This window comes from Dicentrarchus labrax, unplaced genomic scaffold, assembly GCF_905237075.1.
Source record: "Dicentrarchus labrax unplaced genomic scaffold, dlabrax2021, whole genome shotgun sequence".
Taxonomy (NCBI): domain Eukaryota; kingdom Metazoa; phylum Chordata; class Actinopteri; family Moronidae; genus Dicentrarchus; species Dicentrarchus labrax.
The window spans coordinates 10761031-10831526 of NW_026136710.1; the positions used below are offsets into that span (position 1 = coordinate 10761031).

Consider the following 70496-nt stretch of genomic DNA (forward strand, 5'->3'; position numbering starts at 1 on the left):
GTGAATTTCATATTCATAACTATTACGAGTGATTTATCATGCCAAAAGAGCACCACCTAGTGGCGTATTTTTTTTGTCCTTTTTAAGTGAGCCTCAGGGAGCCATGGGGAAGCAGCGTACCAAGTTTCATCTTAATCACGCATACCGTTGTAGAGCTATAAACTCCTTCATTTTAAAGAGCGCCACCTTGTGGTGATGACCTGAAATTGTGCACGATGCTTAAGGAAGACATGGGGAACTATGGCCCCAAGGTTGGTGTAAATCGGACATACCAACGTGGAGAAATACCCCACTTCCTTTTTTGACGAAAAATCAACAGGAAGTGCTAATTTTATAACTTCCTTATTTTTTAAAATATCAAAAATGTTCAAATTACTTTTGTTGTCAGGACGGTCCACAGATGCTACGTGCAAAATTTCGTGCGAATCGGACAAAGTGTGTAGGAGATTCCCCGGAACAGACATTTATGGACATTTTGCGCTCTAGAAAAAAAAAAATCTAGGCGGAAGTGGGCGTGGCCTATATGGGGAGGTTCAGCTCCATTCACCGAACGCGTGGATATAAGGTTTTTGAATGTGAGACAAACTATGCGGGAGTTATTAGCGTATCGAAATTGGCCTACAAATAGCGCCACCTAGTGGCCTTCCTACTGGCCGACCTGCATGTGACGCATGGAATCTCCGATTTAAATGAGGCTTGACAAATGTGCCAAATAAAATGCGAATATTAGAATTGTTAAGGGGGTGAAAAATGCACTCAAAGTTCTGAAAAATAATAATAATAATAATAAACGAAGCAAAAACAATAGGGACCTCCTGCGGTCGCTTGCGAGGTCCCTAATAAACGAAGGAAAAACAATAGAGACCTTCCAGTTCATACTGGCTCGGTCCCTAATAATCCACCATGGTGACAATAATAAGCAATTCTCACTGGAAAGTGAGCATCAGCATCTGTTGTGTTTTAGGGGAAGCAGCTGTGGTGCTGACTTAGTATCAGCTGTTTTTAAAAGAGCTGTCCGTGGTGCTGAAAATGGGTCCTGGAGTTGAGAACATGCACTATACTTTTGTAAATATTATCCATACAAAATGTGCTGCATACTGTGGTAAGCAACATAAATGATGAGTATGTTGCAAGATAAATTAGGCAAATTGAATCCAAGCCTTTCTGAAACTCTGTCTGGCTTGTTTCTGGTGTCTACTCAATTATCTAAATCAGTCAAATACAACATTTTCAGTACAAGTGTGGAAGAAAAAGAAAAAAGATTCTAACCCATTTTCAGAATCAGGATAGTGGCACATATTGGTAAAAACTGTAACATTCAACCATGAAGAAATTACTGTGAAAAAGCTACTACAAAGACAGTATACAGAACTGCAAAATCCCCCAAAGACAACCTAATTCACCTGTAGTTTAATACAGTGATAAACACAGTGCTGAGCTTTTATGAAGACACAACCTACCACACACTTTTTTCAGTGCTCAAAAAACCCCAACTTTTTCCACTCCATTTAAAATAAAATAAACACTGTTTATGTAAAAATAATGTTGATGATTTAGTCAAATGTCAACATGTGACCAAACATCCCCACCTCTACCTGAACAACTGTGTACATAAGAAGGTTTCACCCAGCTGGCACAGCATGTGTTGGGCACTGGAGACCAGGAAAGCTCTCTTCTTTGTCTGCACTAATTAGACTCATGGGAGACTGAAACACAGGCTGGGTGACAGACGCTGATAAGAAAACGGGGGTTGTGCTCAGATTCATGAAATATCTTTTTCACTGCGTGTACTATCACAGGCAGATGGGACACAAGCAGAAGGTTGAGCATGGTGCTTAAAACTATTCATCTAAAACTGATAAGTCAATCAACAAAACACCAATCAGCAACAATTCTGATTGATTATTGTTATTTTAAGTCAATTATTAAGTAAAAATGCCAAGCATTCACAACTTTCAGCTTCTTTAACTGTAAGAATTTGCTGCTTTTCTTAATTGCAATTATTGAATATCTTTGGATGTTTTTGACTGTTGTGAAACAAATACCTTATATCTGATCGGTTTATTAAAGAAATAATGACAATAATTCTTAGTTGCAGTCTCAAAAGATATTAAACAAAACAATAGAAGAAAGAAGAAAAGAAGACAGGATTAGTCCCAAAAGCAGCCAAATACATCTCAGCTATCAAACAAACTATCTTTTATATTATTACGTTTGGTGGATCTGTGTAATTTTAGTTTAACCTTGCTGCCTTTGCTTTGGAGTTGAGCACTTTAATATTTTACGGCAACAAGGAACCTCTGAGCTGAATTTAAACTGAATGAGACAGAAAAAGGCGAGGAGAGACATCAGTAGACTCTCTCTCCGTAAAGACAAATTATGAAAGCAGGATCAAAAAACATTGAAGGGTGAACAATAAAAGGGAATAGATCAATTTGATTAGTGTCCTCAGGTGTTTTTTTCATGCCATTAGCACAGCATATCTCAACAGCTTGTCTACCACTAAGAGGTTGGCTGTCCTTGTCCCTGAATCACACCTGCCAGGCATGCATCAAAAATCTAATCCACCTGAGAGAAGAGAATCACTCCACTGCCAAAATCTGCAGTGACACTGGCGAACTATCAAGAGCAAAAAATTAAATAACAAAAAAAATTCGTCTTATATAAAGACCAGTGATAATTACTTTCTCAGAAAGATAAAGCACAGTAAACAGCCCATTTCTTTTATGTGTGTGGTGGTGCAGACAGATAACACAAACACAATGGGCCACTAGCAGGAGGAGGATGGGAGGACCTGAGCGACGTCACTGCAGCTGGACTAGCAGAGTGCATACATTAACACGCACAAACGCTGCATGACAGGATGTTACTCTGCAATCTGTTAGCAGACTGCAGCTTTTACTGACACATACAAACAAATCGTTTGACATCTTTATTAAAGGTTGGCTCCACTGAGAGCTAACATTTCCTCTGTAATATTTCAGTGTTTTCCTGCCTCATGTCGTGATCAATCCAAACCACTGGTCCCTCAGTCAGGCAACGTAATTAGGCACAAGCTGTTTCTATGACTACCACTGAGTGAGCGCAGCAAAAACCCGCCCTACTAACGAGCACTGAGAGGTTGTTTTAATAGCACTAATAATTACTGAAAAAACTCTTGTTGTTTTTGCTAACAGATATAAAAACAAGAAATTTAAATAACTTTAAGATCCCGTCAAAGCACTGAAATTATGTTTATAAAATGTCTGATTTCTATAAGTAGAGATATCTGCCTGTATTTAAAATAAAGTACCATACAATGGCTACGAATGGTAGGAACAATACTTTGTTTTATACATTTCAGTGTGTATTTCTTACACTGGAGTTTATTCAGGAGCTGATATGGACTTCAATTCAAAGTCTATTGTGATTAGTTACTACTGCCTATAAAGCATTTTGTGGCTCCAAAGAGAGCTTCACAATATCTGACAAATTGCCTCAAGTGATGTCATTTGAGGCATCGGCTGGAGCTGAAGACCACAAGTTTTGACAAGAAAAATATCTGGAGGTGTGGAGTTACTGTATAAAGAACTGAGCTGAACAAACCTCTGTAGGCCACTGCTCATCTCTGCCTGCAGCTAGACTCACTACCATAACTGAATCATCTGACTGAGCTGTCGGCGGTTCGCGCTGCATTGTGGGTAATGTAAGCATCCTGTTTTGACATTGACAGTATATATATATATAAGGGTTTTGTTGAAGAAGAAGAATGCATAGAATAAAAAAGGCATATTTTATTAACAAAACTAGTATCTTGTGTAGATTTACTGTATCATTCAATAAGGGGGAAACAAGGCATTTACCACTCCACATGTGTGTAGATTACCCTGACATGTAAACAATAGGCATGCCTCACCTACTACCTGTTAAGATTCTCAGGCACTATTTAACTCTGCAGCCAAACAAATAAGAAAAGGAGACTGAAGGTGTCCAGCAGAAGAGATAACAATGTTGAGATGCGTTACAAATAATTAGATTTACATGAGAGTGATGGATCAATTAAACCTCTCAGATCAGTTGCTGCACAGATGGCTCCCTCTCTGTCCGGTGGTATATATTAAATTTTGTCGTGGAATACCCGGGCAGCCTTGCTTGGTGTAGGGGTGGGGGTGAGCTGGCTTGAAGCCACAGTATGCATACAATCTGACCTTGCTCAGGAGGAAATACTGCTGAATCACACACTCTGTCTAGTCTATATAAAGCCACAAAATCTTCAGATCAGGTGAAATACAAGAAAACACGGCTGAACAACAGCGAGCTTGTGACACGCATGTTGTTGCCTGCAGTAAGCTTCACTTACACCATAAGCACTGACAGACAGATGGGTGCTGAGCTTGAAGGGCTCAAAGCTCAGGTGGACTCTCTCTCTCTCTCTCTCTCTCTCTCTCTCTCTCTCTCTCTCTCTGTGTGTGTGTGTGTGTCTCTCTCTTTCTCTGCAAGGTCATACTGCAGCATAACAGATCAGATTTGTTCCTCTTGTATCCTCATCAGCTCTGACAGAAAGAAAAATTGTGCACGTTTGCAAGACTAAATCCTCTCCACACACAGTGAGCATCATTTTGCACCTTTTGCCTGGTCAGGATTAAATAGCCTGACAAAATGGTAGCACTGCCACATAAACAACAACACATCCACCAAGCTGCCTGTAACTGTATCTGCTGTACAGGAAGTCAGCATCCAAACTGACCCTGCGTCTGTGACAAGTGATATAGGATTTATAATGATACACATGCCCAACTTTCTGTCAGTTTGGCACCCAAATTATTAAGTTTAGAAACTTATTTAGCCGTTTTTTTTATGCCACGCATAGCCAGAGGCGGTTTATCATATTAAACATCAAGTAATTTAACAGAAATTTGCTGTTTCGTGAATGCATCATGCAGCAGTTAACAGATAAACTTCACCAGGGATTTATATAGGCTTGGCCTAACAAATTAATCTCCTCGCTTTGGTGTCGTGTCCATGGAAGAAAACAAGGGGGTAAAACTGGTGAAATGTGCAACCATTTGGATCTTAGTGGAGCTTGTGTGCTGGACCTGCATGATAAGGGGGATGGGGACTGGGGGTGCGTAAAGCGTAAAACGAAAGCGACTGCGGCCGCTCGTGTGAGGCACCGGGCCGCACCAGCCTGCAAAAAGCTACTTACTTCCCGACGAAGTTCTCCAGCACCGAGCTCTTTCCCGCACTCTGGCCGCCCACCACGGCGATCTGGGGCAGGTCCAGGTTTGCGTTCTGACCGATGGCAGAGAAGGCATCCTGCATGCGGTTCACCAGAGGAATCAAATCCTCCATTCCCCGGTTCCCCATCTTTGCGATCTGTGCGTCGCACTAGGCAGTCTATCTTCCTTGTCAGAGCAGGGAGGGATTTACTTCTTATTTTTCTCTGCTCGCCACCCTCGCGTTTAGAGGGCGTTTTGGACTGCGCGCACACAACCGGTTCACTTTTTTTCGGCGAGTACCCTCATTGACTGCGCCTCCTCCTCCTCAATGTGTCAGATCCACCTCCGCTAGGAACGCTCTCCACCACCGAGCATGTACACTCCTCTCCACCGAGCACCGCAGGGGGGGGGAGGATGAGGATGATCTCTTATGTTTTTTCTCAGGAGAGATCCGTGCAGTTCTCCAGACGCACCGCTCGGTGGGGACACTGGTCTACTTTCACTGTGTTGCCTGTCAGATTGTGCTGTTTGGTACAGGGATGTCTTTGTTTTTCCATGTCTAATCTTGCTTGAGTGCGTTTAGAGAGGTGTATGTGGGAAATCTGGCATCCAGTTTTTTGATGTTATAGCCCAAACACACCATTTTCTGTGATGCACAGATCTGTCCATGGTGCTGAATCCGTTAGCACCGCGGACAGAGGCCAGGGGGCACTCTACAACTTTTTGTGTATTTGTTTTTATAATACAGTATATCTTTTATCCATGGATTGCGGACCAACACTTTGTTCCGGAGCGACATTTGTTGAAAGCTACTGGATAAAATTGTAAATATATTTTATTTGCGGCCCCCAGAAGATATGATTTTGGTGACTTTTCATGCAGGTCAGCATCCATGTCCAACACTTCTGTTCTTGACAGGTTACCAATAACATATTCAACATGAATTTTAACACAATATACCTTGATCAAATATAGTATATTTGTATTATATATAACGGTATAGTGTTATATATATATAGACTCATCCTATACAATGGACAAACTACAATAATAGTATCATGACATGTACTATGCAGGATGAAATATGTATGACATGTACTGTGTATAATGCAGTCGCATTATTGTAAAGTTCTTGTTAAACGTAAATGAATGTATATTTTTGTATCTAATAGCCACTGCAGGTTGGTTTAACAATGATGTCCCAATTAATTATTTAGGGATAGGGTTAGTATAGTAGTAAGTGTAAAATGTAAATTAAAGAGCCCTAACAATTCAAACTCATTAAATCATTAAATCTACAAGTGGGATTCGGTCTGTGAAATAAACACTGGCAGGTTTAATTAAAAACACTACATTATCTTTATTTATTATGCAGACACATGAAGCATTATCAGCTCTCCAGACAACCACCAGGGGGCGACAGGCTGCACTCAGACTGTGGACCCTGTTTTGGGGGGTTTTCTGCTTTGTGCAAGTTGCACCGGGACTGAGAGCGAGTACTTCAGCACATAACTGTGCTGGGATTGTTATCGGATAATCAGCAACCATCTCTGCTTTCCCTTTGGAGAAGTAAGTCCTAACAACCGTAGGAAGGTAAACAAAAATAAAAAAAATGTAGAAAGGAGTACGGCGAGGAGGCGCAGCTGGTTTATCTGCGAGTTAGCTATGCTACTTCAATGCTATGCTAAGCTACCTTGTTGTGTTTAGTTACTGAGCGGTGGCTAATGTAGCTTCGTTCATTTCATGGCAGGTGTAACGGGGGTTAGCTTCTTCATTTATTGACACAGTATTTCTACTTTGTGTTAGTTTCCGAACAACGTTAACACCCCCTTCCCTAAAACAAGCGGTTAGCACGCGGCTCTCCTCACAAAGTTAGCTACTTAAAACAAAGTAAACAAAAAGTAAATTATGGTTAGCTCGCTTGCTAACACTAGCTAGTTGTCATCATGAAATACGAGAAGCGACCTGTTGTCTCAGGACGTGCGCACTGTTATTGAATGAGTCGCTCTGACCACAGGAGCAAATAATCATACAAAGCTTTTTCTTTTCCTCCTCCGACCCAGAGACATTTTTTTTTTATTTTATTTTAACGGGTTTCCAAACATTGGCCCCCTCTCAACCGCGGGTCTGTCAACTCACAGCAGCGGAGGAAATAAAAAGCCCGTAATGTTCAACCCACACATCCATCAACAGCAGCAGCAGCAGCAACAACAGCAGCAGCAGTTTCACCAGCACCTGCGGCAGCTACAGCAACTTTTCCAGCAGCAGCCTCCTCCTCCTCCTCCGCCGCAGCCGCCTCCGGGGCATCATGTCCCCCATCACCACCACCAGACACCGCGGTAAGACCGTTAACTCTAGACCGGGGATTAGGCAAGGCCCTCTGGATGAGCTGTGTGGCTGAAGCTGCCACAACACATGCCAGGGTTAGATGGAAATAATGGGTGTGCAGTCATTATTAATTGAAATGGAATAACAGCTTGTACATCTTGGCTGTGCGTTAGTCCATTAGTAATTATTTTATCTTTTAAGATAAACCTATGACCTAGAACCTGTAATTATATGGTAATATTTATGTCTGTCCCATTCTAGCAGCACTGGTATATCTTATACAAAGTTTTTACTACATCGTTTTTGTGGATCAGATACTTATTCTGTTGTCAAATATATTTATATTAATAGTTGGACTATTGACATGCTCTGTTATCTAGTCTGCTCAAAGGTAGTGTTGATAAACTGCAGATTAAATATAAAACAATGTCGCAAGATTACTGGCCCCAGACCAAAAGGTATGACCACATCACCTCTGCTGGCCACCAATCCAAACAAAGTTTGATCATAATTTCGCCACTCCTAGCTTTTGTTACTCTATCTTTAATCGGCATAAAAAAACTCAGGATGCAGGTCTTGTATTTATTCTTAGGAATAACATTTACCCTGTAAGATAGCAAGGTTTTTACAAATCGTATTCATTTGATTTAGCATCTTATTGTCAGAAGACAAGCATAGATTCATCAAGAAAAATAACATGGACAGCTTGTGATTTCATATGAAGAGAACGAGTGTGTGCAGATGTCCATGTCAAGATACAGCATGTTTATTTCCTTTTATTTATTTGTTGCCCAGAGCCATTGGCGTTTCTCCCCAGACAGCTCCTCCTCCCAGGATGGTCAACCTGTGCCAGGCAACCCAGACTACCATCATCGCCCCCAATCCCATGCTGCAGGGGGCCCTACTGATGCAGCAGATGCAGGGTACAGTTTCGATTATTGTGTAAAGACAGCAGCATTTAGAATAAGAAAAAAGAGCAGTGGAATTTTCTTTTGACATTTTCACAGATCATGTGTTTTAAAAGCATTAAATAAGTCATTTACAAGGGGTTATAATTGGCTTTTTTTGTCCCTTTTATCCAGGTAACATGCGAAACTTTGGGATGGGTGGACAGCAGTTCCGTCAGTTCTTCACAGCTGGGGCCAGGTCCTCTCTGCTCGGGCCGGTTCCCATGGGGATGGCCATCAAGACCCCCATGATGGGCTTCCCAGCTGCTCGACAGTTCCACCCGCATGCTCGCTACTACAACAACAACAACACAGCCTCTTCCTCCTCCTCCTCCTCCTCCTCCTCCTTCTCTTCCACCACTACCACAGTAATTACAGCACCATACGTTATTATGACTATAATCACTCTGTAGGTTTGCAGTCCAGCTAACGCACTCCACTAGGGTTCTGTGATTGACAAATACATCAATGTTTGACAATAGACTCAATCAGAGGCAGTGGAAATGTTCTCGCTGTGGTGGAAGGTAATTTAATTGTAGCCCACTCAAATCAAAATCAGGGTTTCCAAATGTAAATGGAGCAAGCGTCAAATCATTAGTTAAGATTGCAACGTACAGAACAGATCACTAAAAGGAAACATGACCTTTTTGTGTTTTGATGGTGGCTTTTGGTTGAATATAGAGAATGTATGAGCTGAAATGAGTTAATAGACACACTGAAGTCATGTTTTAGGCAAAAGTCCATTGGTTACTGGTTCTCATGTGTGGGTATTGGGCTAATTTGGAACCAAACAAGCTATTTAAACATGTCGAATTGAGGTGTGGGGAAATTGCGATGAGCATATTCACAATGTTCTGACCCTCTATTGACTCACCAAGGAAGTAAACATCAGATAAATCAATAATATAAATTATTCTTAGTTGTAGTTCTACTTGATAGCAGGATGAATTCTTTGTTGGTTTTGGTCTTCGGGCAGACCTATTTATCAAATGATTTTATCCTCTCTAATTAAATAAACAAAATTTAGGAGCTAAACAGATTTTTATTGCTTTTAGATGAACATCCACAATCTTTTGTTTATGTTTCTTAGCTACATTATTTCAGATTTGGATGTATAGCTTTGTCAGTTGAGTACTGTGCTTCATGCTAACTTAATTAAACAGGCAAGGCCTCTTCATATAGACCATATTTGTACTCTTGTTTTCTCTGTATAGGATGCTGCAGCTCGCCAGCCAGACAGGAAGAGGGACAGCGAGCAGATGGCAGCGGGGAGCACAGACGACCAACCAGCAGCAAGCAGTACCAATGAAGTCACTGACGATACTGAAACAGGTAGAGCTGCAATACAACCAGCTTGTTACAGCATATAGTGTTGAATGTCATATGTGACTTTGAGCTTGTGTAGAAATGAAGGTTATTGGTGAACATTTGTTAGTACCTGATGTTTTCCTACCTACAGATGGCGCCGTGGGAGGAGTGGATGGTCCCACACACCCCCCTGAGGAGCAACTTGACGAACCTGTCGTTAAGAAGCAGAGGATAGAGGGGTAGGGCAAACATTTTTTTATTGTTTTAAATGTAGTAAATCTTGACCTTACATCACATCCTCAGGTTTTAATGTTTTATCCTGTTTTACAAATTAGGGAAGACAAAATTTAAGATAATAGAGGTTTGCTGACTTTGTTACTTGAAACTCATGAATTAAGGAAGCAGAGGGGTAACCTTGTTAAACAGAAATGCCCCCTCAGTTACTAAACCTCAACATTTACATGTTTTTCCTTCTTGTGCTCTTTTTCATTTTTTTTCTCAGGTCAGAGGAGCCCAAAGAGCATTGTGTTGTTGAGACTGTCACTATTGCAGATACAGATGGAGAAGTTGTTTCTTTGTGTAACAGCAACACAGAGGACAGCCAGACTGAAGGTAAAACCAGCAGAAATGTAGAGCAGATGTTTGAAACAGTTCACACATTATGCATTAATGTCATCTAAATGTACTGCAGTTCAGGTCTGTAGAGATGAAAACTTACTGTCTTTCTTTTGGCCTCCGATATTTCCTCAGACTGCATCATTCTGGAGGAAGGAGGCTCCACAGGGGCATCGGATGTTGTTGAGGCGCTGGAGGAGAGCAGAGCTGCAGAGGTGAGCAGAGCAAACACTAAATGATGATAGATGATTTTGAAGTAACTAGGCTGAAAGCTGATCAGTATTTGTCAGCCTCAGTCAAATTCATGCATGACACTGGGTTTAGATGTGGTGTGCGACCTCTCTGCAGGTGCACAGCTGTTCGTCAGCCCCGTCCCCATCAGGCAGGCTGAGTGAAGATGACCAGCAGGTTAATTTACCCCTGGAGGAGATGCCACAGGGCAAAGATGCGCCTTTGGCTTCACCAGACGACCAGGAGGAAGGAGAGGAGGAGGGTGTAGCAGAGGGAGCCAACAAGTTCTACTGCTACCTCTGCAGCATAACCTGCCACAACCAGCAAGTAGGTTGAACGTATACACACACACACACACACCAACATACGCAGGCCACAGTGGAAAGTGCAGGGGTTTAGTTTAACTATTCTCCTCTATTGCAGAACTTCAGGAGTCATATGAACAGTGTCTCCCACCAGCAGAGGATGATGGAGATCCAGCACATGAGCAACGCATGCTTGGTCACCCTGCTGCCACGAGTGCATGAGTCTCTACAGGGAGCAAACAAAGACGGGTCAGTTAACACGCACTTGGCGTCAATTAAGTGAAATTCATACCTTCTGGCCATTCATTTTGAGTTTAACATAGGGGGAGCTTTTGAACACATAAAATGATCCTTATGAGTCTTGAATAATGCTGTCTGTGTTCTCTGCAGAGACAAGAAAGAAGATGCGAAGCATTGGTGTGCCACCTGTCACACCCACTTCACCAGCAGCATCACGGACCACCGTCGCACAGAGGAGCACAAAGTAATTTGCTGCTCACTTTATAGATAAGCACATTTAAATGCTGAGTTCAAGAAGTTTTTTAAATGGTTTGCAACAGCTTTTCTGGTTGCTTTACATGAGAGTAATCAGTACTCCCTCAATCTCTCGTCAGCTTGCCAGTAGGACAGCCATCTCCTCCTGCACAATCTGCAAGAAACACTTCAGGACCTCCCAGATTTTTGTGGAGCACTTGCAGTCCCAGGAGCACAGACTGAAAGTGGAGAAGGTATCTGTCTGTGTTTATATTCCTGATTTAGATTTAGATTAAACAACAATCAAGTGGGTTTTTTTTCCATAAACAAAGATGAAATTAAATATTTGTGCTTGTTGTCCACTGTTTACAAGCTCCAGGAAAAGGAGGGCTGTGAGGTTTTAGGCAAGTTGACTGCCATGGACACTGACGGCTTCTCATTGGAAGAGGTGGAGGGCAATGAGGTGGAGGAGAGAGGGGAAAGAGAGACGAGTGAGGAAGACCACGAATGCTTTGAGAAACAGGTGATTTGCATATCATTTGTGCATGGTTTTAATTCCCTCCAAAGAGGCAATTGACAAAATGTATATTTAAGTCAGTAAGTAAATATCACTTAGAGATTTTCCCTTTGAAAACATCTCATAGTTGGTGCATTTGTTATACTATAGTTGTTTACTGTGTTACTGCTGACCTGGTACAGGATGGCTGGTCCTCTCTTAACGAGGTGACTCTAAAGGACATGGCCAGCGATGAGCAGTATGACCCTGACACAGTCTATGGTGAGTAACAACTAACTCCTTATTCTTCATCATTTTGTTGTTTTCCTGCTTGTTCTTGTTGTTTGGATTTACAGATGACGTTCAATATCACATTTGAGTTTATTCTTGGATTTCTTCTACTGCAGGGTCCAGTTTTTTTGTTCCAGTAGCAGGATTTATCTGCAGACTGTGCAACAAATTTTACCACTTTGAATCATCTGCTCTTCACACCCACTGCAAATCACTGAAGCACTTTGAGAACCTCAAGGTTGGTTTTTTTTTAGGACTTCACTTACATTGTTTCCACTACTAAATAGGCACGTAGATGGCTAACTATGTTAAGTAAACTATATTATTAAAGTTTTTTGTAATTTAACTTTAAGAGGTGTATGTATTTTGTTTTATTGATTGTATAACCTCAGTCTCAATCCAAACATGAGTAAGCTCTTGATGGAATTTCCACACATTTGCAATATTTTTATGCTTTCTCTTCTCAGAGGTACAGAGAGTTGCGGAGTCAAAAGGGTGAAGGTGTTGCATCTTCCGGAGAATCTCTCCAAGCTGCAGACAGCCTCAGCCCAACACAAACCAACACGGACTGTTCGGATGAAAATTCCCACTCAGACAACACTGGTTTAGTGACAGACGTAAAGACCATGCAACCTACCATTACGCTCACCCGACTGAACATGCAGACAGAAAACCAGCAAGAGGAGGAACAAGCAGAACCCGAGCCAAGCTCACAGGACTTCACCACCACCTCAGCGACCAGCACTGGCAGCACAGACCAAGACCTCCACTGCAAGGAAGAAGAGACCACATCCCAGGCCTCTGAAGTTCAGGAGAGTCCTGCTGAGCTGCCTGCTGGCAGCAGAGAGGAGCCTGGCTCAGAGGTAGCAGCTACTGCTGAGGATGCTAATAAAAGGGAGGAGGAGGAGGAGGAGAAGGAAGCTCCTGCTGTCCCAGGAAAAAAGAGCGGCACAGGGAAGGGAAAAACCACATCGAAACGCAGGTCAGGGAGGGCCACAAACAGACGCTGAGTCTAAGAGTAAACCTTAGAAAAGGATGTGTCGGTATGTGAAGAGGTGCTTTCATGAAACAGAGACCAAGAAGTGAACAGCCCTGCCTCTCTCTGTGTTGGAAAGTTTGAATTAAACACACACCAACAAATAGGAAGACGGAATGATGGTAAATTGTGGTGGAACATGACTTCATATATGAATTGTTCTCCCAGGGTGGGAGGTTAACACCTGACAGCGATCAAATACAGGTTGAATCCGTGAATCCCAGTTAGAGAATGTAGACGTTCGATTACAGCAACGAAATAATAAGAAATTACAAAGTATGTGCACCAAGCTTCGGTATTTACAAATCTGTAAAAACTGCATTTATGTTGAGTTATAAATACTATTTTTTTTAAGTAAGGAGAGGCTCCTTTTATTGGTTAGCCAATGTGTCCCAATTCTATACTACATACTAAAATATAATCCAAGCAGATTCTGAGTAAAGTGACAAAATAAATCTGCCACAGTGCAAAAAGGAAATGGAGGAGCTGCTCACGGCTGCAGACATCAAAACAAATTGTGGATAAAAACAAAATGGTCCCCAGAGGAAGTGTCCTTCTGACTTTAGTGTGGTTTACATTTGTGTCCCCGTCAGGATTAATTTAAATGACTCCCTTACCTTTCCACTGATGACATTCCCATTAGCGTCCGCTTAACTTTGTGTTTAGTGCTTTTGTTAGCACACCAAACTAAGATGGAGGACATGGTAAGACGTTATACCTGTTTAACATCAGCATGTTAACGTTGTCATTGTGAGCATGTTAGCAGGTTGAATTAGAATCTAGCTTAAAGTACTCCAGTGCCAAAGTACAACCTCTTGGAGCCGCAGGCTGTATACAAGTAGAAAGAATCGGGACACACTGATTTAAAATCATAAATGCTGAGTGTAAATTTAAGTTCTCCACCCCCCCCAAGTTCTATTCTTAAGTATTACAAAGAGTGTAATTGATTTTGACTTCTAAACAAACAGTGACCAAGGTTTTTAAAATGTAGCTGGGTTTAAGAAAAGAAGGTGACTGGTAGATTTTACATCCACTTGTCTCTGAGGCTGCCTCACCAGAAAAGTTAATTTCCCACCCTGCTGTCTGCATGGATCAGGAGGTTGATGAGGGCAGACTGTCAGCTTTTGCTAATTCTCCAGCTAGCTGGGATGAATGACATTTTCAACATTGCTAACCACGTAGAACACGCTTTTAGCAACCTGAAATGTAGACTGTAACCAAATTAAGTGTTTGAGCAGGTGATAAGTTTTGTTTAAAAAGTATTAAAATGGTAGTTTGGCTTGAGTGTTGAGAAATGCTGAATCTTGAGTCTGATCATAGCCTTGTTCAGGGCATTTTATCATCCCTTTTTCTTTTTTTTGAGACATTTTGGGTTCAAGTTAATGTCGTGTTCGGGGAAAAAAAAGTTCTGTGGCCTTTTCACTTCAGTAAATGAGAATTTTAGGGGGATATAATGAAGAGTTAAAAAAATCCCAGCAAAATCTGTAGGAGCTGAGTGTAGTAGTGAACACCTGTCAACATGTTTAAAAACCTTTTTACGTCAACACACAGTCATATGGAAAAGAAACCCTCGTAGTTTTGAAATGTTAAAGGGGCTCTAAAATGAGAATCTTTCAGTAACGGAAGACAGGTGTTTCCCCTAGGACGCTTCACAACAACAAAAAGGCTGCACTGTCTGCAATTTTCTTATTTTGAAATATGAAAGCTTGTCAGTCAAGGCAGGTTAATGCTGCTAGAAGGGTTTTCAAAACTTGAATAGAATCGCTCATATTGGAGCAGATTGACAGATGGAATCATATTTAATAGGAGGGAAACAAAACATGAAGTTGTCTGTAGGTATTTAATGTAGCAAACTATCCTTACACACTCTGATTTTAAGCACCGGTAACATACAGCCGATTATCTCAGTTACAGGTTACACATGTTTAATTTTGGTTCTAGCATTTCAGCAGTAAATAAGGATGTTTCTTCTGTTCTTCATGACTAGTGTGCTGCTCTGGAAACATTTCATCCTCCATATTAGAGAAGGATATTTTAAACCACAAAAGACCGACTGACTGACACATGTAGCAACTCTTGTAGTCACGGTGGTGACAGTCACATGATTAACACATCATTTTCTGTCTGAAGGAACAAGAATTGATGGAAACTGTACTTTTTTCGATTGGAGACAGAAGGGAGCAGGAGGGAGAAAGAGACATGTACAGTATAATTTCAAACAAAGCTGTATGTTTCTTATTGTATTTTTATTCAGCTACTGACAAATTGAGATGAACAAATAGGTAATGTTTTCTAACTGCTGGAAGTTTAATGTATTTTTGGATGTTTGTTTTCTGTTGGGGGGGGGTCATTTTAATTTATATTAAAATGTCTTGACAATTCCCGCTCTTTGTTGACATTACTTTTTTTACGCTGAGCACCTAAACATATACATGAATACAAAAACACTTTACAGACTGCGTCACTCATCCTAAACAGGTTAATGGTATTGAACAGGACAGCACGGTGTAGAGTTACAGTCATGCTGCAGATCAAACATTTTAATACACGGGTAGACATCTGGAATGTTGCATATTTACTTTTTTTGGAATAATATTAAGACTGTACAGCTATTACACAGCTGAATGTGAACTCTACATGGATCAACACACTGCGCTGATGTTCTACTGTGACCCCTGTTCGGCCATGAGAGCAAATTCTGAAGATCATGGGAGAGAGCCTGGAGTGGTGTTCAACTGAATATCAGCATGTTACACAGTGCTGGATTAATATTAACAAGATCTTGCCTCCTGGTTAATGTAGAAGTTAAATCAAACAACTGATTGAAACATGATCTCGCAGTTTGAGCTCAGGAACCAAACATCAGCACCCACAGTTCAACAGAGGAGGAAAAAAGAGACTGATTTCAGTGATAGATGGAGGAGAAGCAATCACACATCTGCTGATGGGGGTTTAAATTCACAGAAGAGTCCAACAGGCATAAACGATGCAGATCAATGGTCACTAGTCCAACAGACAGGATAGGAGTTGAGTCAGTTTAAATGTAATAATTATTTCTAGCCCTGCATTTTGCTGAACTCAATCCCCCTCATCTACCCACTCTTGTCGCTCATTTCCCAGCACCACTGTCCTCGCTCAGGTCTTCGTTGCTGGGTGAGGAGGAGTCCCCGTCTGCAGGACAGTCCTCCGGGGTCGGGGGGCCGACCAGTTGGGCCCTGAACTCCAGCCGGGCTTGCCGATTTGACTCCATTAGTTCGTGCAGTTTGCCATTAAGTGAATCGTTCCGTTCTTCCAGGTCATCGAGATAGGAGTTGATCTGATCTAGCATGGAGTTGATGGCTTCATACTCTGTGGACACACAACAGAGACATTAGTCCTTTCTATCAGCAAAGTCAAGAGCTTCTATCACAGAGTAAAGAGTCTTTGGTCTGTAAAAAAAAGCTGATTCATTTATATCTTTATATCCCTGATACACCCCCATTCATTTGGACAAAATTACCCATTTATGACTTCATATAAACATCTGTAACTGTATAATTTAATGTATAAACCAGCACAGACAGACAGACAATACATCACATTTGACAGTTGTATCAAACATGGGAAATCTCAGGAAATAAACAACATATGTGGACTTGACTTTTAAAGCTGTTAACATCATATACCAGAAACCTGTTGGTATACCAGTGTATTTCTAACTCATTTCCACAGTACTGAGCAGATTTAATTTGAGGATTTCAAGCTGAATGCACAATTGCTGTCAACTGGAGTACCTACAGTGATATTACCGGGGGCAGATAGGGGTCCAACATTAAAATAAACTTGCTTGGATGTAACATCTCAATCATAAATCCCTCCATCCAACTGAGCTAATTCAAATTCAGGTTCATCTGTCATCAAGTCCAGATGTAATGCTCTGCTTTAACTTCGTAGATTTAGACTTTACTGACCATCAATCCCTGGAATAACACTCATTAACCAGTTGCTGCAATAACGCTACTAGCATGGATTACAATGAGTGAACACATTACCTTCTTCATCGCCGAAATCATCGTCGTCGTTGATAATACCATCGTCAATCGAGATGTTTGGATCTCCATTTGGTCCGGACATTATTAAATATTCACAATGTTACTTAATTACAAAAAAAATAAGCCAGCTATTAGCATTAGCAAACGAACCAGCTCAAATTCAGTTAAATGAACAATTAAATGTCTACTTTAACTTTATTTTAAGACGGTTTGAATAATAATCAGGAGGAAATGAAGCCTTTGGTTGTATAAAGGAGAACTAGTGAAGAAGCGCTAGTTTGACATCTGCTGTCATTGCGTTTGTTTACTGAACCGATGAATTGTGGGAGAAATGTGGGCGGAGTTTTATGTTCTCAGCAAAGGTTGTTTTAGTCCAAAGTAAGAGCACTCACTCTGTACAGATAAAACGACGCGTGGCTAAACGAACAAATCATAAATCCTAAACTGCAGAAAATATATAAAGCGGTTTTTTTGTTTGTTTTTTTGCGTAACTATGACTAGTGTCCGTTTTCAAGCAAGGTAAAGTTTTCCATTTAAAACTTCTCCCGTATTTGTCGCTACACGTTTGGTTTCCAGAAATACGATCAGAGTGGGGCCTCTTTTATTTTCCTGCTCTCTGACTCCGAGCTGTCAGTCAGCTGACTGAACCCGCCTGACTTAAGCTAATTATTCTATAATTATATCGTTTATTTTTGTGCTGTGGCAGAATGATTTGAGTCACTTGAACTTATTCTGTTTATCGACACAATTTCTACATAATAAAATACACTGAGTAGTATGTTTGGAGTTTTTTAATTAATGTTTACGGGGCCTTGTTTGCGTCAGTTTGCCTGCTAGCATCTGAGCTGACCTTCCTCACTTTGACCAGTAGATGGCGCCAATATATCGTCCAACAGAGTCTGCGCGGTCGACCCACGTGTAGACATTTCCTGTAAGGGGGTGGCCTGATCAACACACTGCAAGATCTGTTCTGATGTGTTTGTTTTAAAGCTATGGACGAATTACCAGCGGACCTCAGAGCTTTTCTTCTGAACCACCCCTTCCTTCAGCTTACAGATGACAAAAAGGTTAGCGAGTAAAACACATTGCACGAAACACACTGTCCGTACAATGTGATGCTAGCCGTATTGCTAATGTGCCTCATGAGCCATGCACTGTGGAGTGTTGTGATGGTTACGTGTGTTAGTTGTTTTTTTTTTTGCAGCACCAGGCTAAATGTACACGAGTAACGCCACTAAATGAACCGCTGCTAATTTGTTGTTTTCAGGTCAAATGCACTCTGAATGGCCATGAGTTTCCATGCAACCTGGCGGAGCTGCAGAAGTTCACTCAGGGGAAGAAATATGAGAAACTGAGTGCAGCTGCAGAGTTCAACTACACCCAGTACGAACCACACATTGTGCCAAGCACGAAACAACCGTAAGGAGACTCTTACTCATAGCTTGCAGCACCAACACCTTCCTTATCTTACATGCTGTTAAAAATGACAGGAAATGCTACAAGTTCTTACTCAGAAATAGACTGAACTGGTGAATCTAATCTGCATTTTGTGTGTTTTCTGATGCACCCTGTCTCTCCTGATTTCTAGCAATCAGCTTTTCTGTAAGCTGACCCTCAGACACCTGAACCGGCAGCCACATCACGTCCTAAGACATGTTACTGGAAAACGCTTCAAGAAAGCCCTCTCTAAATGTCAGTGCATTACCATCTATCTCCATGCACGGCACTTTTTAAAAGTCTTTTTAACTTTTATAGGTCATTAACTAGTGGGTATAGTATGCCTTCTGCACAGTGGGGATGTTGTATAACCCAATTCATGTAGACTTGGTGTTATACTCACTATTCAGGAAGGAAACCAAAGTTATCTGGTGCATCTGTTGATAAAAATGTGTTTTTGTGGTGTCACTTTTAAACACATTTTAAGGTGTGTTTGTGTGCAGAATGCAGTTAATTAGAAAAACCAGAATGGTGTTCAATTTTAATTTTATCCCCACCATCGTTCACAATATTCTCGTAAAGTTTTGATTTCATACAGATGGAATAACTATTTCATATTCGCACTGTAGTATTGCTTCAGTTCTTATCGGTGTTGCTAATGTACCTTGAGCCTTTTACAACTGCTCGATATTATTACTAACTTTGCTCAGTAGTGACACATTCAAAACTGAATAAGACGTCTATCTCGTTCCTGCTCTAGATGAAGAGTGTGTGCAGCAAGGGATTGAATTCACTCCAGCCAGACTCAAACAGAAAAGGCCCAGAGACACCGGAGAGGAGGTCAAACGGGGGAGGTCTACAAAACATGGCAACAGCTCATGGGAACCCTCATCCAGTGACGAGGATCACAGTGACTCAGAAGACAGCATGAGTGACCTCTACCCTTGTCAGTACACACTGTAGACATTACTGTCAGCTTTTATTATGATTGTTATGTCCAACAGTGTGTCAGTGAGGTCCAAGAGTTTGCAGGATTTCATTCGAAGGAAAAAAGTAGTGAATTTATTGTTTAACAAACCAACAGTTTATCAGAAGAGTGGCATTTTTTCCTTTGCTGTAACACTGTGTCATATGTTCCCACAGCCTCTGTATTCACTTTAAAAACCCCAGCAGAAGAAAATATGGAGGGTGAGAAGAAGGAGGAGGATGATGACTTCCAAACAGATGAAGAGGAGGAAATGGAGGTGGATAAGCAGATGTTGCAGAAACGCAAGAAGGTCTGTCAATATATGAAATTACATGTTTTTCTGGGTGTGTTTGTAATCCAGTGTATCAATGGGATTAGCTGGCACTGTAATGACGTTTTGCTGTGTAGGAGTTTTCCCCTGACAGACATTAATGTTGTCATATTTATGTCTTTCAGGTCCAGGGCGGGTCTGGTTTTCAGAAGAAAATCCGAAATAACCACTGGAAATCAGGACGTAAGAAACGTGGAAAAGTGCCAAGTGAAAAATAATAAGAACCAACATATGTAGTATTTTTATACCTGCTAATTTGTCAAGGCTCAACACTGCACTTCCAGTTTGGAGTAGTACTGCTGTGTCTGAACCAGCCTTTGTATGAGTGAACATCCATTAGACTTTTCATATTTTCTGCGTATGAAATATTGTCTGATTTCCGAGATGTGATGTTCCAACATGACAGAGAAAATGTGTTAGTGGCAGTAAACGCATCATGTTGACTGGATAAGTTGTATTTTTCTGGTTTGCAACCGAGTGTGCAAGTATAAAATACAACAAAGTTTTGGATTTACAAACATTGTCTAAGTGTTTTTGTTCTTACTATCATAGCCTGATTGAAATTGGACTGAAATGGATCAAAAGAAGCAGAGACCTTTACAGACACCAACTATCACGCCGTAAGCCTGACATCTATTGCACAGTATCTTAAACCTATCTTTGTTCCTCTTTGATAAGCAGAAGGCGTGTAGACATTTCTCACACAGAAGACTATAAGACTATATAAGAAGTAGTAGCATGAAAAATAACCACCTTACTTAGCAGGCAATTGGGGATGTCACCGGCAAACAGTTTTTCTTACGACCGTCGAGAAACTTTGACGCTGCCAATAAAAGTTCTTCCTACGTCGCAATAAACTGATTTTGTCTGCAAAAAAACATCCAAGTCAAGAACTATCAAAACTTTGCATTCAAATTAGTCTCTGCAACAAGTTATGGCTGACTTATTGTTTTCATTTAAGGTATTATCATCATCTATTTCCTCTTCTCTTTGCCTCTAAATGTTGCGGACATGTCATGTTTATCATGCAAAAACATGTAATACTGAAAGCTAGGTCACAGTTATTGCTGTGCATTTAAATAATATCAGCTGGTATGGTGTGCACTGGGCCACTGCTTGTGAAAACACAGAATTTAAAGATTTTCCCCCACAGAGTCTTTCAGTTAACAAGCCATGTGTGAGCTCAGGCCTCTTTTACACCTCCATCACACCCTTCACATAGCTCTGCCCTCTCATGGCAGATATGGTCATCATCTGAGCGGGCTGTTCTCCTGCAAATACCAACTATGAGCCGCAGCCCCACGTATTGACAACCAGCTCCTACAAACATTATTGTATTACATGGTGTCCTCAGGAATCTTGACGAGGGGCCCAGGGAGTGAGGGGCCTTGGAGATGGTGGGGAGAGCTGACAGAAGGGGGTCTTGGTCTTTGGCTATAATAATCTCAAGTGTCTTTTTAGTTGAAGTAGTAGTACTAGGATTGTGGTCAGTCATAAACACAGGATTAACACAAAGAAAACCTGATATTAATGGTTACAAGAAACATTAATCCTGAAATGAATGAAGTTATATGACCTTTGTAGACACGTGGGTGACAAATGAAGGAGATAGTGGGTCACTGAATGGTTTGATGAGGCATAAAAATGATATTAATCATACTCTATATAGAGTTTAGAAAGATGTTAGTACCAAGTGTTAGGTTGTCCAACAACGTGATCTGTTTGAGTCGTACAGCTCCAGCTTGTGTGAACAAGAAAGCAAATAATTTTATAAAGTCATAAATGCATTAATTTATTTAATTTATAACTCAATCAAGTGCATTCAATTTATAATGATCAAAATCATAATTTGAATGCACTTTCAGTAGACTATAGTAGTAAAACATAACTAATTAACCGTAATTTTAATTAAATAAAGTATTAATAGACCAAATAAGACTTTTTTTTTTTTTTTTAAAGTACAGTGCACATCTGGCACAACCATTGTTGTGCCCTCAAACCACCTTAGAGGGTTAAACATGAACATGCCTTCCACGTTGTGGTGAGAAATATATACATATATATACATATATATATATATATAAATCAGGTGGAGTTGAAGCTATAAACCTGTGCTTGTTTACATGTGCACAAACCGTAAACAACGCAGGAAAAAAGCCGTGTCAAGCCCCTGCACGGATCAGTATACGTGGCATACAGCGGTTGCAGTACCATGTAGGGGGGCTCTGTCTCGCTCGTCAAATCGCGGGGCATTGTGGGGCGGAGGCGGCCTTTCTCTGCGTCCAGGCGATCGGGAGATCTTCAAGTAAATAACGTGAACAGGGGGAGGAACAGTACGAGAGCAGCCTGCGGAAAACATCCAACACATTCCCGAAACTGTGTTGCGCTTAGCCTTAATTATATATATTTAAAAAGAAATCGTAATATTAGATAAATATGGGGCAGGAGGATCTCATGAATACAGCCGAAGACGTGGCAGACCAGGTAACTTCAATCTTTAGCACGGCGGTTGATAACGTTAGCCGCTGTTAGCATGTTAGCCGCTAACTTGTTAGTCCGAGATTGGAAGTAATGCTAACGTTGAGGCTCCTGAGGGTTTCCTCCATTATTGAGACGGGGTTTTTTGTTTTTTTTAATGGCTGTTTAGTTTTTCTACAAGTCCACGGTCGATAGCCGACTTCACTATCTTGACTTTGGATCAATACGGTAGCTAATTTACTCGTGTTTTTAATTTGCATCACACACTGTTGAGGTTCTCTGGTCCTGTCATGTGTCTCCAGATGGATTAGCTTATTAATTCACACTGACATCTGTTTAGCGACGACCCGACCTGACCTAGTTAACGTTAACAGGTAAATGTTACCCATTTGAACGTCTACCTTATTATTCCAGCTAGTTAGCTTGTCGTGTGTAGCCACCTGGTTTATTAACAGTATGGTTAACGGTGTCAGTCGAGCATTGTGAAATCGTTTACCTTAGCCCCCAAGTTCTTGGCTAACACACTTATTAGTCATATTGTGTTTTAGCAACCTAATGGCTTGGCATTACAGGTGGCTTATGGTTGTAGCAGAAGCATTTGGTTTTTCCCCCTAAACTGCACATGGCCTTGACATAGTTGCCCTCTCACCCCAAAGCTCACCCCAAAACTGGATGTGTACCTTCACTTTATTACACATGCCACAGCTGCTTTTTTTTTGCAGTTATTTCTGTCTTTTTGGAGGGTGTTTACTGTACTGGTGTGACCATTTGCAATGTACTGATCTAAAGGGGTGAGCTGAGATGTTCCGATCAGATTTCAGGTCAGCCTGTGACCCACATTATTATATAGACCCTTTGGGGAAAAGCCCCAGAGATTTGGGGTTTGTTTTTTTTGTCATTTGCCTTCTGTTCTTTTGGGAAAGTTACTGTAGTGCTGTCAGGTTGTGTGCTGTCATGTTGTGTGCTGCTGTTTCATGGTTTTTGCAGGACAGGGCAGACTTTTAATGTTCGCTATCTCCTTGAAAGACTACAGGCAGTTTAAACTTTGAATCATGGAGTCAGTACTTGCATGTTTATGGCAGCTGTGTTGACTGAACTCGACCCCCCTACATGCCAAAACTGCACAACTTCCCTAATCAAATTACAACTGATTGATTTGTACACTCCGTACTATCACGAGTGCTGTGCATTGTAAAACATTAGGTAGAAGGATCCAGAAATGTCTTTTTAGTGCTTTGTAATGAACTGTGCTTTGCCCACGTTAAGGGCACATCCCTCACTAAGGGGTCTTTAGCTAACATGTTGCTTACATATTACTCCACAAAATGGTCTATTTCTAGGCTGTTGCAGCAATCTCAGGCTCGCTCGGATTGGCTCCCAGTCTGTCCATTCATGTCCCATATAGCAGTCATAGTGGGAGTTGGTGGACGCTGATAGGCTGCCGAGGTCTGACAGTGCTGATGTGGACTGCCGAGTAGGCGGGGCAGGGGGCAAGTCACTGCTCCTCTACTGTGTCACTGTACTATCTGAAGATCTTTTCATAAAATCTGTTTGAGAGAAGAAGTAGGCTAGTTTCTTTTTCTTTCTTTTTTTTTGATGCTCTTTATACCCCAACTCCAAATAATGCTACAGGCTTATATGGGGCTGTTGCATGAAGGCACAACTCTGTTATTGTTTTGAGATTTGTGGCCCACACGTAACATCTATCCTGCATATGTCTTGCCTTCGTACATTGTGTGAATCAATAACAATGTATTCTGTTAATGCTATTCTGTATTCCAGCTTTTGTCTGTGCTCTGATTGAATATTCAACATGAATAATTTGGAGGAGAATAATACCATATACAGTATAACCTCTTGAATTTCTAATATTGTATAGTGAAAAGTTACTGTAGTTGTTGTACTATGGAAACAGTCAGTATTGATTTTTAAATGGCAGCAATGTAAAAGATTACCAGACGAGTCTAAAAATGTCTCAAAGGGAAAAAAAGGCCAAAAAAGCGACAAAAATTGACTCAAATCATTCATTGCGTACTGAAGCAAAGTAAAAACCGATCATAGCTTCAGGTACTGACATGCTTTTTACTCCTCTGTACAACGGGACCTAAATCATTTGGCAACAGGACTTTTTGGGATTTTCTTTCAGGGAAAGCCTATCCAGGGCAGCAATTGAGCTTTAAATGACTACTGTTTCAACATTCATTTAGCTTGACAATTGCATTCAAATGACTAGTGGGTTGATTCCTATCCCTATAATTGACAGTGTAAATAATAATTAGTACCACTCCTGATTACTTCTTTTCTTTCAATGTTTAGACTCTGATCTGAGTAGTAGCAGGCCACAGTTTTTAGGGGACTTTTTTTGAAATTCTGTTTTCAGATGTGTTACAGCTTATTGACCCAGTAATGTTGTTTTTCAGTTTTGCTGTTGTCGCATATTCAGCAACACCTCAGGAACCACATCCTTTGATTGTTCTCCTTTGCACTTTAAGTCATCCTTTTTTTCCTGTCAATCATGTATCCTCTTCTTTCCCTCTTGCCCAGTTTCTTCGGGTAACCAAACAGTACCTGCCCCACCTGGCGCGTCTGTGTCTCATCAGCACCTTCCTGGAAGACGGCATCCGCATGTGGTTCCAGTGGAATGAGCAGAGAGACTACATCGAGGCTACCTGGAGCTGCGGCTACTTCCTGGCTACATGCTTTGTGCTGCTTAATCTCATAGGACAGCTGGGTAAGTGAAGGGGAGGCTGTGCCTGGTCAGGTTAACGTCAGCACTGGCATGAGTCAACACACGTTTGACAGTTATAGGAAGTTACATGGTGTGTTTTAGCGTTAATGGGTGGTGTGTGTGAAACATTCTGGAAAGAACAATAAGAGGAGTGAGTCAAATAGCTAAATAAGGGAGATGACTTATGATGATAAATGGTAGCAATATGAGATGAGAAATTAGCAATAAGTCAGTATAATAATGGAAATTCATTTGTATTAGTATGAACTTGATTCATGATCTAGGGCAAAGGGCAAATGAAAAGTTTACAGATGTGCTCAGTGCATTTCAGCCTTGTTGTCTCTACAGTTTGCAGAAAGTTTTGCAATAAATACAAACACAGTGAATTTCACTTCTGTGTTATGAACTGTGTTGCTGATTAGAGAGGTCAGTGGAGACTGACGATCCTCGTTGGAAGCAAAGAGGCAGCCCACTTGTCCACGGATCAGTTAATTATTGCAGTGGATGCGAAAATGCCCCCCCTGAGCTCCTTGGATTTTGAAGCAGATGGGCTGTAAGAGCAAGTTTTGACACTGATGAAGGCATCGCCCCAAAACTAAGCAGCAGATAGAAGACATGTCAAGTTCCATTCTTGTTTGCAAGAACCAAAATGTGCAGCTGCAGGGATCCCATACTGTAAACACCAAAGCATGACATGACAGTTGGAAAATGTGTGCTGGGGGGTCATATGGTTTCTTCTGAGACATGCTGAAGTTAACAATCAGAGATTGGCATAAACAGTATGAATCTGTGGACCTATCCTACCACATGTTTTGCCTCCCAAAGTCTAAGCTTGTTTGTTAAAATCTGATTAATTCAGATAAAATGGCAAGAGCTTGTGGTGGCATTTTGTGATTGTAAAGAAGAAAATTAAAATTAAAGTGTCTTGTGGCCATAATGACCGTAACCTTTCTTTAATATCTTGTTATTTGTTGTCCTAACAGGCGGTTGTGTCCTAATCCTCAGTAGAAATTTTGTACAGTATGCCTGCTTTGGATTATTTGGCATCATAGCATTACAGGTGAGAAGACTTACGTTAGAATTACATGTTTTATGTACAGAAGCAATATATCTTTGTATCTGACCTGGAATGTGTTTTTTTCCCCCCATCAGACTGTTGCTTACAGCATTTTATGGGACCTCAAATTTTTGATGAGGTAAGTGTCAATCAGTGTAGTTTTTAATCAATGTAAAAATAATTCTTCACAGTACAATAACCTCACACATAATCCGCCATCAGTGATTATCACATCATTGTTTTCAATAGCCTGATTCAAATTCAGATCCAAATGTGCGGCATAAAAGGTGTGCAGTTTCGACCTGCACTGCTTTTGATCATAGATTAGAACTGGGTTAATCAGTTAGGCAGCATGTAGTGCTTTTGCTTCAGTAAAATAAACTTTGATTTGCTTGTTGTGGTAGCAAATGAGAAAGTATCTTCAGTTGTCAAGCAGATACCAACAATTACTGTAATCACTGTAGACAAGACCTCTGATTTATTTAAACAACAACGGGCCAGATGAGTCATCGGCCATTGGAGAAATCCATTAAGTACGGTGCGACGTTTGAGTGTAGTGCTGAGAGAAGACACTTTGACAGAAAGACAAAGGATGCCATTTTTGTTACTGATAAATCATTTAAGTAATTTAAATAACAAAAATAAGCAGTGTGGTCATTATGCCATTCATTAGACCAAAATAGTAAGTATTTTGTAGCATATTAATTGATATTGAAAAGAACACATAGTTTCAATCATCATCAATCAACAGCCTCATTGTAGTCAGTAATGAGATCATCAGCTGGTTACTATTTGCCAATGGAAGTCGGCCTTATCAAACCGGATTTTACTGTATGCACTCTGAATTATTCTGCTTGAACTGACTGCAGGTCTGATCGGAGCTGTCCAAAAAAATAACGATCCTCTCTCCTCTCCTAGAAACCTCGCCCTCGGAGGTGGTCTGCTCCTGCTGCTGGCTGAGTCTCGTTCGGAAGGAAAGAGCATGTTTGCCGGAGTCCCATCCATGGGAGAGAGTTCGCCAAAGCAGTACATGCAGCTGGGTGGTCGAGTACTGCTAGTGCTCATGTTCATGACTCTGCTGCACTTTGACTCCAACTTCTTTTCTGTGAGTACTGACAGCCTAATCACAGATGCATTCATCATTTAAGTTGAAACCATTGCTACTACACTGAATGCTCACAGGCAGACTAAATCTAAAGTGGTTAGATTTGGACTTAAAGGAATAGCTCCACATTTTGGTAAATGCACTTTGTTGCGGAGGGTTAGATGAGAGGATCGATATATGAAAATATGAAGCTAGAGCCAACTGGTTGGCTTAGCATAAAGACCAGAAGCAGGAAGTAACAGCTCACTGGGATCTATCCAAAGGTAACAAAATCCATCTTACTGACACCTTCAGAGGTCACTCATTAACACAATATACCCTTGTTTAATCCATACAAAAAATAAAGTGTACCAAAAACACAATTCAGGTTTTAAGGGGGTTATGTGCTTTGACTATTCCTTAGACTGACCTGGTAGCTTCATGGAGTCTCTGCTGGTTGCCTGGCAACTGCTCCAGGCCAGGAAATAGTCCGGTACATAACTGCCCCATAAAACTACAACATGTCATATTTACAACAAATGCCTGGCAACCTCAAGTCTCCAGGAAGTCAAAAAACAAGATATAACATGTTGATTAATTAATTAATAAGTTCTATTAGGAGGGTTTTGTTACTTTTAGACAGAGGCCTATGTCAACCATATAATGCCAGTTTTATTTATATAAATTTGTCTCAAAGGGCAGACATATATGGATTCATATGGATTCATATGGATAATAATAACAATAGCCCACCTCTGAAATGATGACCACACACTTTAAACAGGTAAACACGTGCTTTTACCGTGTGCATTCTTCCACAGATCCTGCAGAACATGGTTGGGACCGCTCTCATCATCCTGGTGGCCATCGGCTTCAAAACCAAGCTAGCGGCGCTGACCCTCGTTGTGTGGCTCCTGGCTATCAATGTCTACTTCAACGCTTTCTGGACCATCCCTGCCTACAAGCCCATGCACGACTTCCTCAAGTACGACTTCTTCCAGACCACCTCGGTCATTGGTGGTCTGCTGCTGGTGGTGGCACTTGGACCTGGCGGAGTGTCCATGGATGAGAAAAAGAAAGAGTGGTAGGCAAAAGGGGGTTAAGATAAGAGGATTGCACAGCACCACTAACTTCCCCCACCGACCGGGACAAAAAGACCCTCCCTCTCCTCCAGTTCCCCCCACCAGGGTACGTTTGTTTTTTTCCAAGCTTTTTTTTTTTTATTTGGCCAAATCCACAGACACCACCTCACCCGTCTATGGACATTTTTTTTCCCTCCAAACTGCTGTTTTTGTTTTTTTTAAGTTAAAAATATATAATGCCAGATTTTTCTAAACCTTTCTTGTATGTCCTCTTTTTCCATGACAACAAGAATAAACGGCAGTGTATTTCAAAGTGCAAAGTAAACAACAAATGGATAGATGGAAGAAATATTTGTTCTGTGTGCAAATGGAATGAAAAGAATTTATTATATTTTATGGGTGTTATGCCATAAGTTATAATAGATACACGTTCATATTTCCTGACTAAAACCAGCTAATTGGATTGAGCGCAGCAGTTTGGGTTCCCCCTGTGGATGCTGATCTTTTTCTGCCGTTGGATCTTGGGAGTGTCCTGAGAAAATACTCACCACATTGATCCTGAGAACTTGGGCACTGATTTGACAGCAACTCATCTTGACTCTCCAGATTTCATCTCCCCTCTTCTTTTTTCCCCTCTGACACTTTAGCTTTTCAATACATCTAAACACCTTCAATCTCAACTGACTGTTGTTCACGGGGAGTCGAATCCAGGGGGGACATTGTATACAAAGTGGTGGATTGCAGTCGTGCTTGATTGAAAATTTCAACACAATTGTTAGCTCCAGGACTTGTTAATGGGCACTTTGTACTGTACGTCTTTGGCAAATGCCTAACTAGTGAACTGTATATGATCGGGGATAATGGGGGGGGGAGGCTCAGCGTTTGTGAAACACAATATTCTGCGATCTAGAAAAGCCAAGAGGACTAAGCAGAGTCACTAGCCAACTGGACTTTGTCTTTGCTCAGTGTTTTTTGCCCTGTGTAAGAAACTTAAAAAAATATTCAGTGTATTGATTTTCAGAAGTTTATATTGTATTTTTGATCATTTGTTTTTTTGATTTTGGAAGTTCATGGCGAAGAAATAAAAACTCAAAAATATAAAGTCACTGTCTTGGTCAAGGTTTTTAGCTCTTATGGTGTTCTCAGAGGCTGGTGGACAAGATAATCAAGTTAATGTGAAGTCTACCAATGAAGCAAGCAACAGAATGAACATGCAGCACAGTGAAGGCTTGCTGAGGACCTGTTGGATATCACAGCTTCTTAGAAAACGGTAACGGAAAGTTAAAAAATGTTTGGCACACAGAATGAAACCTATGTAAGAACTATACAAACACCTACTGTATTTTAGTATCACACAGCTGTTGTATTGGACAGGTGTTTCTGTATGGTCAAAGCCAACACTGACCTCTAATGGACTACTGTGGTAAAAGTTTACTGCAATGGAGTGTTTCGTCATTTTCAGCCATGTCAGGACAGAGTATGATGACTGCGTACGTACAGCACCTGAAGATGATTGTTGGTGTCATGTTGCAGTGGGCTTGTGATTGCTGCCATGATCGAAAATTGTTGTTTTGTGTGTGTTGTTTACAGTCGTACCTGCTCAAAAAAACAATCCTGACAAGTAAAACTAGTTCACCATGGAACTTTATACAAGACACTGTGAACTTTAACAAACAGCTCTTACTAGAAATGATTTAGGACTTTTTGGGGGAAATGTTATTGTAATGACGCAAACCAATGAAGAGGAGGAGAAGTGCTTCGTAGAAACATGAGCCAGATGAAAATGGACACTGACTGCTTCAGATCTAATGTAAGACACCAAGAAAGTGAGAAATGATTAATGAAATATAAGAAATATAAACACACTATCCTTTCAAGGCTACTATGTCTATGTGTGTATGTAAATGTTACAATGGATGCATAAATGCTCACATTGTACACATGTGAAATGTCAAATATATGTTACTGTATACTGTTACTTAACTACTTTTTTTATTACATAATATACCAATATACTGATCTGTAAGTGATTTATTAACATAAAGTCATTGTTTACAGAGTATATGCCATTTATAAATATGTACTGTAATGTGGTACTAAACTGACAAAAATAGACTTATTTAATGTCAACAAAAACAGATTTCTGTGTCCTGTCAGATTCTGAGACGCTAGAGATTCAACTATGAAAGAAAGACTGACCAGATATTGGCAGATGATATGTTAGTGATGTACATACAGATCTATATGCTGCTGGCCACCAGTTTAGGCCATAACAAAATGTGTGACCCTATGTGTTATTTAAATAGGTTTACACATTTTCATTGCAGCTACCTTCACCCTTTTGGAAATGTAGTAGCAATATATTTTAAATCCTAATAAGGTCACAGAGACTGGTAGAACTAGCTCTTAATTTATTTTATGAAGACTAAATTACCAACCAGTAAAAGAGGGTAATCACCCCAAACCCCCAGATGTACTGTGTGTGTCTACTGGTTTATTGGTAATTTCATTAATTGCTGTGGTGGAAATTCAATTCAGCCCATTCATGTGAGATGCAAGAATTAGACAATGTCAGTCAGTTTGTCTTTTCACCCGGGTGTAACTCTGCGTAGAGTGAACCTCTCAGCTTGTTAGCATGAAAAGGACTCCCTTTTCAGAGCTGCACCCTTATTTATTGAAGAAAAAGAAACAAATCAGGTGGTACATAGTAGATAACAGTTAGATATGTTAACGAACATCATAACCTTGAACAAAAGGGAGATGTCTGGAGCCAGTCTCGAGAGGATTCATCCTCTCCTCCCATAGCGACAGTAAAACATTTGAGACATTGTAATCACAGGTTGACTGTTAATCTTCATCGTGTGGGAGAAGTACCAGGTGCTGAGGGCACCCTTGAAACAGTTAGACATTTTTGTATGCACAATAGTTCATAAGCATGAGGTTACATAGGGTGCACGCACTATAATTCATGAGAGTGAGGTTATTATAGAGTGTATTAAAGTGTTTACATAAAATGTATCATAATGTATTAAAATTTTCCATCACATTGCAAAGTTGTCAGAGAATTTGCATTACGAAAGTACAATGTCAGTCAAGGTGGATATTATGATACTGCATTATTACTTCATGTGTGGCCCTCTCTTTTACAGGGACCCAGTGGTAAAGTTGAGAAACAGGAAGAATCCTGTATATCATTTTATAATAAAGCAATGCCCTCCTCAGCCTTATTAATATATTCTTTGGAGCATTCCCATGACTTTGAATAAGACTGTGATACAGCAACATGGATGCCTCCTTTTATTAATTTAAGTGATTTAACATGAACTAAGCATGCATGTGTGCCTTTCCAAACTCCATTTTGTATTTGTTTAAAGATGTAAGGGTTTAAGGAATTTTTTTTCAGTTGAAATGTTTTTTTCTATAATAAATCACAAATGGAAACACTGTATTAAAAAATTAAATAAAATTTAAAGAACCTCCCTCCAGAGTGCCAATGGTTGCAGCGCATGCTGCATGGCTGCAATGTCACCAGTTTGATTTTAACTGGTGACCTTTGTTGCATTTCATATATATGTATACAGATATAGATATAGATATAGATATATATCTATATATATGGTCAGTGCTCATATTCCTCCCTCTCCCCCTGTTTCCTGTCTGCCTCCTCACTCTCAAGCACTCCAATAAAGCCAAAAAGAATATTTCTCTCACTCTCTCTCTCTCTTTCTCAAAAAACCCTCCCTGTGTCCCTCTCTCATAATTTTCATGCAGTCCCTTATATTATGTTCACATTGTGGCACATGCCATAATAAAGTTGTGGTGGAAGAAGTACTTTACTGAAGTAAAAGTATGAATAACTAATTAGCATTAAAATATACTTGAAGTACAAAATTAATTATGCAGAATGGCCCATTTCAAGATAATGTGTATTATATTACTGTATTATAATTTTGGTTCATTAATTTGTACATCACTTTAATGTTCAGCTGGTAAATGTTAAGCTATTTTTAACTGTATATACCGCTGTAGCTTAATCAACAACAATGCAACATAATGTATTCAGTGATTTATATGTTGTATTAATATTCTGCAAAGTCACAAGAAGCTTAAGTTAAATACATGTAGTGGAGTAAATAGTACAATACTCTGAATACACTCTGAATTATAGTACAGTAGATGTATAAAGTAGCAGAAATTAAAATACTCAATTACCTCAAAATTAAACTTAATTATACAATTTTAAGCAGAACGAGTCATTTTACATTTGATAATAATTAATTCTGCAGTGAAATAATGAATGAATCTTATAGTATAGCTCCAAACACGTTGCATCCTTCCATAGTGCAACTCGGGAGCATCTTTCATCACTTATTATCAATCACATTTCTACGTGGGACCGTGTGACGACATGGGAACGGTGGATGACGCAATGTGCGCTGGACCAGTCAGACTGGAGCAGCGGTGACTCAAACAGCCGCTACAACGCACGCGGCAGCTCCTCTCCTCCACTCCTCTCCGACCGACACACGGCGACAACGTCTCCCCTCTCATATAAAGAAAACCTACTCTTTTTTCGTAAGTACAACCCACCTCTATGGTTGCTTTCTTTGCGTTTACAATTTAAGGTTTTTATCTGAGCGACCGTCTTGTTTTTTCCTTGAGTGTATCGGTTTGTAGGAAACGCTGGTTCGCCAGGGTTTTTCTACAGTTGCTGTGGGAAAATGCGTATGTAACCTGTCGGTAGCTATCCAGAACATCAGACAAACCCCACAGAGATGTGTATGTCATAGTTAATGTAGTTGCATCTAGTCGCCACTAGCCAGGAGAAGCTCAAACATGAGGTTAGCATGGGCAGTGAGCGTATAAACCTCATTGAAATTGCTTCGTCTTTACAGTTTTTAGTGTTTTATGTTTTACCACTAAAAACCCTAACACGCTTCACACAGGAGCTAAAGTCACTGAACATATATTTGTAATAATGTTCATTGTTATTATTATTATTTTTGGAAAGGTTGAAAATCTGATAGTAGGTGTTTTTTGTTTTTCCAAACTATCAGTAATGAACTTATGGTAAACGTGGTATCGATTCTCACAACCTCAGGTGGCACATTTTACCACAGAAATGGAGGGGTTCCTTTTAATCTCACACACATAACGTTACATTACTTCAAATACATCACCGAGGAGGAAGTGAGGAAACCACCTGGGAAGATTTCATCACCCTCCTCACACCATGCTGATGAAACTTTAACAATACAAAAACTATCTTATTCTTGTGGGACAATCTACCCACACATCTACCAATGTAGAACCAGTAGTAAGTAGTAGGAAGTATTTAAGCAATATATAACATTGGTAGTACAATGTGGTACCTTATGTTCTACTACTACAATAAAAGTGCTTTAAAGACTTTTACAGCACTAGAAGATCATAGAGGGAGCGCCTTACCTCAGCCTCAGGACCCCGGGTGCCGCTGATTATTTGCTTCATTGTGTAAACAAAAATATCTTTCAGTCATGTAATCATTTTAGTCTCTAAAATTTAACAAAATATTGAGAAGTCATATTGCTTGTTTTTTTCGTTCTGCAGTCGGTATGAACATGTGAGCAGCATGTCTGGATTTGTCCTTGATAAATTACTTCAACCTTAAATAGATTATAAAAATTGTCAACTTACTTTTTGTTGATCAACCAGGGCCTGGAGCTGTGCAGCTTTTAAGATGAATAAAGCTGTTATTTTTAAACCATGGACACAGATCAGACATTGCCACGTGTGTTTAGATTTGACATTACAGGAGGTTGTTTTAACTCCCCAGTACACTCCGGTTATATATTGACATTTACTTGCCAGCTAGGCTAGTTACTGATGTAATTGCCTCCCTGCTGTCTCTTCCACAGTTTCTCTACCTGTTGGACTGAACGGCCTTCATCATGTCTAAAGGTACCGTGGTTCTGGCCTACAGCGGAGGACTGGACACGTCCTGTATTCTGGTTTGGCTGAAGGAGCAGGGCTACGATGTTATCACGTACTTGGTAAGGTTTACAGACCAGCGTGTGTGCGACAGGTGCCTTTTAGTTTGTGTTTCCGACCAGCTGCTTTCGCATGTCATGTATGTCTGAACTTGTACAATTTGCTGTTCAGACAGCTGACGCAGTTTGTCATACAGGCATGTAGGAGCTTTCTATTGACTGTCCTGTAAGCTACCGGTACCGGTTAACTCCTAACCACTGGATTTGACTCCATAATGCCAGTGCAAATCTGGCTGGATTTACTTTTTGCCCCGTGGCAGTTTAGAACTGCGGGGCAGGCAGATTTTCTCACTGTCTAACTCTTCATTCAGTGGTTTTGTGGTTTGGTGTTGGGGGATGGGTGTTGGTCCATAGTTCACTGCCGTGGCACGCTAGGTGCAGACCTCCAAATCGTTTTGGCTCTCCGGGGCAGCTGAAGAAGAATGGGAGGCACTGATCCAATTCATAATCGATTGTCTTTGAACAAATTACGTAACTATGCACTTGCGTCATCTTGTCAAAGAAAATTGCATCAACGGTCAGGCAGAAATAACTACTTATGCCTTTCACTAACACAATGATGAGATGTTAATATCTGTATGTTAAATAATGCATCTGGTATGATGAAAGCATGCCAAAGTATTTGTGCCACAGATCTGTTTTGTTTACTACATCATGTCTTCGTAGGAAAGTATTCCAATGTGTAGTGTTCAGCTCAGCAGATCAGACACCCTCTTTTAGTCGTTTTTATTCTTGGTCTTGGCTGTGAGGAGGTTGTTACACCTCCTCAAGAGGCGTGATCTGAATGACAAGATGACAGATTGTCAGACTTAACACTTTCACAGTCATGAGCCTGCATATCTTTCCACATGAGCTCTGAACTGCAGTAACTCTACAGTTTGTATTGATGTAGTTTTAGTTGCAAATATTAATACATTTTGTATATTTGCTTCACTATGATTCACCTATTTTTTTTTTTTTTTAGGCCAACATTGGGCAAGATGAAGATTTTGAAGCCGCCCAGAAAAAGGCAGAAAGCCTCGGTGCAAAGAAGGTAAGAGACAGAATCAAATAGGATGTCGCTTTAATGACTGCGTGCGTGCGTGCGTGTGCGTGCGTGTGCTGTAATTAGTGGAAATCAGCAGTTGCTTTATTCTGATTCTCGAGTGAGCAAGATTTTCTGCATTCATATCACATAGTTACAGTATGAGAAAAAGCTCTTTTGTGGCAAACAGTCTCCAGTTTTTCTTTTCCTAGAGAGAAAAGATATCATGAATTATTCATTTCTCACATAAAAATGCCCCAGAGATGAATGGAATCAAAGAAGTAACACAAAGCCCTTCTCTGTGTCTTGACCTCCATTCCTGTGTAGGTTTTCATTGAAGACCTGCGTGCAGAGTTTGTGGAGGACTTCATCTGGCCTGCAGTTCAGGCCAATGCTGTGTATGAGGACCGATACCTGCTGGGAACTGCGGTAGCACGGCCCTGCATCGCCCGCCGTCAGGTTGAGATTGCACGCAGGGAGGGTGCCCATTTTGTCTCCCATGGTGCCACAGGAAAGGTAAACCAGACACAGGACAAGAATCTCTCAATACACTCTGAGGAAGAGAAATTTCCAAGAATCTGCTAATATGACTGGATCCCAGCACCAAAATGACATTTATGTAAAGATTATTTTCATTTTCTAGCCCATATTCTCGAGATGGGGGGAAAAAGGAGTAAGTTAGGGGAATCTACATCATCAAACTTTAGAACATTAATATAGCAGCAACCAACTTTTTCCTCCTATAAACATGGGATTGATAGATAGATAGATAGATAGATAGATAGATAGATAGATAGATAGATTTTATTAGTCCCCGAAGGGAAATTGGGTTGTCATAGCAGCCAGGTACATTCAAATACTGTGGTAGAAAAGATAAAGATAAATAGGTAGATAAGGTGCAAAGAAGTTGTAGTGGCAAGATGGTGGTAATAATACTGATGATATGATGGTAATGTTATCGTTAATATATAACTATGCGTGCCGACCATGCGTCCATGAGAGTATGCAACTCAAATTCAGTTGAAACCATCGAACTTTGGCTACCTATTGCATATTTTACTTGATGTTTTAAGTAGCTAAAGTTAGCAGGATACCGTGCAAGATAATAATTATGTTACATGATTTAGGTCACTTGGCAGATCAAAGAAATCGCTCCTTACCCAAGCTGAATACGTTACTAATAATGATGATAACTACTAACTAAAAATAACACTCTGCTGTAAAAATCAATATTCCAGGCAGCAAACTCATAGCAAAGATATACATCCTTTTGCTTGCCCAGTTGTCTTGTTGTGTGTCCAGGGACCACTTTTCACAAAGGGGGATGGCTGATTTTGTTGTGGTCTGAGATGCTGGTTCTTTAGAGCTTTAGTTCTGAATGTTAACCATGGACAAGGTCACTGTCCGTAGTCTGGACATTAGCATGTAGTCTGTGTTTGCAGAGTAGAACATTAACCTTTTTTAGCCAAACAGTAAGTCAAAAATCTACCCTCACTAGAGTCATTTCTGTCCTCCCTCATTAAGAAACTGTAATTTTCTTCTCTTTAGTCATCGGTTTACTAAAAGAAAAAACATTTCCTGTGAATCTGAAACAGGTGTTATCTCTATTTGTTGCACCTGTCCTGGCAATGCACTGAATCATGAGCTAAATGAAATGAGTCACTGTATTTAATATGCAAATATATGTCTTTGCCAAATGTTTTTCTGATAGGTGAGAGTGATAGAAAAATGTGAATATTAGCTTTGCAAGTTGACTGATTCTGGTCTGGCATCATGACATGAAACAGTTTCTTGGTTGAAAACGCAATTATCCATTCGCATCCCAAAAGCAAAGGTACTGAACAACAAATGGAGGAACATGCTGAACTTCGACATCTACAGAGGAAGAAGCTTAATTTAATAATCTATGTTCAATAAATGTGATGCATTGATACCTACAAGGACTGGGCAGATATGCACAGGCTCAATAGTGTATTTACATCTATCTCAGTTAATAATAATGATGTTACTAATTGACGCCATCCAGTCTCTGAGGACATGAGGGAGGAAGGAGATGACATGCTGATGTAGAGTAAGCTGTAACAAATTGGGTTAGTGTGTTAATGTATCTTGTCATATTGCTACAAGATGCTATCCCGGTTCCTCTTCTCTCCTCTTATTGAGCCTTACTCTGTTGTGTCTGTGTGAATCTTCAACCCTGACAAGTAGTCAGACACTTAACAGAAATCATCCCAGAATAGACGCTGGGCCTATATGGGAGAATTACCTTGATATCTCAAACATTTACTTTATTACCTCTCTTTCACGTTTTTTGGCTGCTGAATAATGTTGCAATACTGCCTTCTACTGGATTGAAAATGACACTCAATTCTGCTATCTAATCTGACTTTGAATATAAATAAAAAACCCACCTTAATCCCATTGTCCAATAAAACTAGCCCACTCAATCTAGGCTCTATGAGGGTTTAAAGGCCATTGCACTTCTTCTCCAGTAATTCCCACAATATAATATTTTTGAATCTTTTCTTTCCTAGCTGCTTCCTCGTGGCTTAGGACTTTTCTTTGTCCTAATCTTTCTGACTTCCTCTCTTTTTTTTTTTTTTCTCTTTGGACAGTCTCCTTGCCATGCTTCCTGACTTCCCCCCCACACTGGGGATCTTTTCACTCTTTCTGCCACTCATCTCCATATTTACCACATATGCTAAGACTATGTCTACACACAAGCAAATTTCTAACACCGTTTGCACTGACTGGGTTTGGTAACAAAAGGCCTTACTGGGTAACTGATATGATCCAAGAATACTCAATGTCAATTTAAAATTATGTTAGATTGAGGTGGATATGCTGGTCTTTAGATTGATTGTTGGTTGGTTGGTTGGTTGGTTGGTTGGTTGGGGAAAATCAAATCACCTCCAAATATTAGCCTGGATTTCATGCAATATTTGGCTTCTTTGTGCACAAAATTGAACAACATGATTACAGATTTACCTTCTAGATTTCTTCTAGTTTTTTTTTTTGTGTGTTTTTTTGTTTTGTTTTGTTTTTATGTGAATTCATTTATTTGAATATAAAGTAAAATAATATTTATAATTTAACTGAAAGTAGTAGCCATTACCTTTTTATTCCTGTTTTTGTTATTCTATTATTTCCACTATTTTCATCAGTTGAAATGCAGTGTCCACATTTTGCCTGTAGATGGAGACAGATACCACATCATAAAGTTACAATACAAGTAATACCTTGTAACGTCTTAGGCTGTGTCTGAACATTTTTAACTGTATTTTCATTTGTGATAGTTAAGACAGTGCAACTCGTTCCCCTCTTTATTTCTGTATGTCTGCATTGTACATAAAAATATAAGGAAGAAAACTCAAGCAGGATATTATCCTGCAATACGTCACTAGACATACGCGATTAATTAATTCATCAACAGAGAAGTAATGAGTAATTGTTTTAAGCTAAAAGCCCAATTTAAGTCAATGTCAAAAACTTGAAGATCTTTGGGTTTTAATCTGTTAGCTATTCAAATATCTCAACTTGGGCTTTTCAGTTATGGCAAGTGGCATTTTATTGATCAGAAGATTATTGATTAATCATCAAAATAATCTATGGGTTAATAAAAATTTAAAATGATTGTTAGTTGCATTGACACTCCTCACATGCGGTACATAGAGCTGAACCCTTGTGTTTGTGTTTTTCAGGGCAACGACCAGATACGTTTTGAGCTCACATGCTACGCCCTCTATCCTGAAGTTAAGGTAAGTTTGCTGTTTCACCTTACAGAGGTTATGCCCTGTACTGTTTGACACAACATCTGTTGAAATGATTGGACACTCCCTCTGTTTGTGCTTCTCAGATCATTGCACCGTGGAGGATCCCTGAGTTCTACAACCGTTTCCGAGGGAGAACCGACTTGATGGAATATGCTCAGGTAACTCCGTCAGTCTGCTAATGTCAAAATCACAAAATGTGTAGGTCAGTTTGGTAATGAATTTTGTATTACTGAGTCACCATTTGTTCTGCACATTTTTCCATCAGAAGTTACCAGGGCACAAAGTAATGTCTTTAAAATTACTTACTGATTTAAAAAAAATTATTTATTAAAATGTGAAATTTTGGCCTGAAAGCATGTCTGAAGCATTTAAGATGATTTGTCAGCAGAATATTAACAAAAAAGAAAAGCAGTGATTACATTATAACAGAAACATTATTTATATATACTCACTTCTCTCCTGTACTTACTTTGTATCTCTATCTGGTTTGTCTCTTGTGGTGCTATAACACCCAATTTCTCCTCCTTGGGATCAGTAAGCCTTTCTATTATCCATATGTCTTGATAAAAGCTCAACAGGTTTTAAACACAAAATTAAATCCTTTCACTGTGGGTATTGAATATGCAGTGGATGCCTGTAGAGAAGAATACAATATAATTTATTATTTCATCCCTACTCTATGCCTGTTTTATTTTAATTATGTGATTACATTTAAAGTTAAGTTAACCATTCATATACATTACTGAGACTACTTGTTGTTTATATGGGCCCACTGAATGGTGGTTTAGACCAGTTTTCCCCACTAGAGGGTGGTGATGTTTTAGTCAACACCACTCTCTTGCTGGCTCCTGGAGTACTTCTGAAATCATGCAATCTTAACACTGAATTGCTGACTTTTCCTTTGAACATACTGAAAATATCTTTTGTTGATTGTTTTTGTTCGTTTCACTGCGGACTCTTATAGACAAAAGCATTGTGGGAAAACAGATGAATTTTGGTTACACAGCATGCCAAAAACCAGCCACAGGAAATGGTTTACTCGGTTCCTTGTATTCAGAACTTTCTCGACAGACAAATATAGCTCTGATTTTAAAGTCTCTACCTTAACATTCAGGTGCTTACACGTGAACAGTATGTAACAAAACAGCTTTCTCTGTCAAACTGTAGAAACATGGCATCCCTGTGCCAGTCACTCCTCGGGCCCCCTGGAGCATGGATGCCAACCTCATGCATATAAGGTGTGTAAGACTGATGTGATACACCTTCTTTAGTCCTTGTTTCAGTCTTATCTTTTCAGGCAGAATTAAATAGATTGTAATATTCTAAATTGTGTTTCATTACAGCTATGAGTCTGGCATCCTGGAGAATCCTAAGGTAAGACCAGTTCCAAGTTTGTGTGCAATGTGTTTGAAAAAAAGTTAATCAATACTAAACCGATATGATCTATTACTGCCCAGTGTATATGCATAGACAGTTCTTTCGTTAACATAAATGTGTCAGTCTCAGGTTAAGGTTGACTGACCTAAATCAAATTAGTTTATTTATAATCTTAATCACACACCATTGTTCAAGAACCTGTTAAACTGAACTGGAGACAGTTGCATCATTTGTGCAGGTGAAAAGAAAGTTTACACTTGTAGAGTTTTAGATAAAACGTCTTGTGTTCTACAAAAACATCTGGACAGTCGATGTCATCTTCAGATCAGTACCTGTTCTTCACATGTTTCACATCTTCACATCTAGTGCTAAAATGAATAGACCCATCAGAGACAAAATTACACAGAATTTATCAACCTACACAGAAGTAGATCGTAAAATTGGCACAGTTTACTATTTAGTACTGTAATTGTCCTCCACTCACACACAGTGTTCACCGTCATTTCCACACCAGCTGACAGAGAAAATATTAATTCAAAATGAATCATCCAGTTGGAGTGACTGTAAAAATAACACAGCAGTGAGGCTACTGTCCCTTCAGCTGACCCATGCCAGCCCTACCAGAGACAAACACGACTCACTCTCCCACAGTGCCATGGGTGAGACAGAGTTTGATCTCTGCTAGGGTCAGAGGTCAAAGCAGTACATACAGGTTGCCCCCAGTGACCCCCAAAGCTTCCATCCCTTGGTCGCTGTGTCTGTGTCTCTGTCTCTCCTCACCCCGGGTCCTCGCCAGGCCCTGGGAAGAGCCTGGGACACACAGACACTGACTTGTCGTCAGCAACGCTTCGACTAATTCCCGATTTCATGGGAGCCAGGGAGGGGGAAGGGTTAGGGCGTTGCGCCCAGCTGGGGCCTCCTGAGTTTCAGCCCCAACTCCTCGGGACCTCATTGTTCCACTAGTTGCGCCGCCGCGGGCTGCGACGTGGGAGGGGAGCCATTTCATCGTGACACCGTGACACCAAAATGTCACCAGTAACAGTAAAGTACAAAGACAGCGCGCCAGACAGATGAGTCTCCAATGGACGGGGTGTCACAGGGAGGCGAGGGGTCCCGCGCTGCTGGAGTGGAGATGCAGGGGCAGGGCCACTGTAACTCACAGACCTCTATCTCTCTCACTGTCTTGCTGTCCCTTTCCCACCCCTCCGCTGCCTCTTTAGTGGTCGGCCTGTGGAGAAATGTTTTGAAAAGAATGAGACAGACCGGCTCTATAGCATAGCGATGCATGATGACAGTATTGTGTAACTGATTTCATTCAGGGGTTTTGTGTTGGACCATTTACTTCAATATTGAATCGATTAATGGCATTAAATACAATGACATATTTATGGTGTAGGGGTCCAGAGTGGTAAAAGGATTTGAATACATTACCCAGGGCACCAAATGATATTTTGAACTTTGAATGAGCTGCAATGATTGAGTAATTTTATTTAGACACAACCTCTGGCCCCTTCTGGCAATTTTCCAAGTATGTTTGTTAATTAGGGTCAGAGTAAACAACAACATCATAATAGGTCAAACATTAATTTAAATGTTATTTAAGGAGGGCATTAGTACAAATAGAAATAACCACTCTAACAACGGTGGAGTAAATTTCTCACCCAAATGCTCAAACCTACAAGACAGATTCTGATCAACCTAGAAGGTCATCTTAAAGAGGTCACCTTGTTCTCTGTATCAGCCCCTCGCTCTCCTCCAGTTACAGCCCTAAAGGTTCAGGGCAGACCCCAACTATTCAAACCCCCCCCAATATGCCCCCCACCTGTGGTACAAAGGCCCCTCTCTGCTCAACACAGTCAGATTAGGAAATGTCCAAATGGTCGCTCATATGTTCTCCTGTAGATAAGAGTCAGCAGAGTTCAGGTTACTCTATGATTAACACTGTATCCTTCCTGATAACCCTAAACCATCTTGCCTGTAGCACAATTACTTTTTTTTATTTACTTGCCTCCATCTGGCAGCGTTAACCTATGTGAAGACATGTGCCTGGGGCAATAAGAACAAATCATGCTCCCACATAAGATTTTGGTTTGGCTTGTTGACATTATGGTTGAACAATATGTTGATGTATACGGTCAACTATCTATCTTTGAAAGATATTAGAGATTCTAAAGGTTGTCTCTTCAATATCTTTACTTGTTTTTGACCATTTAAGGCAATTTTGCAAAACAGGGAATGGGTCTGCTTTATTTAATTCACAGGAATAGACTTATCTGGTTATTTTATCTCTAAATTTTGCTCTGTTAAATTGAGTTTTATATTATGATATATACAGGAATTACAATGGGAAATTTTATTCCCTGTCATGGAAGAATTTAACAGGTCAGATATTTGTTAGTCTCTATTTGGTATTCATCAGATTTGATTAGCAATATGCCACTTGTTAGATGGCTCAGTACGCTGCAGTTTGCTCACTGTCTCCTCTCTCTGTCTCTCCACACATGAGCAGTCAGGGCCCAGCCTGAGGCAGCCTGACACTCGTCTTGAGTCATTAAAACATCACCTCAGTCTTAATTATAGCCTCTGTCAGTGAGCTTCCCCGGGCCCACTCCACTCTTTGATCAGGGGGCTGATGGGCCACTGCTTGTGTTGACCAGGAGTAAAGGAGCGTAACGCCAAGCCCCTGCTCACCTAGAGGAAATGAAAACTTGTTTTCGGCTGGTCGCATGGCTGGCTGGAAAGATGGATGGACAGAAGACTGCCTGTAGGGAAAGGAAGTGGGCTTGTAGGTGTATGTGTGCATGTGAATGTGTGCTTTGAAGCAAAGAGGTCAGTGTTTGTCATGTGCCCTCGCTGCCCTCAGGTCTGATTGGTCTGACCTGTAATACTTAGCGAATGCTCCTTGTGTCCACCTCTGCATCGCTGTAGTTTTGCCTCCACGTAGTTGTCCCCATTAAATTCAGCTGAGGCTGTAATATTAACCAAAACATCCTGGGTGTTAAGAATATAAATATCTCTCCAGCACATCATGTGTGTATTGTTTTACTTTTGTCTCAATTTGCCATGTTTGCATTTTAAAGAGAAGGACAGACTTGAAACGTGGTGATTTAAGCGTCATTTCCAACCCATTGCGCCAAAGATGTTTTCACCATCCTCTTCTCTTCTATCTCCCTCTCAACTCTCCCTTCCCTTCCTCCCCCTCTCCCTCCTGCCACCTCTGCCTCTTTTGGCTCTGTTGGCTTCGATTGAAAACCAATGAGGCAACTAATATGTGGAAAGATAGAAATTTACTTGCTTTAAGTTCATGCGTCAGCCTTCTTCTTTGCTGTATGGGCCTCGTTTAGCACAACAATATGGCAGAAGCAAAGACTGCCAAAGGAGCTGCTCTGTGCTACATGATGGTGCGCTTCATGCCCCATTTCCCACCAATACCCCCTGCCCCCCGCCTTCTCTGTCTCTACCTTTTCCTCTCTTTCAGGGCCATGGCTTTGGGACAGGTCCACCTGCAGGGGGTTTGAATTGAAATGCATTGATCTCTCACACACTGGAAACAAGCCTATTCCCCTTATTTTTTTCTTTTTTCTTTGTATTCAATAGCCTATTAAGTTTGAGCTCTCATTGTCGGAACATGGATGAGTTTTTCAACCATTACTCAGCCAGAGGAATGGATTTGTATACATTTTAAAAATGTGTTTTTAATTGATCTGTTGCAAATTGTTCTTATATGAGGCCTTTCTCTAAGCCATAAAGCAGTCAGGAGTAAAATGATTATTTCAAAGTGTATAGAAATTACAGAAAAAACAGAATTTTGAATTCAGAAAAAAAATAAGGTATATTTAAGTCTGTTTTGGCAGACTGTTTAATGCATATCCATAAAGGTAATGTTTGTTTGAAGTTAGCAACTTGCCACCAACGATTGCTGTTAAAGCTAATGGCTGCACTGTGTTTCATTTGAAGGTTGAAAAAGACATCCACTCGCATATAACACCACAGGAACCTTTAGACTTTCTCATTCTCTGATATTTAAAATTCAGTTCATCTTTTCCCCTCTCAAATAGTATGCATCAAAAGGCTTTTTAGGGTAGTCATTTCGCCCCTCTCCTGTTCGCTCTCATTTGGCATGTTTCAGGGCACTGAGGCAGAAAATAAAGGAGAGGAAGACGGGCGCCTTCCCAGTCAATTTTGGTGTTTAGTTAAAAGGAAGGAAAGTGATTGCGCTGCTCGTTTTCTCCTCACTGACAGGCGACGAGCAGATGCCGATTAGTTATTGTATGATGATTTAGTGTCTGGTAAAGCTTTCCATTTAAATGCACCCAGTAGTTATTTTGCATAGTCCCCCTGCAATTTGCCTCAGCTCAGGACACATTGGCCATCGTCTTGTCCTAATGCTGTGTAATTGTTGGAGGGCCACATTGCTGGGCAGACACGTCAGACTGCCACGCTCTTTTAGGTCCCTACCATGACTTACTGAAATTGCTCCCAGCTCCCACCAACTGGAAAAACGACAAACGTCTGTCACCCAGGACAACTTTAGTGGATTTTTGGGTGTGGACTTTAAGGCTTTGTTGTGCGATGACCATTTAGCAGAATCCTTCATTTGAAAATAAAATAGAAGGGAAATGTCACTCAGAAAATCAAAACTGGAAGATTAGAGGAAGGGGGGTGGGAAAGGGAAGAACTGCAGACATGTGATTGAATCAGATTAAGCAGATTAAGAGATTGTTTTTTACAAGAAGGCAGAATATTGGGTTCTGTCATAGTATCAGGTGTGTTTTGACTTGTCAAGTGTTCGCTATTCTTCAGGATGTGAGTCATTTCTTTCTTTTGCCCTTTCCCACTCTCCTTCTCACTGCATCCCACTTTTCCCACCTTCCCCTGTGGTGAAGGGCCACGCAGGGAAGATGAAACCAAATAGAGGAGAAAAATAGAACATTGATTTTTTTTTTTTTGTCTTCACTCAACTCCTGTTGGTGTTTTCAGGTTTCTCCTTTTTCACGCATCATCCTCTCTTTTCTTCTCCCCGCCATCTCTCAAGTTGTCCATTATGACCTCACACAATAGTCTCCCCATCTGCAGTACAGTGCTTTGATGAGGTCTCAGAAGGTCCTTGTTATTCATCAAAGAGGAATAAAGTGTGTGAAATAGAGAGAGTGAGTGTTTTGTGTGTTTTTTTTTCAGAGCCGTGCTCCGGCTGACCTGTACCTGATGACGAAGAATCCTGAAGATTCTCCCAGTGTCCCTGATGTACTGGAGATAGAGTTCAAAAACGGTTTGTGCTGCAATATGTCTCACCTGTTGATTTCTCTGCTTTTTTTTCTTCTTCTTTTTTTATATTTGCAATTTCCTAATCCTAATCCTTGATAGGTTTAAAAACATGTTATTTGCCTAAAATGTCAGTTAAGAAAGCTCAGAACTGACATTGAGCTCCTTATTCAAATTATTTTATTTGTTTAGTTATTTATTTGATTGAATAAAAATTCAGTAATTTTTCATTTCCCTTATATGTCTGCATGATATACAACATCAAAAATGAATAATACATTTTTCACTTAAATTAACAAATTCAATTCAAATGGAAACATCTGGCTTCTGATTGGTCTTACCGATCATCCTTGTGCAATGTATTTGTTATTTGACTATTGAATGCAATCTGATCTTTTGCATTTGACCTTGAATTATTATCAGACTTTAAAATGACAGAACTTGCCCAGGCTTTGTTTCTGAAATCAGTGTTTTTTGTTGTATGTCATGCACATACTGAAAAAGAAATTTACATTGTTTTGCATGGGTTTTTTTTATTGAATGATATCAGTTCTGAAGCTCGATAATGCACCAGTAAGGGGTAGTGTCCATCCTCACTCAGTGTCCACTCTAGTCCATGTCTCTTCATGTTACTTAACATTGATGGTCACCGCCGCAGGGCTACAGCTCTCACGCTGACCTGATTGCACTTTATCACCATTCCTGACCACCCAGACTTATCCTTAACCCCTCACAGCATTACTTGGTCCAAAGCTGCCATGTTTGGCCCAGGGGCGCGCACACACACACACACACACACACACACACACACACACACACACACACACACACACACACACACACACACACACACACACACACACACAGAGGCCGGAAGCATTAGGTCCAGCTAATACGCCAAGCCCTGAGGGGCCAGAAAAACGCTCATTAGATATATTGCCACGAGGGCCGGGCTGAATAGTGGAAAGTGTCACATGTTTGCGCAAAGAGAAAATGGCAAGAAACATCCAAGCCTGGGGCAAATGGCACAGATGTCCCTTCATCTCTGGTCACTTGTGGAGGCTGCAGAGCACTAACATCAATCGGCTGGGAGACACTAACCCCTCTGATCACATGGGCTTGATGGGCAGCTTTATGACCTGTAATAGTAATTTAAGGGAGGTTCAGAAGGTTGGCAGGATTTGGTGGGAGTATTTGCAATCACTAAAGCTACCAATCACAAATTTAAAATGCCCACTCAGGAGTCGGTGTGCATCTCCGCTGAAATAGTGTTAAGATATTAATTTACCAGTTTCTTGAAGAAAATGTTTAACTATAAGACAAGTAGGTTTGTGTCAGTTCAGCTGGAGATGACATATGCTTTTGTAAAACAGTGATGCAGTAGTAAAGCCTGGTTTCGCGGGTTCTTTGCAGGCCTGCGCTCTGTTTTCACACATATTCCCTGTGCCTTTATTGAGCACCCTATGACAAAAGCTGTTTTAGTTGTCCACACAAAGGCCCGAGCCTACTCCTCCCTCTGAGCACAAGATCAGCACAAGAATGTTTCATTTCATTCCCCCTCCCACCTTTTCATCCCTGCCTTTCTCACCAAAGTTTTCTCACTGATTAAAAAAGAATATTTAACGACAGGAACCTTTTCCCCCGTCAAACACTCCATTCCCCATTCCTCTCCCTTTTTAAGAAAAAAAAAATTTCATCCCTCCCTCCTTTCATGCCAAAGAAGTAGAGAGGAAAAAGAGACAGAGAGGAAAAATGTAAAGCAGTAATTTTTCCTACAACTGTGTCTGCGCTCCCATTGTCTGCACTGTTAGGCTGCGAAAAACTGAAGAAAGGGATCACGGAGAGAAAAAGACCCCTCAGTGAATGATAGAACCCGCATGATGGAGAGAGCGAGTTAAAAAAGAGAGCACAGGGACGAAAAGGCCAGCCCCTACACTCCCACGTTCAGACACTTAATAATTAGATTAAAAGTTCAAATAAATTAAGTATCTGGGAGGGGCCGCGGTTTTAGTAATGCATCATCCATACTGCCCCTCTCCTGCACCAGGAGGTACTTTTTTCTTCTTCCATGGGAGACTCCACGATTCCCGCGATATGAGAATAGGCCATCAACAAAGCCCTTGTCTAAAAAAATTTGTCAAGTCCTTCACGTGTCATTCCTGTCAGGGCTTTGTAAGTGCCGGCTAAAGGCAACCAGAAGTGCTGCTCTTCTCTTCAAAGCTATTTGACTGACAACTGCAAGCATGCAAAAGTATGTATAGGACTGAACACTAGAGTGAATATCAGCAGTTTTTTTTTTCTTCTCATTTCCTCTCCCTGTGTAGTCCTCAAATGGTTATATTCTCTCCTCAACACACATATGGACACACACCCATGTGTCATGTTGGTTTCCTCGCCTCCACCTTTGGCCCGTGTTGCTCATTGAAGGCCATGAATAAGTAGGTCGATGACGGTGATTGATGTGTACTTGGGTTAAGTGGCTTTGGAGAGGAAGTGCGTGTGTGTGTGGAGTGAACGTGGGTGTCTTTCTAAAACAACTGCGTGTGTGTGTGTGTGTGTGTGAGTTAGAGACATAGTAATAGAAAGATGGGTGATGAATCTGCAAGTGGTTTTGTCTCCTGCACATGCGCATGAACACACAAACACTCAGTGGCACAAAAAAATTTCAGCCCTAAAGAGAGTATGGGTAACAAAGCTGCGTGAGTAATTGAATTAGATAAAGGCCTGCCCACAATTTCACAGCTTTCAAATGAGTAGGGCCTTTGAATTTATTAGCCCTTCTCACCACCACCTTTTGTAATGGTTTTCACTTTTAGCTGACGACTATTGATTTCAGTGACTGAGATAATGAGCGCCTGTCAGCAGATTTTATCAACTCTTCGCTGTTTTTGACAATTTTTCCATTTGTTTTTTTAAAAGCTATTTCCCAAAACTGTTCATTAACTAGGTTACATTTTTTACTCATTGTTTTTTGTGGAATATGTGTTGATTTGATTCTCTGACCTCAGTGAAAATAATTTGTATTCTTGAGTCTGGCAGGTAATGTCAGGCTGCTGTATAACTATTACATTTCCATTCAGGCACATTTTCTGTTCTACTAGTAAGTGATACCATAAAACCTTACACAGGTGCAGTTTTGTTTTTCCTATAAACATTCAAAGAGACCATTTTTGCAATACAACTTTGTGTTTAAAGGCTCCATTTATGTAATATCTTTGTATTTATATTTCTAGTCAGAATGTTTTCAGCTTTAATTAAAAAATACTAACTGTGGTAACTGTGGTATGCTATAGGCATTTCCCCCCACATCAGCTACCAAAAAGTAAAATATGTCAGATATCAAAAGATAATTTTCATTTTAGTAATGCATAACACTGAGAGCTAAGTTATTTTTGTGTGTGTGTGTGTGTGTGTGTGTGTGTGTGTGTGTGTGTGTGTGTGTGTGTGTGTGTGTGTGTGTGTGTCTCTTATCAATCTACAAAAAACCCTTTATGTTTGAGTGTTTGAATCTCAAACATAAAAATGCCTTAGGTTGTGACATTGCTTTATTTTGACTAACACAAGTACTTATACATACGTTTACATAAACTAAGACGAATTAATAAAAAAAAAGGTATTCAGATGTTTGTGTGATATTTAAGAAATCATCCCTTTTCCCTTTTTTAGGAGTGCCTGTCAAGGTGACCAATGTGAAGGACAGCAAAGTCACAAGCTCACCACTGGATATCTTCTCATACCTCAATGACATTGGGTAAGCATTTTTCTCTGGCTTATCCTAATGTCTGTAAACATTAGTTATAAAGCGCTTTCTATGTATGATTTGTTAGCCATCAGTTAATATCCAGTATAAGGAAGCCCCTTCTATCAGAATAGTTTTAAAGTGTCCCCAGAGGTAGAGCAGTGGTTAAGTTCACCACCTCTTGAATGATGTGTGTCTGTCGCTGCTGGCCTGGGATCAAATCCCACCAGAGTTTTCCCTCCCGTGTCTCCTCCACTCTGTCTCCCTCTCTGCTTTCCAACTGTCCGAATAAATGAAAAGTACTAAAGGTGAGTCGACCAATGCCAAATAAAAATCTATTTTTTATTTGAGAAATGTTGAGAAATTTCTGGGAAAATTGTCATCAACTTTAGACAATGTCATTGAACTCTGAGAATTTTATGGGGCGTCTAAGTTGTGCCTGCTATGTTTTAAGTTGGTGCTGCTCTTTATTAATTGAAATTTGTCATAATGATGATGATCATGTTTTTGACAAGCAGGGCAATTAAGAATTTACTTAATCTTGAAGGCTCCTTATGTGGACTAATCTAATACAAGTTTAAATTTAATGTTTGAGTGTGTGTGTTCATTGAAAGTTGTCTGGCTGTCCCTTTCTTTCTCATAGTGGAAAGCATGGAGTGGGTCGGATTGACATTGTAGAGAACCGTTTCATTGGCATGAAGTCCCGAGGTAAGGAGTTTAAAAAAAAATAAATTATTTTCATCTGTCTTGGTTATGACATTTGTCTCTTTGTGCCAAACTCATCTGACAGGCTTTCACATTTACACTAACAGTGATATACACTGTAAATGCAGTGACATGGACATGTTTGCACTTACTCTGAAATACGTCTCAATATTTTAATTTACATCCATTCAAAAGCTTTCCTTTCAGTATCCAGGGCATTCATGCAATTTGCAGTTATTTTACATGAGTGCTTTAAGTGTCACACTTGATATTCCACTTCCATAAAAGTGGGCTGGATGGCAAACACACTCTCTCCTCAAAGGAAATGTTTTACTCTGGTTCACCTGGAACCACAGACACTGAAGTTACTTCTATTCACTTATGCATGCACAAACATACAGAAAACACACACACTGTGAACAAGATAACAGTGCTTATGCTTCACTGGATACAAACAAATACACAGTCGATCACATACGAGCACTTGCAGACGCACGGGATGTTTGTCTCTTTTATATTTGGTATCAAAAGGCAATTGGAAAACCTCCTTTGTTAGGTCTCGGCATGTGTTACCACAGCTAAGATGCAGGGGCAGTGAGCTGTTCTGGCCCGGTGTGGCGCCTGCAAACACACACATACACATCCACGCACACTCCTTTTCCCCCACAACACTATGTGCTATGATTGGCAAATTGACTGGCCAACAGACTGTGGATGTGGCGCAACTTGGCAGGTAGAAATTGGAAAATGGGAAGCCCACTTTTCTCTCCCCTCGGCTGAACAAAAGATCAAAGCTTTTTCCTCCACTGAAGCAATAGGAAGAGGTGGAGCACAAGGTGTCCAAGTGGTTGAATAACTACCATCGAGTGTACATGTTGGTCTCTTCTGCAATGGCAGTCGTGCTAACACAATAGATGATGGGAGGGATTGAATGGAGACATGTCATACCTATTTGTGTTAGGTCGTATTTATTTGTGTGGGGTCAGGGAGGCGGAGGGGATTGAAATGGTTCGTCAAGAATGTTGTCACTGTGCTACAAAACATTCAACAGCCTGTGTGGCAGACTAACATTTCCCACCTGTCATAGTGCTGTCAGGCCACTGACCTGTGCACCGGTGATGGCGTTAGCTGACGTGCACCTATCAAAAGCAGGAAATGTCTGTTCATCTTTTCAGGATGAACTGGCTGCCTCATGTCCAGTCCATGCTGCTGTCAGTGGCACTAAAGAAAAGTTGTCAGAAGCTCCACAAATATTTTTTATATATTTACTTTTTTAAAATGTATTACAATTATTTATACGGAACACCACGCTCTAAATAATATACTCAGTGTGATTGTCGATCCATCTTAAAATACTTATCTGCTTTTATTTACATGTGTTGCCTGTTTATGCTGGACTAACAGTTTGCCCAAAGGGGTCAGAGGGGATCAGCTCAGGAAGAATTAATTCCTGACCTCAACCCCTTCAGGCCTGCAGCATGGTTAGCATACCTGCAGTAACCGTATAAAAGATTAAAACCTCAAAAACCACTGGGGGTGTTGTCTCTTTAAGCTTAACTAAACTGCCACTGTTGGAGCTTACCTAGATAGCGTTTCATTGTTTGCTCCGCTCTGTTAAGCTAGCTATCTTTTGGAGCACTTAAGCCAACTTGTGTTGGAGGGCAGTTTTAACTTATTTATCTGATAGAGCCAGCGGAAATGTCCCTACGTGCCCTCTGTGGCCCTGGATCACCAAAAAGCCACAAGCCGTTCTAGCTCAGGTGGCAACCTTTTGAGGCTTTAGTCAATTAGCAGCATTGCTAAGCTCTGTTTTTGGCTGCCAGCACAAGGTAAGTGCTTCTCCATTTTCAGATCAGGAACGGTGCTGGGGTATTTAGGGTCGTACAGATTTGAGCTCCACTGCTTACCAGATTGAAAGAGATTAAATAGCATTCATCTGTTAAATCTCATAAAAGAGTTTTGGGAGTCAGACGAACACCATACAAATTTTTAAATTTGGCAGCCCGATGTTGGCTGTAGTGATGCATGTGTTTGCCAGCTTGGCAGCACTGCCTGCGTCGAAGAAGAGTGACCATTCAGATTGACAAATGATGTGAGGAACCATGTATTGAATTGGGGGGGGGGGAGACGCTCAGTTTTTCAAAATTTCAGCCCTTGCAAAAAATAGATGTCATTGATAAAGATCCTATTTCTGTTGTCAAATCTGTCTAGTAGCATTTCCCCGACCCTCCTTTTTGTTTTAGCTGACATTTGAGTGACGGCTTCATTTCTCCTGTCATCTACCTCATCTTTTCTTCTCTCACCCCTCCCTCCCTGTCCAGAGGGGGTAAATTGCAGGGTAGGCAGAGCCCTGGTCCAGGCTCCAGGCTGGCAGGGGCCTCCTACCCTGTCATTTACCCAGGACAGGCTCATCCATGTTTTGTGAGCTCTGTGAAGGCCTGTCTGTCAGACAGCTGATGGCTAATAGAGCTTTTTGCTTGTAGTTAGTTCAGGCTTGTAGCTGATGCTGCTATGATTGGCCTCTGATGATGATGACAGTTCTGCTGGTTGAGATAAAATTTAGGGATGTATTGGAGGGAACAATGCGTACTATCTCAGTATTTTTGCAACAATTTCTATAATTTGGGTCTCAAAAAGGTGGAAGGCTATATTAAATAATGAGAATATTTGAGAGATACAACATTATACAATCTGTTAAAGTTGCATGCATCCCCATATTGATCTGTTAATTCATGTTCAAAAAACATAACGGCTATTGTGTTTTGTGCAAATATTCATTCATTTTGTTGATTTTTCTTCTTTTTTTCTGTGTTTGTCAGGTATTTATGAAACCCCAGGAGGTACAATTCTGTTGAAGGCTCATTTAGACATTGAGACCTTTACCATGGACAAAGAAGTACGCCGGATCAAACAGGGACTGGGTATCAAGTTCTCTGAACTCGTCTACAACGGTAAGTCCCCGAAATACATAATCTAAATTAGATTCACTTATTCTGTTATGTGTGGCCTCCTACTATTTCAGTTTGTAGCATTTACAGAATTGTGAGCGTAATCACTGGTAGTTCCTACACTGATAACTCAGCCAGGCCGATATTAGCTTATTGCAGATATACTGTATCTGTATTGGTGTACATGTCAAAGTAATAATAATTTGTAGCACAGAAATGCAGAAATTAGGTAATGTTTCATGATTGCTTGTTTATATTATGTGTTTATGCCAATATAGTTTTATCAGAATTTTTTCCCCAATAAGCCAATTGGCCTCAAGAATGCAGTATCAGTCGGGCTATATTCAGAAGGTTCGACATCCCTTTGGAGTTTATATAAGAGGAGTGGACATGCTAAATGCATAGAGACCTCCCTGTGTTCAGTGTGTTCAGTGTGTTCAGTGTGTTCAGTGTGTTCAGTGTGTTCAGTGTGTTTGTGTGTGTGAGAGAGCTTTTCTTGGCTCAGGTGTCTTAATCATCCCTTCTGCTCAGTCGCCAGTCCCCTGCACCTTCATCCACATAATAGGATCAGTGCCATTAGAGACTGACTACTAGGCCACTTCAGTTATACCCTCCAGAGACAGGAAGCACACACACACACACACACACACACACACACACACAAAGGTGATACCTTCAGAAGCAGGGCAGAGATTAAACCCATTGTGGGTTTAAATCATTAATAACTCCGCAGATAGCAGACGGCTGGCAACGGGGCTTATGTTAACAATCCACCTGTCCTGCATCTGTTTTGCATTAATATGTCACTAGTCACGCAAACAATTTTTCATGAGAGGATTTTGCAGCCATTAAGGGTAGTGCAGTATCGATGCAGCATTTGACAAGTGGAAGGTTAACAACAGCTACATCCGTATTAGTGGTCAATTAATTGCTTAGTCAATTAGAAGGAAATGTATTTGAGTGGTAAAGACACTCGCAGAGACATGTAGAAAGAAATGACACGAAGATCAAATAAAATCTAGTTGACTCTACACTTAATTGGGGCCTGTGTACAATTGTCCTGTCCGACCCCTCGTGCCAATTTCAGAGGCAACAAAAGCGGGGAAGGACTGTGTCTTTGAACATGGCCAGACGATGAGGTGGAGGTCAGCCCCTGATGAGAGGAGGACCCCTGCTGAGTGGGGTGTGCCTGACCTCTGAACATATACAGACACGTCCCTCGTCCATCTGTCTTAGAGAATGACAGGTCAGCAAAATGGGACAAAAGAAAGGGGTGTATGAACTTCACCTGGAACAGAAATGAGACCAAAGCACAGAAAGATTTTAGCTTATGATAGAGGAAACTATGGGAATCACTCGCCCCTGTAGACCCGGCTGCTAATGCTGCTTTTCTCTTCTTTTCCATTCTATATATTTCATAATTGATAACATTTCTAATAATTAAATATATACATATTTGAATATCAACAAAACGGGGATGTCACAATGCCAGAACTTTAGTAGTCAATACCAATACCACTGAAATTCCACAGTTCTCAATTCCCAATACTACAGTGAAAAACAAACGACCCCTCGCTAAAACCAGAAGTCTATTTTCAACATGTGAAAATATGTCAGTTAAGTTGTTCACCAACAAACTGTTTTTTTTATTTGAATTTTTTAATAAATGTTAAATTGTTGCTGTCCTCTTGATCTCCTCAGGTTTCTGGGACAGTCCAGAGTGTGATTTTGTGCGACACTGCATAACCAAATCCCAGGAGAATGTGGAGGGCAAAGTACAGCTGTCTGTCTTCAAGGGCCAGGTCTACATCCTGGGACGAGATTCACCCACGTCCCTTTACAATGAGGAGTTGGTCAGGTAAGCGAGGACAGAATAAAATTGTGTGAGTGTATATGTTTATGTGTGGTTGTGCTTACAAAAGCAGCCATGTGTCAGTGAATCAAAGTGTGCGCTTGTTCTGACTTGACAGCTGTGTTTGGCTGCTCTGGGCACCGTCCAGCTATTCCACATGTTCACCAGCAAGCCTGTTATTAGATCAGCTTGCCCAAGTTCTCTTATGACCTCCGCATCAACATACTAAACCGACCCTGCCTCACAAAGACATCAGAGAAGTGTCAAGCTCAGTTCCTGGAGGGCAGACTCCAACCCTAACCCCTCCTACTGCGCCCCCGTGGCCTCTTAACTGTGGTAACAGTGGGTTTGTTCAGGAGCCTGACCCCCGATGCCCTCTGGGCAGGCTCAGCACTGACCAAAGTAAAAACCCCTCCATATGCCTCTCCATCTCCACTCCAGTCACACACACACTCTGGTTGTACCCTAGAGTCAGAGAGCTAATGGCGTTTTCAGCCAGAGGAGAGAGGTGATTTCACTGGGCTTTTAAGAGGAAAGTACGTGGGTGTCATGCTAGTTAAGCAGGTCAGAAAGAGGGAGTCTCACACAGTCAGCCATTCAGTTGCTTTAAGTTTTTTTGTGTTTTGCTTGCCAATATAAGTCTGAGTGTATATTTTGTCCTGTGTGAGCGAGAGAGACACATAGAGATTATACTGTACTCTTAGACTTTTTTTATAGCCCATACTGTATTCGCTTGCTCCTACTGTCTTCAGTAAAACATTTAATAACTAACTGCTGAGTCACGCTCAAGATAAATTACGACTCATTGATCACTCAACCAGTGAGTTGCTAAGAAACTCTCACTGATGGAGGCGTAATGGTAAATGGTAAATGGACCTGTACTAGCGCCTTTCTAGTCTTCCAACCACTCAAAGCCCTTTTACACTACGTGCCATATTTTTCACACACATTTGCACAGTGATGGCAAAGTCCATCACTCATTCATACACATTCACACACACCGGGAGCAATGTGGGGTTCAGTATCTTGCTCAAGGATACTTCGACATGTGGGGGGATCGAACTCATAACCTTCTGATTAGGGAACGACCCGCTCTGCCTCTGAGCCACAGCCGCCCTATGCCACTTATATATGCCATTTACCAACCAGTGAGTTGCTAAGAAACTCTCACTGATGGAGGCGTGTGTTCTCAGTTCAACACCTGACTTTGTAGAGATGTGGTTCTTAGCTGGGACGACACACGAGTGTGACAGAGGTTTTGTGTTTCCTGTGTTGCAGCTTTACAAAGCCCTCGAGGCCACTGACAGATGGGCGCAGTGATTCCTCTAAAAGGGAGCACATCACAAACAGCCCAATCAAAAACCATCACAAATTAGTCTCAAACGTAGTCTCCTTTAGTGAATACCATGTTTATTGAGAGAATACTTAGTTGTGTGTTGGCTTGACGATGGGTGTTTTCAAGTATCCACACAGCTTCTTAAATAAACCAAATCAGGCATATAAACACAAATTATGGCTACAACTAATATTTTTTATAAAACTCAATTCATTGTTTTTACCATAAAAATATCGGAAAACGGTGACAAATTGACATATTCAAAATGCTTCTTTTAACCTATAGTCCAAAATATTCCGTCTGCTGTCATATATGACAAAGAGAAGCATCAAATCCTCACTTGAACCAACAGATCGTTGTTCTTACTTGGCATTTTTGCTTGAAAAATGTATTAATTTCAATTATTATAATAGCTGCACATTGATTCTCAGTTGATTGACTAATTGATTAATCACCTAATTGTTTCAGCTCTACATGGCATACACGGTACTCAGTCATGACTTCTCCTTCGCGTTGGAGCAGTAAAGTAACTTTTATTTAAAAGTTGGCAAATGCTGTGCCAACTGGAGCCTGACCTATACTGGATTTTTTTATGGCCAGTACCAGTGTTGATATTGTGAGACATTTTTTGCATGGGGTTTTTATTTTTTATAAATGAGACCTATAAATAAAACCACAAATAAATGAATCAATGTAAGAATTATGATTTAGCCGTCCACTAGCACTTACCATGCAATTTCTCTCTCCTCATTTCTTGACAGCTCTGTCCTATTCACTGTATAAAAGGCAGAATGCTCAAAAAAAGCAAATGTACATAAAAGTGAATTGTTTGTAAGATGTATTACTGCATTCGGGTTAGGGAGCAGTAATATGTATGAATAGAACAAAAGAGTGTATATTGATCGGTGATAAGTGGTCATGATATATAAGCGGTATACTCCTCCAGTTAGATATTTTAAAATTTTTGATCAAGTGGTTATTGTGGATTATTAAAACCTTTGCAGTGCCATTGTATGCATACATGTACTGTACCTGACAGCTATACACCTGGAAGCAGCAGTCTCTCTCACACACACACACTCAGACCAGGCATGAAACCACCGCTGACATCCTGTTGGCTCTCCACGGGCAACAGTAAACGGCGTCATTAACACAGTGGTAATACAGCCCATCGCCGCACCCATCTGAGACAGAAATGTCACCCTCCTCGCTGTCCGCTGGCTCCACTCTCAATTAGACTGCAGGGTTTCTTAAAGGAATACACAAAATATCACATGCTTACACACACACACACACACACACACACACACACACACACACACACACACACACACACACACACAGAGTGCCATATTCTTTTAAGCCACTCACTCATAATGGTGTTCAGGTGCCGGGTAGGGAGCCTTGTGTTGAGAGTTGATGATTTAGTTGTCGCTCTTTCTTTTTATAGTGTTTATCCTATCATTTGTTGGCAATTTCCTCTTTTGCTAAGTGCTTTTGAAGAATGAGTGCAAGCTGTACATTGGGAGTTGGGGGTGTCATAGGGAGGAGAGGACTCAGTGAGGGAGTGTATTAAGCACTGCAGGTAGAAACTGCTGTAATTACACAGCACACGGACACCCTTTGTGAGACACTCGCACTAAGAAAGAAATGACTTTACAACAAGCAGCCTAAACAACATAGAACAGGCAGTGGCAGAACTTATAGATTGACATCTTTTTAGAAGAAGTGGATAAACTGGAAGACAAAAACATCAGATTACAAAATCATCTCAACACTTAAGTCAGAGTTGATATGATGGGATTGTTTTTAAAATGGATTGCGTGAATCCTTTGTGTGCTTGTGAACATGAGTGTGTTTTCGTTCTGCGATATTGATTCTCTGTTATTCAGGAAAAACAATGCTAAAGAGGAGCATTCAGAGAAAAATCGATGGAAACGTTATTTCAAAAGAGCAGTTTATCAATGATTCAGCTATCCCAGTAGTTGATGGGGCTCCATGTCTCTTCTGTTTACAGCAATGATACCAAACATTTCAATTATTGTGTTACCAGAACATCCTGTAACTTTTTCCTCCAGCTTGGTTTCTCTTCAGCTATGTTTTCCTTCCTCAAGCTTAAATTTGAAGATTGGTCTCACCTGTCTCTTTCTTTATTTCTTTTCAACTCAGCATGGATGTGCAGGGAGACTACGACCCATGTGATGCCTCTGGATTCATCAGGATTAATGCTGTCAGGTTAGCATCCCGTATAATAATCCCTAATATAGTCATTTCCAACAGCTGTACAAAAGTGTTAAAAGTGACAATTCTTTTTCCTCCTTGTTCTCCTCCACAGGTTAAGGGAACACCATCGTTTGCAGGGTTTGTCCAGCACCAAGCAGTAACGGTTGCAGTCCTGTGAACCATCTTTCTTCTCTCCACCGTGTCTTAAGCAGTAGTAGGTTTAGACTTTGTGCCTCCATTGTCTACCTTTTGTCTACTGATAGTTATTTTTAGCATCAGGTATCACACTAGCAAGCACATCAGACTCTAACTGTTAAATTGTTGACGTTTCTTAGGTAGTGAAGAGTGGAGGAAGAAAACTCTACGAACTGTAACCTCATGACAGGAAAACCACAATCAGGTGTACCGATGATTGTTAAATCCATCCTGGATGGGCATTTTAGTGATATGTATTTCTTAATATTTTATTTCCTGAATTTATCTCATTCTTGTTATTAGGTCAATACTTGAACACAAATATTAAAACTAGTGAAATAAAACTGAGTGAATTGTTTATTTCTTCCTCTGCTCTTTTCTTAATTCATTACAGAAAATATATCATCAGGTTACATGCAAACACTGTGGTGATGCACGTCAGCCCTTGTCAGATTTAACGTGTCTGTGCTTAATTGTTCAGGTCTTCGGCAGATTGCTTTTTTTTTTTTTTAATGCCTGCCTGTTTAACTTTCGGGGATGGGGGTGTACAGTCATTGCCCCGTGAAGACTTTAGGGCAGCGAGGACACCGTATCATATTTACAATATGTAGATGAAGCAGCAGAAGTGCATGGGTTTGACACAGGCAAAAGGCAACATGGTGGCTCGCTGATACCCACTGGAGCAGAAGTCATGAGGCCATTTCTGAGCTCAAATGGCACAAGTCAGATGGAAGGAAAACCAATAGGCCACATATGCATATTTCCCCGCTCTGCATGGGGTCTCCAGGGTTAGAGAACAGATGAAAAAGGTGGGGGAAGCATTTTAAAGACAAAGGTAGACTATTTTGTCATTCACTATTTGACAAAACACAAATCTCATATCTTTTACTTGTAGTGCTGCTCCATCATGACCGTCACTTATTCAGAGATTAATGCTACAACAATTTAAGTGTTTTTTTTTCTGAACACACGAGGAAGTCAAACCGTCTTTACAGAAAGTTTTGAAGGTGTAGTTTTAATTTGCTTAAATCCAACATATTGAGTTTAAAACCCATTGCAGAGTTCACTACATCTACTATATCAGCTTTATTCTCTAGGACATTGCAGCCATTTCTCTTCCTCTCCCCATTCCCCACCACGAAAAGATGTCAGTCCTGCATTGAAGGGCTGGGTACAGTGTGGGCCTCAAGGTGGAGTCCACAGGCACAGGAGACCCCCTGCCAGGTCTAATGGGCAATGAGGGATCCTCGGACCCTTTCAGTCCTTAAAGAGCCCCTCAGCCCCCGCTCAATTACACGGCAGGCGTCTCAGTCTTTGCCTGGTCAATTACCAGCCAGCCCCTGCATTTACTGTCGTGCATACACAGGTTGTAAGATAATCAGTGTCCAAAATTGCTCGGTTAGAATGAAGGGATGGATGGAGAGGTATTCAGATTAGTCAGTCAAGCTGAAGGGGAGGTAGGAGGGATGGGGACAGCTATCAATCTCAATCTGGCTTCAGTGGTTTGAGGGGGAGGATCGTGGTGACCTTTCAACTTTATTTCTGTAAAGATATGATCCCGGGAAATTTTTACTGATGTGATAGCTGGTGCTGTACTGTGTGTCTACTGTGTGTGTACTGTGTGTGTACTGTGTGTGTGTGTGTGTGTGTGTGTGTGTGTGTTTTAGGAATAAACAGATGGTTTCTGTATGTTGGCTATGTTTGTTTAAGCCCAAACTAATCAACAATCCTGGCCGTGCATGTATGTGCGCATATCTACTTACCCACTCATCTACCACATCTCATATTCCATCCACCTTTCCCCTCCCTCCTACCTGTCTGCCCAGCCAGCCAGGTATGAAAACTGGCTGACACCTGACCAAGGGAATTAATCATCCTTGACCCTGGACCAATTACCCCTCATTACCCACTCTGTGTCCACCTCTCAGGGGAGAGCCGTGTAACAATGGCGCAACATGACAGTCGGCGGCGTCACAGGATCGAGCCCTAATGGACACTCCTGTATGACCGGGTCTCCTCAGGAGTCCAGGTCCACTAACCTTCAAGTCCTTGTCACTCTCCAACAGCACATGTACAAAGGAGGCTATTGTTCAGGATCAGGGTCTATGACCTCTTAAGATGAAGTGCAGAGGGCCACTGGCGATGAGTGGGGCGGCCACGTCTGAAATGGATGATACAAGAAAGTGTAGAAGTGTTGAGTTTAAGGTGCACATTTTTTGTTCCATTTGTTTGCCACTTAATGAAATGGTACCTTTTTTATAAATGGTTTGTATGGGAACTAATAGCTGTATTAATGGTTAATAGGTAACTTGCTACAAGTGTTAAGTTATAGGCTATTGCTAAGAACACTTTTTGGTTTGTCAGAATGTGAAAAAATCCCTTTGCCTGGTGTCCTTTCATTTGTTAATTCAATTGAAAATGTAAGTAATCCATTAATTAATGCACCAGGGTTTCTCACTTTCTCATAAACACAGAAAAATGTTTTTTTTTTAAATTGGATTATGGTCTAGATTCTTCATAGGCCATAACAACCTGGCAACCCCAAATTTGTTCTTATTAATGGTAATAGTAGATATTTAAAGCATTAGTAAATCAAAAATCACCAATTGGAATTGCCAGGTTTTTTACTAAGCAACAGTGATCTTCATTTGCGGGGTCTAATAATTATAAGTGATAATTAACCGAACAAAGCACATCAGAATGTCTTTTGTCCGAATATTTTGTGGTCATTCAATCTGTGCTCTTCATCTACCTGTCTGTGTGCCAAAAACTCCCATGTTCACTGACCTCTCCTCTTAAAACACAATGAGGCAGGAACAATAACCATGGGGGGTTAATTACCACCAATTAGAAACTGCAGTGGCTCTCCTTCACTATGGTTTGTGTAACCCAAGCCCAGTGAGTTGTATCAAAGCTCTATTGTAATGTCAGTCCCCCTGTCTCTGGTCCTTTTCCACACATTTCCACATTTAATTCAGCTTCTGCATAGAACATAATTTGAACATTTGCCACTTTAACATATTTTAACTTTAACTCAAGCACCTCAGGTCACTGGACTTCCTTTTTTTTTTTGCAATTAGCACTATCGCATGATATTTTCTGTGTGTGTGTACAAATTACACTCAGTGATACCTCAATAAACTGTCAGTTGCTCCTTGTTTCTGAACATTTCACTTAATGCTACTTTACTTAGCAGGTAAGGGGTTAATGGACAGGTCCCCTGAGGTTTGTACAGACGCTAATGGGCCTGGCAAAGATGATGAGGTCACTCTGCTACTGCTAAGAAACAATAAGCGATTTACAGACCAGGATATTATATCAATACTGTTGGCTTAATATTAATATATTATTTATATTTATGCTTTTTATATTCATAGGTAGAACTAGGTGGAGTAGGATAAATTGTAGTAATCAGATGTCGAACAGCTCATATTGTGTGAGAGATTCACGGCTGATTAAACAACTTTTTCTTAATGTGGTGGCTGAGCTTGACTAAATTAGGATTAATGTATTATTTCTGAGCAAACTCAGGGAATTGGGGAATTTGTATCAGCTGATAGGGGAATAGAAATGTCCAGCAGTTGTGAGTTGTATTAATTTGTTAATTAATACTACTCAGATCACTTATTGGGTGCAAATGTCATTGATGTACTTTAACAGAGCTGATTTGTCCTAATAGCTGAAATATCCACTTCATTCATACTTGAAACTTGATCTCGGGCTACAACATCAAGAGGCCATCTGTGAGGAACCATCAGAATAAAGCAGGATACACTTTGCCTTCCAGGCTAACATCCATGGATCCTGTGAGTGTGAGTGCAGTGTTTTGCTTGATGTCGAAGCCTATTTTCTGGTGTCAAAGGACACCCATACACTGATGTCCTTAAGATCTATAGACAGATGGGACCATTACGGTCAAAGCCCCTGGCTTTGTTTGGCCTGAGCCGGTGATGAAATATTGATGGAAAAATAGAAATATTTTGCCTGCTGCTCAATGTTGCCCATCTAAAAGGGTTAATGAGTGTGAGGACTTATGTGTCTCTTGTTACAACAAAATGTTCCTCAACTACCCACTAACATTGACTAGACCGGAGTCTGCAGGCTCTGTGGAGCTAACGAGAATCGATAACCTTTTCAGTGATGGATTAAGTTACCCTGTTATAATTGCTCTAGCTGAATTTGTGGTTATATTGAGTTGTGAGTTGCTAACTTTTTGCAACGCTTAATGGGACAGTTTGGTATTTGGGGAAATATGCTGATTTCCTTTCTTGCTGAGAGTTAGACGAGAAGATTGATGCCACTCTGTTGTCTGAACGTTAAATATGAAGCTTAGCTTAGCAAGACTGGAAACGGCTCTGCTCTGTCCCAATCTAACAAACCTACCAGCACCTCTGAGCTCACGAATGAGTGATATATTTTCTTTGTTTAAGTGATACAAAGTGTAAAAACAAGAAGCTGTGGTTTTACAGAAGGTTATGTGCCAGATTATTTCTTGGCCGGGCGTAAGGTTGCCAGGCAACCATGAGAGATTCAGTTTTTTGTACAGATTAAACAAATAAGATATAACATGTTAATCCGCGAGCTTTAGATGTGTTGGTTAGCTGATTTTGTTACCATTAACCGGAATAGTTTCCCCCTGTTTCCAGTCTTTATAAACTAAGCTAGGCTAATTGACTCCCAGCTCTAACTTCATATTTAATGCATTTGCCTTATTAACAACAGCATGTAAAATTGTAATGCAGTAAGCATTTGTTATAAAGCCTGGATCATTAACTGTAAATTACTCATTCTTGCACCCTCTCCTGACTGGATTTTTTTTAGTGCACTCACTATATAGTACGGACCCTAATGTAATGAAAATGCTTTTCGTTATTTGGTCTTACTCAGCAGCAGCTCTGTGCGCTTCAGTATACTATATATGGCTGGCTGTAATCCAGATCCATGTAGGCTGGCTGAACTGCAGCGTTAGTCTGCCACTTGTCTGCAGAGAGATCCTTTGCCAGCTGTTCAGACCTGTTGAGCCTGTTGGCATCAAACGGCATGATCTTACTTCACACATACAGACCAACTTCAGGTCTGCACATTATGAATCAAAGATTGCAGCACACAGGGTTTCTTGTCCTTTACCAGTAGAGCTCAAAGGAGACTGAGAGCCTGCAGCCATGACTCTGTGAGGCTCTACTTTGTACATTGCTAACATGCTTATATCAAGCAAGTATGTTTACCAGGTTCACTATCTTAGTTTAGAGTGTTAGCATGCTAACATTTGCTATGTAGCCATGTTTTCATGTTTATGGCTAGTACAGCTGAGGATGATGGGAATGCCATTTGCTTTGCAAGTATTTGATTATAACTAAATCATTAGACAAGTATAAATTTAGGCCATATGATGGTGCTAGATGAAAAGTCAGGGGTGTACAAAAGTTATTATAACTGAGGGCAAGACATTTCACTAAAAGCCCAAAATATCAACCTGCTGGTGGCAGAGGACACTTGAAGATGTCTCTACAAAACTAGCAATCAGTAGTTTGTTGAGATACTTCAGTCTGGACTGGCTGACTGACAAACTTTAAAACTACCATGTTCAGAGCCATGCCCTGAGCATGGCTACAAACCACCTTCACCATTACACCCTCCTCCATTTTGATCCCCTCGGGCAGCAGCAGTAATGCAGCACGCTGATCTCAAATCAATAGATTTATCTCCTTCATTTGAAAGGGACTTGGCTCATGCCTCTCCCCTTCCCCTCCTCTCCCGGGGGTCTACTGGTAGGGTTTGTTTGCTGGCACACACTCTTTATGTTCTTCGATCTGTTGGTCTGCGATGTGGTGAATGGATAAGAGGCCTATCAGGTTCGAGGTGGCTATCCTGGTAGCTTTGCCTGCCCCACTCTCAGTGAATCCCTTGGATGATCTAAATGTTTAATAGCGCTGGTTATTTGGTTGTTATGGCGTGTGTTATGATGGATGGTAATGCAGTGTAGCTTCTTTCCGATGGTGCCTGAATTACACCACAGGGTATGCAGGCTGTTTGGGTTGGGTGTTTAACTGGTATTAGTGAGCCTATAGCAAATATGTTCTAAAATTATAGTGAAGCTATAGTTTCTTTTTGGGATACATTTTTTTATTGTTTTTTATTACTTCCTTTAAACATACACATTGTGTAAGTGCAGCAATATGATATATTTATAACCACATAAATGTTATGTATTGTGTGTCCCTCACCATGCATTTCCTACCCTAACACATCCTTAGTACCACCTCTCACACTATGACTTCAAAATAAAATACAAAATGTCTCAGAGAAATAATTTTTTAGCAGTCAAAGCAGCAATATCTTATTTTCTGTTGCTGTTGGGTTGATTCTGAGAAGAAACAATTATCATTCAATAGTAATAACTTGGTATAACTGTTTTTTCTATGTAAAATGAGATACTTGTCTCCAATACCTGAACACTCCCATTACATATGTAAGAAAATACCTACTGGAATGCATGTCAAAGATAAAAGCTTAAGGATTAAGCTTAAGGCATCTAAGTAAAGTTCCAGTGTACCACAGTGACAGTGGAACTGGTTTTAGTTTTTGATCCTTAAAGTCACGACATAGCAAAATATAAAGCTTGTGAAGTGTCTGTTGGACAGCCTTACAAGATCCTTACTCCTTTGTTTGCATGAAATGAGGACCTGTGGAAGTATTGCCACCTTAAACCTGACCCAAGCCATTCACTTTGGTTGAGCATTACTTGCCGCTTTGCACCTCACTGAGTATGAGCAACACAGCAGTAGGTGAGGGGTTTATCTTGAAAGTACATTCAGCTCCAGCAGAGAACATCAAAGATAGATTCCACTTTTAAAATGACCCCCATAAGTTGTGGGTTTAAAGTGCTGAGAAGAATCACAACAACGCTTTGCTTTGGATGAATAAAAGAAAACTGTCCATCTCTGCAACTCTGCCTGCTGATGTGCTTTTATTTCTGTCATGCCTGGTGTTTGGATTTGAACAACGCCTCGTGTCATCCTTAAGAAAGTCTTTTTCGGAGGCTCGTTGTGTGGCCACAGCAGAAGAATTACCTGCAAAACACTCTTTGTCAGCTCACTGTGCAGAGAGCTCACAAACAAGACCATTTAGCTATTATTTCCTCTCAGTCGCAGATACGCACAGCAAAGTGAACATTTATCAAGAAAAATGGGCGACGGTGGGAGAGGAGGAAAATAGGACAGGTGGAGAGAAAGGCCAGGAGAGAGGGATGGAGGAAAGAGGCGGGGGGGGGTATTGGAGCCAGGGAGGGGTCATGGTGTCCCAGTGGAGAGAAATAGTGGAAAACATCCGTAATTTTCACTGCGGGATGCCATGTAATTGAGTCATTTAAAATACAGATACAGAGCTGAATCAAAGCAAAGTGGCTTGTGGAGGAGGAGGAGGAGGCTGCAAAGTAAAATGGAGAGGTAAAAACAAGGAGGTAGAAGTGTGTGTGTGTGTGTGTGTGTGTGTGTGTGTGTGCGTGTCTCCCATTATTGGACAAAGCTGGTCTGTTTATCCTTTTCATCTGTCAATCTTCTCTTTCAAGACAGGATGTTACCTGTCAGAGATTTTTGTTTGTTTGTTTGTCCTTTATGTTACTCTGTCCACCCCCCCCCCCATGATACTTCTGCTTCCTGTTCTCTTTGTTCACTCTCTCACTTTCTCACTCTCTCAAAATTGTATTTTATTTTTTGCAGTAAATGCACGTTTTATTTTTCCTCTCTTTTGTTGTGTTATTTCAGTCTGTTTTTCCTCTTGCTGATGATAGATCTATTATCACTTCTTTCTAAATATACACTCAATGTATTTATATTTATATATTATATATATTTAGCCAATATTTTATTTAACTGAGATTCAAACTGAATTAACAGACAACTTAACAAAAACATAATTTACAGCTAGAACGAGTTATTGGAAAATGGCACAATTATATATACAATGTGTGTTTATGAAAGCGAGACAAGACATAAAAAATTGCTTTAGTAAACAGTGCTTATTAAGTTGTAGACTTGTTAATAACTTAAATTTATTTATAGCGTTACAAAGTGTGTAAAGGGGAACGCCACAAATTTGATACATGAGAGTCTGTTTACAGGTCTTGGGTAGTACTACTGCATTTGTTAAAAAGGCCTTTTGTGGCTCCAGGGGTAGCTGTGCGAAGTCCAATTTTACCTCCAGTGATGTCACTTGAGTCAGCATTAGTTGGAGCAGAAAATAAGAAATAAGTGAGCAGACGTCTGTAGCCAACTCCTCATCTCTGCTTGAAGTTAGCAGCTTGCGGCTACATTAGCTGCTACTAGCCTGAATCTCTGACCAGGCTGTCTGTGCTCAAGTTGCATTGTGGGTAATGTAGGTTTCCAAGTTTTGACAAAGAAGATGCACGTGTGGAATAAAACGATTTTCTTAAAGAGAAAAACTACAAGTAAATTATAAGTTATGCTAAAACCGTGAGACAACCAGAACAAAACAATAAAACTATGAGGGTCAAACAGAAAATAACACAAAATAGATTTAAAACAGTAAAACATAAGAAAAGGCTCAATGGTGAGTTTTTATAATTTATTTAAAAGATGCCACAGATTTGGTTTGTTCAGTGTGTTTGAGGAGTTTTAATATGTCAGAGCCAGTACTTATTTATTCACTGCTTCCTTCTGCATGAACAATGCACTCCTGAATGAAAGCTGTGCTGGGATACCTCAGAGGTCTCTGGATGAAACACTATCCGTTTCTTGTATCCTGCCTTTAGAAATTTACGCCCATAGCAGAACTGTGGCAATTATAAAGCAATTACAGTTTCATATGGCCTGTTCTTTTGAGATTGAGGAGGAGAAAGGAGGAGGTAAAAGCTCAATAGTTAAAAAGAATAAGTGTGCCAATATTGATGTTCCTTTTTTCTAAATGCTCGGTTGTCCAGCTGGGCATGTATTCCACTTGCCTGACCACAAAAACATCACATTTTCACTTCATTGAAATGAAAATGAAAGGAAAAATTGATCAATTACTCGGCACACGTGGATGATTTCTTGAACTTTTTATTCTTAAGAGACCAATCTTTGCTGAACTCATACCAACAGATTTTATGACAGTGAACCCTGGGAACAGGAGTCTATTCTCTGCAAGACAATAACAGGAGGAAGCTGTGTTTGTGTGTGACACTTGATCAGTCTGCTACGGTAACCACAGCTCCACACACACTCACAAACTCAGTTCCCACTGTTTGATTGGCAGGACGCCACAGATCCACACCTGCTTTAACTGCCTTTACTTTCTATGCTGTTTGACCAGATGGGGGCTGAATTCATAGTAACTATCTATATATGTGTGTGTTCTTGGGCTCATGCTCATGTATGCATTATCTGGCTGTATATATGACGCCCACCACCTGACTTACCCTTTGATACCAGAGCTCTGAAATAATTTCCCAGCCACTTTGAATACATTGTACAGCACATGGTAGCAATATGTTAGGGCCAGGGCCAGTCATGCTAAATTGGAGGTCTTCATTTAGAGGTGCTGGTCTGGGAGAAGCCTTCAGCTCCCGCTTAATTTCTCTGCTTCTTTTTTGGAGGTGATAACATGCCCAGAGGCTGACAAGGAAGGGAAATTGATATCTGCACGGATGTCTGTAAGACGTAAAATGCCAATCTGCTTGTCTCAACTTCGAGGTCAATCATGGCTGTTCAGGCAGCAGCGTGAGCCTGTTGCATATAAGTAACCATAGAGGGAAACAGTTGTTTACGCGTGTAGAAAACATATGTTCTCAAATGTATTTTAAGCTTCAGGCCATTGAATTTCCTCTTATGCTGGTGACTTTCATGTCCTCAAATCACATTTTGAATATGAAAGATGTGACAGGTTTTATCCTTTATATATGACAAGGCACCCCACTGCATCATTAAGAAAATTATCCAAATGCATTTGTCCTGAATAAAAGCTTTACTCAGAAACAAACACTTAAATAAATCTGAAATGTATCCCTGCAGGACCACACATTCATTTCAGTCCTTACTGGTCGACTTTGCTCATTGAGGTTTGGAGCAGGAACTGTTTTGCATAAACAGTTTGGAAATTTGCAGCAATTTTACTTTCTTCTGTCTGGCTGCTGGCGTGTTCCAGATGTGCAACAATAGATGCTTCCACATGTGCACCAAGAGAGAAAGCCAGTATTCCTCAATGTTCATTTTGTTGTGTCAGATGGGAACTTTTGATTCTGACAAGACAGCCTGCAATGTTAGGACTATAAATAGCAAAAGTTAGTTTAAAACCTCTATGTGGCTCTACAGAGGGAACATGCATCCATGCAGACGCCTGGCAGCTCCATAACTAGTCAACATATCCCCCTCTCTGCCATAGAGTCCGAGCTGTTCTGCAGTTGACCTCCCCGAGGAAGAACTTTAGCATTATATCGGTGTGCAAATAAAAGTCTGTTGATGTTGTCCAGTGATTTATGTTCTTTTATAGCCTACCTTGTTCCAACAGTATTTCCGTGACTGTATTTCAATGCATGGGAAGCACACACACACAATATATTATAAATACATATATGCATATATAATTTATTATTTTTATTTTAAAAGAGTATATACATATATTTATATATCTGTGTGTGTGTGTGTGTGTGTGTGTGTGTGTGTGTGTGTGTGTGTGTGTGTGTGTGTGTGTGTGTGTGTGTGTGTGTGTGTGTGTGTATATACTCATATAAAATTGAACATTATCTACCCTCGGAATCTTTTTTTCACAATTTTATTGACTGGTTGAAAAAAGGTATGCATATATATTAATACTATATATCTATATATGTTATATTAATCACATACATTTCAAATAGAAAATATATGTGTACGTAATATGTGTAAATTATTTAATACATTATATTATTTTGTATGTTATATGTTACAAGCATTGATCTCTAGTGTGGTGAAGGTGTTTTTCTATGTATGTGATCATATGTGGTCTTCCATCAACTCGCGAGATCGTGTGGCTCGCGGAGCTTCGCCTTGGCACGTGTGCTATTTTTTTTTTTTTTTTTTTTTTTTAGTGTGGCTCTCAGCTGCCGAGGCGGATGATGATGATGGCGGAGCTGGTTCAGGGACAGGCCTCGGTGGCTCAGCCCGGAACGAAAGATGACTTCGCAGACACGATACGCCGGGTCCGACAGGTAAAACGCTCTTCAGCGAACACAAGTGTACTGCTTTCGGACCACAACACAGCGTGTCTGCATGCGGAGCAGGGCAGGACTTCGGTCGGGGCACCCCGGACCCCCTCACTACAAACACTCCTCATGCACCCAGCAAGCTAGCAGGCTAACGTGAAATAGCCGAGACAGCATAGCTGAGAGGACAGATTAGAGTTAACCCGGGACAGAAGACGCGTTAACGAACCGCGCCGAAACTGTCAGGACCACTAGACAAGTCGAGTCTCACGCTAAAAACACGAAGGCCTCTTAAAATGTCGAAGTTTGTGCAACTTTAGTAAGTTAAGCCGACACACTGCAACCTGTTGTCAAGTCACAGAAGTTCCAGTTAGCTTAGCTTGCTAACTTGCCTACCACAAGTGTGGATAGCCTGCAGCTTGACCCCAACACA

General features: G+C 40.6%; 6 protein-coding genes across 13 annotated transcripts in view; 5 read left to right on the top strand and 1 right to left on the bottom strand.

Annotated features, from left to right (window-relative positions):
- The first annotated feature begins 6621 nt into the window (after nucleotides 1-6621).
- ciz1a (cdkn1a interacting zinc finger protein 1a) lies at nucleotides 6622-15610 on the top strand. 2 transcript variants are annotated; one of them, XM_051413159.1, is made up of 16 exons: nucleotides 6622-6767; nucleotides 7262-7537; nucleotides 8322-8449; nucleotides 8609-8841; nucleotides 9688-9805; nucleotides 9933-10020; nucleotides 10284-10393; nucleotides 10532-10611; nucleotides 10745-10954; nucleotides 11051-11181; nucleotides 11323-11416; nucleotides 11547-11660; nucleotides 11780-11929; nucleotides 12106-12184; nucleotides 12310-12431; nucleotides 12661-15610. In XM_051413159.1, the coding sequence occupies exons 2-16, from the start codon at nucleotides 7365-7367 to the stop codon at nucleotides 13201-13203; spliced, it is 2373 nt and encodes a 790-aa protein (XP_051269119.1). In that variant the 5' UTR covers nucleotides 6622-6767; nucleotides 7262-7364; the 3' UTR covers nucleotides 13204-15610. The 2 variants fall into 2 exon arrangements, with proteins under 2 accessions (XP_051269119.1, XP_051269120.1); XM_051413160.1 differs by having other exon boundaries at nucleotides 6629-6791.
- bbln (bublin coiled coil protein) lies at nucleotides 15051-17582 on the bottom strand. Its single transcript, XM_051413162.1, has 2 exons — nucleotides 17261-17582; nucleotides 15051-16577 (listed from the first exon to the last, which is right to left on the bottom strand). Exons 1-2 carry the CDS (start codon nucleotides 17340-17342, stop codon nucleotides 16339-16341), a joined length of 321 nt encoding a protein of 106 aa, XP_051269122.1. The 5' UTR covers nucleotides 17343-17582; the 3' UTR covers nucleotides 15051-16338.
- Nucleotides 17583-18158: 576 nt separating this feature from the next.
- Nucleotides 18159-20513, top strand: surf2 (surfeit 2). The gene is made up of 6 exons (XM_051413161.1): nucleotides 18159-18327; nucleotides 18528-18679; nucleotides 18849-18952; nucleotides 19458-19643; nucleotides 19841-19974; nucleotides 20121-20513. The coding sequence occupies exons 1-6, from the start codon at nucleotides 18253-18255 to the stop codon at nucleotides 20211-20213; spliced, it is 744 nt and encodes a 247-aa protein (XP_051269121.1). The 5' UTR covers nucleotides 18159-18252; the 3' UTR covers nucleotides 20214-20513.
- A 1725-nt stretch (nucleotides 20514-22238) lies between these two features.
- surf4 (surfeit 4) lies at nucleotides 22239-29526 on the top strand. 2 transcript variants are annotated; one of them, XM_051412686.1, is made up of 6 exons: nucleotides 22239-22479; nucleotides 25018-25204; nucleotides 26185-26261; nucleotides 26354-26397; nucleotides 27177-27363; nucleotides 28164-29526. In XM_051412686.1, the coding sequence occupies exons 1-6, from the start codon at nucleotides 22432-22434 to the stop codon at nucleotides 28428-28430; spliced, it is 810 nt and encodes a 269-aa protein (XP_051268646.1). In that variant the 5' UTR covers nucleotides 22239-22431; the 3' UTR covers nucleotides 28431-29526. The 2 variants fall into 2 exon arrangements, with proteins under 2 accessions (XP_051268646.1, XP_051268647.1); XM_051412687.1 differs by lacking the exon at nucleotides 22239-22479 and adding an exon at nucleotides 22825-22847.
- A 3324-nt stretch (nucleotides 29527-32850) lies between these two features.
- Nucleotides 32851-59231, top strand: ass1 (argininosuccinate synthase 1). 2 transcript variants are annotated; one of them, XR_007886240.1, is made up of 16 exons: nucleotides 32851-32999; nucleotides 34322-34456; nucleotides 35418-35486; nucleotides 35805-35993; nucleotides 39179-39235; nucleotides 39334-39408; nucleotides 40418-40488; nucleotides 40594-40624; nucleotides 45806-45896; nucleotides 49556-49640; nucleotides 50272-50336; nucleotides 53153-53284; nucleotides 54983-55139; nucleotides 58639-58704; nucleotides 58805-58906; nucleotides 59028-59231. XR_007886240.1 is itself a non-coding variant. In XM_051412631.1 (15 exons), exons 2-15 carry the CDS (start codon nucleotides 34355-34357, stop codon nucleotides 58851-58853), a joined length of 1239 nt encoding a protein of 412 aa, XP_051268591.1. In that variant the 5' UTR covers nucleotides 32851-32999; nucleotides 34322-34354; the 3' UTR covers nucleotides 58854-59231. The 2 variants fall into 2 exon arrangements, 1 of the variants encoding a protein (XP_051268591.1); XM_051412631.1 differs by having other exon boundaries at nucleotides 58805-59231.
- Nucleotides 59232-69937: 10706 nt separating this feature from the next.
- The window catches only part of fubp3 (far upstream element (FUSE) binding protein 3), a 23328-nt gene continuing 22769 nt past the window's right edge, over nucleotides 69938-70496 (top strand). For all 5 annotated transcript variants that reach the window (XM_051412522.1, XM_051412526.1, XM_051412523.1 and 2 more), the window contains exon 1: nucleotides 69938-70069. In XM_051412522.1, coding sequence (XP_051268482.1) covers nucleotides 69974-70069 — 96 coding nt within the window. In that variant the 5' untranslated portion in view covers nucleotides 69938-69973. The remainder of the gene's footprint in view (nucleotides 70070-70496) is intronic.

Bases quoted from the DNA above. Each gene is read 5' to 3' on its own strand.
- ciz1a (XM_051413159.1), top strand. From the start codon at position 7,365: ATGTTCAACCCACACATCCATCAACAGCAGCAGCAGCAGCAACAACAG. The intron at 8,450-8,608 runs GTACAGTTTCGA...CCTTTTATCCAG, and splicing joins ACTGATGCAGCAGATGCAGG to GTAACATGCGAAACTTTGGG. The intron at 8,842-9,687 runs GTAATTACAGCA...TTCTCTGTATAG, and splicing joins TCTCTTCCACCACTACCACA to GATGCTGCAGCTCGCCAGCC.
- bbln (XM_051413162.1), bottom strand. From the start codon at position 17,342: ATGTCCGGACCAAATGGAGATCCAAACATCTCGATTGACGATGGTATT. The intron at 16,578-17,260 runs GTAATGTGTTCA...GTGTGTCCACAG, and splicing joins TGATTTCGGCGATGAAGAAG to AGTATGAAGCCATCAACTCC.
- surf2 (XM_051413161.1), top strand. From the start codon at position 18,253: ATGGACGAATTACCAGCGGACCTCAGAGCTTTTCTTCTGAACCACCCC. The intron at 18,680-18,848 runs GTAAGGAGACTC...CCTGATTTCTAG, and splicing joins GTGCCAAGCACGAAACAACC to CAATCAGCTTTTCTGTAAGC. The intron at 19,644-19,840 runs GTCAGTACACAC...ATGTTCCCACAG, and splicing joins CATGAGTGACCTCTACCCTT to CCTCTGTATTCACTTTAAAA.
- surf4 (XM_051412686.1), top strand. From the start codon at position 22,432: ATGGGGCAGGAGGATCTCATGAATACAGCCGAAGACGTGGCAGACCAG. The intron at 22,480-25,017 runs GTAACTTCAATC...CCTCTTGCCCAG, and splicing joins CCGAAGACGTGGCAGACCAG to TTTCTTCGGGTAACCAAACA. The intron at 25,205-26,184 runs GTAAGTGAAGGG...TTGTCCTAACAG, and splicing joins TAATCTCATAGGACAGCTGG to GCGGTTGTGTCCTAATCCTC.
- ass1 (XM_051412631.1), top strand. From the start codon at position 34,355: ATGTCTAAAGGTACCGTGGTTCTGGCCTACAGCGGAGGACTGGACACG. The intron at 35,994-39,178 runs GTAAACCAGACA...TGTGTTTTTCAG, and splicing joins CCCATGGTGCCACAGGAAAG to GGCAACGACCAGATACGTTT. The intron at 45,897-49,555 runs GTTTGTGCTGCA...TCCCTTTTTTAG, and splicing joins GGAGATAGAGTTCAAAAACG to GAGTGCCTGTCAAGGTGACC.